Raw genomic sequence first — 50,835 nt, 5'->3', positions numbered from 1 at the left:
TTTTTATCCATAGGAATTTATTAGATACTAATCTAACCAAGGAGCATCTGAGATTGCTAAAATTGCTGAGCATTATCTTTTTTTATATTTAGAGTCTCTGATTGATTCACTTTTATCATTTAACTTCTTCACAAAATTTAAAATTAATTTTTGAATGTGATATTAGTTTTATAACCAAAAAAAATTATTGGCATTTTGATATTTGAAATCTATAATAACACTATTAGTGCTTAATCAATCTGTGCAACACGCGGGGTGTGGCGTCTAGTTTATGTTTAAAACGAATTATCAACCTCTACCTTCTCATGTGTTTTGACCAAGCTAGGGTACCTATGTATAGTATGCTTTAAGGGCCTCTCAGATGTGTGATGTGTTGGACGCCAATCCAATAACCTTGTAATATGGTGGGCATGTAGGTTCTCCTGCTACGTGAGAAGTTGGTGGGTTCAGCAGCGCATGTAACTTTAAGTTGTTAATGTCGATTTTTAGTGTGAAAAAAATAAAGATGTGACGTGGGACTGCACAAAAGCCACCCTTCATCCATGCTGTCCCTTGTGTTGGCCAGGTTGGGTTCTGTTCCAGGAAAAGGTGATGGGTTATGGTTAAACTTCTTCTTCTTCTCAAAATACGTTGACAATTGCTCGACGAACCCCCATTTCATAAGCGCGCACCGTTGCATTAAATATAAAAAAATGATGAACGATACGCTCACTTGAGTAAAATGTAAGGTAACTTGAGACAAAAATTAAGAGGCTGTTTTTCAAACCTCTCAAAAAAATCACTGTTTTCCTTTTAGTTGGGTCGTACACTATGAATGCTTTTTTATGCTAATCTAACAGACACTTAAAAACAAAGCTAAGATACCCAAAAGAAAAGGAAAACCATATTGGAGGTATCTATGTGTTTTTTTTTGTTCTAAATCTAATCTTTATTTTTCTCTATTAACATCATTAATCCTTATGTAGAGATTAAAATATCAATAGAATAGAACAAAGTTATAAGAGCTAAGTGCTAAAAAGATAAAATTAAATGTTTATTAAAGGAAAAAAAACACATAGGTACCAAATTAAAATGAAGAGAAAAGTATAGGTACCTTCAATATGGTTTTTCCCCCAAAAGAAAACAAATTCAAACTGTATATATGGTCAATATTTGTAGCGATTCTAGATTTAAAATGGTGGTTGAATCATTGAATTATATTACCCTTAATTATTTTCCTAGCAATCTAGCATCTAGTTCTCCCTTAATTGAAACTAAATCATATTGTTAGCCTAAAATCTCTAATTACTCATTAGTGTTCCAACATTTAATCAATTGCAAATCTAATGTAGCTATGTGAGGCTGACAGATATACTTCTATCTTACAATAAATCAAGTTATTTGGTGAAAATATTTAATGCTCGCGGTTCAATTTAGAACATGAGAATAAACTGCAATCAGATTTCTAATAACAAATAGGCATACAATTCAAACAACTAAAAACATAATATTGCAATGGCTAAAGTATATATTTGGTCTTTAATTTTATGTAAAGTTTCAGTTTGGTCCTTTAACTTTAAAAAGTATACTTTTAGTCCTTTAACTCTAAAATTATTAGTCTTAAATGATATTTTTGTAACAACCATAGTGTTTTAAAAATTAAACTTAATATGTAGTATTTTGTAATGTTTTATCATTATTCAAGAGTTTAATATCATTATTTTCGTCAACAATTTTAGGGTTAGAGAACTAAAAGTTTATTTTAAAGTTAAGGGACCAAAATAAAACTCTATCTATTAATATATAAAAGTAGAATACAAAGCAGGAATTGCTGACAGGCCGACACATGGCATCACTTATGCATAGATAAATGGTATTTTTTTTTTATTTTGATTATTTTTAAAAGCCATGTTTTATTTTCTTCTATTTTTTACCCAAAAAATCAAAATTCCCTGCATGTCCCTATGTATAACCACCTAATATCCAATATCTGAGCTTCTAATTCTAATTCCTTTCATGTCATCACAAATCATGGCGCATATATAAGATGAAAGTATTATTTATTCATGCAAGTAATTTCAAGTGGTATGTAATTTCAAATTCGATTATGAACGTGGAGGTATATTGGATTTCAAATTCGATTTGTGAATGGAGAGACTATGCCAACCATGACATAGAGTACATATTTTCAATTTTGCATTAATTTCTTAGTGTGATTTAATCTATCTATCTATTACTATTATAAGGGAGGGGTCTCCGTAAGGCAATTTAGAAGTGCGACAAGTGTTGATTAACTTTGGTTTCATTCAGGTATCTGCTTGAGTAGTATTGTAGATTTTTAATTCTAAAAAGTTTCTTCTTTGTCCCTTGCTGTTTCAATTTTTTCTATCATGCACCTCGAAATACTAACCAAAATAGGTATACATTTATTCTGGAAAATTAAAAAAAAGAATGGACCCAATGCACGACGATCTTTGGAAGCTACTTTTGATAGAGTACTATGAATTTATATCTACTACAGTCATTGTAAGATTTTATAACTATAAGAAATCTATCTTTTATCAATTAGTTGCCTCTGTCCAAGATTCATTTATTGATGCTTGTCATTTTCTACAGGTGAAAGATTTAATGAGATAGTTACAGTCCTTACTTGGTCCTAAGGAAACTAACCGAAACTAGCCATATTGGGCAGGTTAGATTTGTCTTGTGAATGATGTATTTCAGCTCATGGCAATTGAATTTTTAATGGCTAAGAATTAAATTCAAAGTCACTATGGATATGTTGTTAGAAGAAAATAAATGCTTGTCTTTAAATGGCTTCAATATGGTCATAAAAGAGTAGTCTATTTGATTCCCAAGTATAAAATATTATCCTGTCTATGCCATCTGCCTGTTATTATGAGAATGAAGACCAGAGCAAAGACCTATACTGAATTTTTGCAAAGGGTTTGCTAGATAAGAGTCAGATTTGTTTGGTAAATCAACAATATTTATGACTTCTATGCTTCATAATCTGGTCACTGTGCTTGTTTTGTTCTCAGGTTGCGACCCAAATGGGTGTTCTTGAGCTTAGAAATGGCTCATACTTACCAACATGGTTTGCTGCTTGATCATAGTTCCACATCTTTCTCAACGTTTTAAAGCTAAATGTCGAGCTACAACTAACCATTTAGTTGTGTGGATCCAACTGAAAATATAAATATTATTAAATCAAGGACTTAAACTGATTTCTATTTGAGTTATCATCCTTCCATCTATCAGGTTTTTTTTTTCCTTCCAAACAATTATTACATGTAAAAAAAAGAAGATAAAAAGTGTTAGTTGTAAAACTTTATTTGCCTTGAACTACCCATGCATTGCAGCGGTATTGAACTAGTTGGGTAAAATTAAAAAAACTAAAAATATACTTTTAGCCTAATATAACCAATAGTAGAAATTATTGTCCATTGTTTTATAATCAAGCCACAATAAGCCAAAGCATATACTTCTCCCGTCTTTAATATATGACCTATTGTTGAGTTAATTTTGATTCTAAATATAAACTTATTTATCACATTTATAAATTTTTCTAAATTACTCCTATTGATACTCTCTCAACCATAATCAAGGGGAAAAGGAAGAAGGAATAGAGAATATTAAAGATGATTATGGTGTTTTAGAAAAAATATATCACATTTTTTGTATAAAAACTAACTTATCTAACTTTTTTAATCTAATCAAATTAGTTAAATAGATTTTATATTAAGGATTGGAAGATAAATAGATTTAGCTACACAAAGTGAACTTCCATGAACAAAATATATGGTTAACCTGTGGTGGTACAAAAACACATATAAAGGAAGAAAAAAAGTGTAAGAAAAATAATACAATGGATCGAAAACATACCGGGTCGGATCTCGGGTCGGGTCGGTCGGATCTTCTTAGCTCACGCTTAAGCTAGACTATAAAAGTCTGAGCTTTTAAGTGCACAGCAGAGCACCTCTTTTGCAAGAAAGAAAATAAGAGAGAGAGAGAGAGATAGTAGGAAAGCTCTACTACTGGAGTGATTTGAACTGATGGGGGGAAGCCTCTATTTATAGCTTTTGTCAGGGATATTTTGGGTAGCATAAAAATATCCACTGAGCCCATCAGATAAAATCTGAGATAAGATATAATATATCCTTATCTCATAATATCATGATATTTGAATTTAAATCCAGAATCAATCACAATTAATTCTAAATATATATACTTAATATATATTTAATCTACACAATATAAATTAATTAATTTAATATAAATTAATTAGATTTATATCGTAACCGATTGGATATGATTCAGGGTGTTTGACCAAGTCAAACATATCACAATATCGCTTGGATATTTGACTGATATATTCTCTTTATACCCGGTCAAATAATCCGGCCCATCAAGGGCGGATCCAAGCCCAAAAATCTAACATCTCCCACTCGCACTTGATGGGCTGCCCATCGTGCGATAGCTAAATCTTTCATTGCTTCATACTAGGTGTCTGCCGTGACCGCGTGGGCATGACGTCATCGATTCGGGCGCCTGTGCACTAGGAATCCTTTATGCAGGACCAGCACACAAGAACACCCTTGGTGTACCTGCAAATTGTATGCTTGTTGCCTCGAATGCCCTAGTTTTATCCATACACTTTACTTGTGGCATATCTAATCCCTCTCGAGTTATTTTGTTTACTCAGATTGCCTTTTCATACGTATGGTATCCACACTTGCTTAGTTGTTCTGTTCAACCTGCAAGGGACATGTCACAGACACCAACGTAGATGTGTATTTCAGGATAAATCTTCCTTCTGACTATTCATCATTTAGATTTGGCATAGTCGCTTTCTCAGTCTTGACCCGTTAGATCGCATCATTCTTGACCATGGGGTTTAGGCTAGAGTAGCTGCCACTAAACCAAAACCTTGTGATGTTGTCTAAGTCTTAAGGGCATTATGAAAGGTTTATTTCCTTTCTGGGACTCACACCGTAATGGATCAGGGATCTTCCATCTACGTCCCTTGTTGCGGATTTGAGTGAGCTCATGCAGTATGAATTGCATGCTACGGTGCTCAATCCACCAAGTGGAGTATGTCGCTTTTGGTTTTAATAGCACCGTACAGACTTAAGTTCCAAATGCACTCCAACATTTGAACCAGGAGCTCTTTCATCACAACTATATATGACGTCTTACTAGTGAAGAGTTCCTTGTCTGGCTACAGGTCTCATGGATGACACATTATCCATGATTCGGCCCAAACTTTTATGGGTCTCATCTCAGTCTAGCTGAGGTGACATTTGTGCAGTGATTCTTCTCTACCATCTCATGGTGATCATCTGCTGTCAAACCTTCTATATCCCATGAGAACATAGCGAGGCGGTTGCTCGTGTGAGTGAGCCAACCTTGTGACCTGTACGACATATTTGTATTGCATACCTTGTGCCTATGCATGTATAAATACACAAATATACAAGAAAAATTTCTTTGAACTGGATAAAATGCATTGAATTACTAAGTAAGAGGAAAAAGGTTCAGTACAACATGCCTTGTGCCTGCGTATTTGAACAAAAAAAAGGATCAAAAAGAAAAAGGAGTTCAATACATCATGCTCTACGCATGCCCAAGGCCTTTACATGCTTGACGAAAGGATCTCTAGCTATAGGCTTGGTTAGGGGATCTGCCAACATCTTATGAGTGGACAAGTATTGAACTGTCACTTGTTTCTTAGCGATCATATCCCTTACAAAGTGATATTTTATGTCTATATGCTTAGTACGATTGTGGTACTTAGGGTCCTTTGCATAGGCTATTGCTGCTTGACTATCGCAGTGAATCAGAGTTGGTCCCTCACTCCCACCATGGATTCCCAATCGTACTAAGAATCTTTTGAGCCACACAGCTTCTTGGACAGCTGCAGAACAAGCTACATATTCTGCTTCCATGGATGAAAGAGACACACACGTTTGTTTCTTGCTGCTCCAGGAGATTGCTCCGTTATTCAGTAGGAAAGCATAGCCTGACGTCGAGTGTCGCTCGTCCAGGTCTCCTGCCCAATCAGCATCGGAATAACCCTCCGCACGAAGGCCATTTCCTTGATAGCATAGCTCATAGTCCATGGTTCCTTTTAGATATCTCATAATCCTCTTTACAGCTTCCCAGTGTTTGACTCCTGGATTGGATTGGAATCGACTCACAAGTCCGACTGCGAAGCATATGTCTGGCCTGGTACACAACATGGCGTACATTAGGCTGCCTACGGCACTTGAGTATGGGACTCTCTTCATGCGTTCTATATCGCATTGTTTTGTAGGGCGCATTTCCTCACTTAGGTTATGTCCCTTAACCACAGGGGTATCCATAGGCTTGCAGTCTCTCATATTGAAACGCTCAAGAATCTTTGCTATGTATGCCTTTTGTGACAATGACAGCAATTTTCTAGAACGATCTCTTCTTATCTTAACACCTAAGATATATTCTGCTTCGCCCATGTCTTTCATCTCGAAGTTCAAGGATAACCACTCTTTGATCATCTTTATTAGTTTCAGATTGGTACCAGCTAGTAGTATGTCGTCGACATAGAGGGATAGAATGACAAAGTTGTCTCCAAACCGCTTGATATAAACGCAGTGATCTTCCTCGATCATTTCAAAGTCATAGGAGCTTATGGCTTTGTGGAACCTTAAGTACCACTGCCTAGATGATTGCTTGAGTCCATAAATGGATCTCAAGAGTTTACAAACCTTTTGTTCGTTCCCTTTCTGTATGAAGCCCTCAGGCTGTTCCATATAGATTTCCTCATCTAGTTCTCCATTCAAGAAAGCGGTTTTTACATCCATCTGATGTAACTCTAAGTCTAAACTTGCTACTAAAGCCAGTATCAGTCGTATCGAGTTGAAACGTACAACAGGTGAGAAGGTGTCTGCGTAATCCACTCCTTCCCGTTGTGTATACCCTTTGGCAACTAACCTTGCTTGGGGTTTATCAATTGATCCATCAGCCTTACGTTTGTACTTGAGAACCCACTTGCTCCCAATTGCCTTTCGGCAGGTGGTAGATCAACTAATTCCCATACTTGGTTGGATTCCATGGAATCCATTTCCTCTTGTAAGGCCTTCTGCCATTTTTCCTTAGCAGGTCCTGTTAGTGCTTCTTTAACACTTACGGGGTCTCCTTCATCGTTTTTGGACTAACGATGAAGGTTGCTCCTTCAATTGAGAAGCGTCTCTTAGGAGTTTGGTCTCTGTTACTTCTCCTAAGTGGGGTTGTTGTAGGACTTACTTCCTGTGACTGGTTAAACCTTGTTGTGAAAATGGCTCAACCCTCCCACTCGGATCAGTAGACTGAGGAACACTTTGTTGTACCTCATTGCCATCATCCTCATAAAGACGGCTTGTTCGATCAATACTCCCTCTGCTAGGATATTCGGTTTCTATGAATGTTGCGTCCCTTGACTCTATCTCAGTCACTGAGCCGTCATCATTTTCACCAATGAAGACATACCCTTAGAGTTCTCAGAGTATCTTATGAAGATACACTTTTTGCCCCTTGGTTCTAGCTTGTCATATTTATGGGAAGAATCACGAATATAGGCCGCTGACCCCCATGGTCTTAGGATGCTTAGATCCGGTTTGCGGTTTGTCCATGATTCATAAGGGGTTGTGTGACTGATTTAGAAGGCACTGGTTAAGTATGAATGTGGCAGTTAAAAGAGCATTCCCCAATATGAGGTTGGAAGCTCAGCTTGTGCCATCATTGATCTAACCATATCGAGGAGAGTTCTATTTCTCCTTTCAGCAACTCCGTTCTGTTGAGGAGTGCCAGGGATTGTTAGTTGCCTAACAATACCCCTTTCTTCACAGAGCTCCTTGAACTGATCAGAGAGGTATTCTCGGCCTCGGTCAGTTCTTAAGGCTTTGATTCTTGAACCTAGCTGATTTTCCACTAGATTGAGATATTTTCTAAAGCACTCTAATGCCTCAATTTGTGGGAAATCAGGTAAGTATAGCCATATCGGGAAGAATCATCGATGAAGGTAATAAAATACCATGCTCCGTGACGTGCCCTAACACTCATTGGTCCGCAAATATCAGAGTGTACCAATTCAAGAGGATGGTTAGCCCTGGTTGCCTTTCCAAAAGGCTTCCTTGTGCTCTTGCCAGCAAGGCAATGTTCACACAAAGACATTTCCTTTTTGGATACGTTTCCTAGCAAACCCTCTTTTGCCAGTTTGGTCATGCGTTCTTGACCAATATGTCCTAATCTAGCGTGCCATATATCGTAATTGACATCGGAAGAAAGTGCATAGCAAGAACTAGAAAAATTATCATTGAAATTTTCTAAAACAAAGAAACCATCCGAAACATAACCAGAAACTGAAAATTGGTCCCATACGAAATGTCTACTGTGAAATCATGAAAAAGACATTGAAATGAAATCTAACTAAGGAAATAACAGACACAAGATTTCGTCAGATTTCCGGAGCGTAGAGGACATTTTGCAGGACTAGGGTCTTTCCTCCATGCAGGGTCAGCTCACAAGTACTGATCCCTTTGACTTCTACTCTCGCGTTGTTCCCAACATAAAGCCATCTGCTTCTTGCTGGTAACTGATGAAATTCTGTGAAGTTCCCACGATCTTTGCTCACGTGGTCTGTGGCCCCTGAGTCTATAACCCAAACAGGATTAGTTTCAGCAATAAACGCAGTGCTAGAAACATAAGAGAAATGTATTGAATCTGAATCCAATACCTTTTTCTGCTCAGGGCAGTCCTTGGCATAATGCCCCTTTTGTTGGCAAGCATAGCATTTGATGGTTGCTATGTTCCGCTTCTTTGCAGGTTTTTTGCCTTTCTTGAAGGACCTCTTTCCCTTCTTTACTTTAAGGCCGCCTTTCTTATTTTGAGAGCCTTTGCTTCTCTTGGACTGGTTTTGGGAGGTTGCCCCTCTTTCCTTCAGTTAAATATGCCTTACTAACAGGCTTCACAGTTTCCATCCGATCATCCTCCAGTTGGAGGTGGCGAGCTACATCAGCAAAGGTTTTTATACTCTCATTATGAGTAATGGTGTGCTTCATGGTATCCCAACTTGCTGGGAGAGATCTCATGACAGCTTGAATTTGTTGCTCATCAGATAAGGCGCCTCCGGCTTCCTTAAGCTCCCTGATTAAGTTCTGCATTGCCCTTAGGTGATGCCTTATGGGAGTGTTAGGACCCAGCTTGAAATTATCAAGTTTGACGGTGAGTCTCCTAAGCCTCGCAGCAGAGGTACCGTCAAATTCGGATTTCAGTGCTGCCCACATGGCAGAGGCTGAAGGGTGTGTTTCGAATTGCACCAACACATCGTCAGTCATGGCACTCAGCATGGTAATTCTGGCAATAGTGTCCCTTCTTTTCCAGGCCGCGTAGTCGTCCTGGTCCCTTCGCGATGCATTCGCCTCAGGCTCTGGAAGAAAAGTAGTCAACACATCAGTGACTTCTTGTTCTTCGAGGACATACGATATCTTACGACGCCACATGCTGTAATTGTCTCCGTTCAGCTTGTCACCTCCTACGAGGTCAGCTATAATGGACTTGATTCCTCTTTGAGACATCGTGCTATCACATAGACAACAATGCATTTTAGTACGGTATGCAATACACACACTTTATTCAAGTAGGTCATAGGTCGTCTGGATAAGAGTTTCATCATTTTCATGATCAGGAGACAACTAGGTTGGCTCCCATCCCATTACTCCTGGTTAGTCTCTTACCTTTCTTACCTCTGACTTTCCTTGAACATATCCCTAATTGGAGTTTTCCTCCTGAAACTCCCACTCAAATAAAGCATTTGAAATAAAAAAAAACTTTATTTATCGAAGCATAAATGTTTACAAAAAAAATTTGGATAATCCCAAAAATAAAGTCTCAAGAGTAAACATTAAATGAAAAGAAAAAAATAAATGTGAACAGAAACTCATTCGTTCATGATATATTTTATCATTGGTTCTCTCAAACCCTCTTTAACATCTTTCCAGCATCTACAGAGACTTTGTTTAAAAAATGCTTCAGTAAATATGTGTCCCCTCCTCGCCAGTTCCTCTCGGTATTGGATTGCAATATTTGAGAAAAAGAGTGCGTCTTGCTCATTGACAATTTGTTTAGCATAATAACTCAATTTTGAAAAGAGGCACTTTTGATGCTTGTATTCATCAACATGCTTTTCTGCTATCTGTTCTATTAAGTTTATGTCCTTGGGTCTGTAGACTTCTTCCTCTTGTTGGTCAGGAACACATTTCCTTTCACCACTGCTCCCCTCAGGTACATTAGAGTTTACTTGTGATTGAGGTGCTTTTTCTTTTATTTGTACTTTCGGCAGAATAATAATTTGAAGATTTCGGAGCATCAGAAAGAGGAGAATAAGTTGGATATTTTCCAAAAGAGGAGTTAGAATTTGAGTTTGAGTTGGCCATTTCCTAAATCCAAAAATAAGAAGTTAAGAAAAATAAAAATAAATATTCAAAAACATTTATTTGCTATTTTTCGTACCCAAAAGGTCATAAAAAATAGGCACATAATATATCAATTTATTGCTCATGATTTTAGAAATATTTCAGGTCAAACAGGGCTAAAAATAGCCCCTCACGCGCCCTCACGCGCCCCAATAAACATAATTTTTTTTTTTAAATAAAGGGTAGGCTCGCCCACTCTCGGGACCGGCGCGTGTCATACACGCGCGCCTTTCCAACTTCTTGCCGTCACCTGACCTATTCCATCTGATTCCTCACGTCTCAAGGAGTCTATATATGTGCTTTTTATGACCAAAGGGTCCCTAGGTGGACCCCACGCTTCCACATGGTGCGTCCAAAAAATTTTTTTTTTAAATTCAAAAAAAGTTTAAAAAAAATTTTTTTTTGGGGTCGGGTCGGTCTACCGACCCGACTTCCAGGGAGGATCTGGGTCCACAGACCCGAAACGTTGCATCCTGGCCAGCCCAAAACGACGCCGTTTTGGGCTGGTCAGGTCGTCCCTGACCTCCAGCCGGGTCGCCCCAGATCCGGCTGGAGCTCCGGCGGGTCCGTCGTGACCCGCCATTTTCGAACAATGATATCTTCCTCCTCCAAGCTCCGTTTTATGCATTTTAGATGTCTATGAACTCGTATTTTCGTGCTCTACAACTCTATGGGTTCATTTTCTTTAAGAAACATCATTTTTAAAGACCCAAAAAAATGGTTCGAACGGCCGACGTTGGAAGCTTTAGAAAGAAGACTTCGGTCACGTTTTTAAACCTTACGGAATAATAGGTAATGTTTTCGAACTTCACTTATATAAATGGAGTGTGTATCTGAGTTTAAAACACAAGCATGTAGAGTTCGAATTGCATACGGCATATTCATGATGCAGCGGAAAAAAATGAGCGTGTATTATATATATGCACACATATATTGAGAGCCTCAAGAACATCTCGGCTCTGATGCCAATGTAAGAAAAATAACACAATAGATCGAAAACATATCGGGTCGGATCTCGGGTCGGGTCGGGTCGGGTCGGATCTTCTTAGCTCACGCTTAAGCTAGACTATAAAAGTCTGAGCTTTTAAGTGCACAGCAGAGCACCTCTTTTGCAAGAAAGAAAATAAGAGAGAGAGAGAGAGATAGTATGGAAAGCTCTACTACTGGAGTGATTTGAACTGATGGGGGGAAGCCTCTATTTATAGCTTTTGTCAGGGATATTTTGGGTAGCATAAAAATATCCACTGAGCCCATCAGATAAAATCTGAGATAAGATATAATATATCCTTATCTCATAATATCATGATATTTGAATTTAAATCCAGAATCAATCACAATTAATTCTAAATATATATACTTAATATATATTTAATCTACACAATATAAATTAATTAATTTAATATAAATTAATTAGATTTATATCGTAACCGATTGGATATGATTCAGGGTGTTTGACCAAGTCAAACATATCACAACATCGCTTGGATATTTGACTGATATATTCTCTTTATACCCGGTCAAACAATCCGGCCCATGAAGGGCGGATCCAAGCCCAAAAATCTAACAAAAAGGAAAGAGGAAACTAGTAATAAATCGATTTTTGGTCCGTGTCGATGATCTCTTCGGCACCCCTAGGCCGTAATTCTCCTCCGTTTGAGCTTCTAAGCCACCCTTAAGATCCAGAATGAGTTAGAATGAAGAAACTCTCAACTTATATGTGAAAAACCCATTAGAAATTGCGCTAAAAACGAAGGTGTACATTTTTGCTGCGAAACCTGCCATGGCGGGTCCAATCTCTGTGTTTGATATGGACTCGCTGCCCAGATCCGCCGTGGCCCTAAACTTTGTTGTTGTTGTTGTTCTTCTGTTTTTTTCCCCTCTCTTCCCATTGCCTTCATTCATATCCACCCAATCTTTTACTGAGATCCCTTAAAAATTAATATACACTGAGAATAAAATACGGTAAGAACTACAAAATAAATTAAAACTGAACCTTTACAATCTATGACAAAATAACCAAGAAAATTAACCTTAAAAATGGACCAAATCAAAATGGATGACTCCTTAATTAGCTTGAAAAATGATACAATTGTCACCGAAAGTTGCGATTGATCAAGAGGATGGAAAAGAGAGGGAGAGTTACGTTGAACTCAAACTGGGGAAGGAAGAATTGATTCGAGGGTCGCTAGTGGGAGGATGGATATGCATAGGGTTATTGACCAATTTTTTTCTCTTGGGGGGCCAGCGGGGAAGAAGTGGGAAAAGATTGCCAAAAGAAAAAAATTGGTTAGTTGGCGAATGGTTAGTCACGAAGGTTACAAAAGATGGAAATGCTTGGAAGCAGGAGGAATGTGAAGAAAGTACGGATGTATCAGGGGAAAAAAAAGGTAAGAGATGAAGATGGCTGCAGTCACACCCCAAGGTGATGAAAAGCGGGAATCGGGCTAGCGTGGGCATCAAGATTCATACATAAAAATGCAAACCAAACTCGGCTTTTTTGAAAGGTATTCAGTTGGCTTGGGACTTTGATTTGAGGCAGGTCATTATTGAATCTGATTCCAAAACGGTGGTGGATATGTTATACTACCTCAGCCTGTTTGGTTGGAGGGGAGGGGAGGTTTGATCTTCACCTTGTTTGGTTTGATTAAAAAGGAGGGGAGGGGAGGGTATTTAATAATCCCTTGTTTGATTCAAGGAGGGGAGGGGAGGGATAGTAATAATCAATTTACCATTTTACCCTTACATGTTAGTTTATGTTTTTTATTAATATATTGTATAAATTAATTTACATCTTAATTTAAATTATATAATTTAATCAAAATTCAGTCTTATCATGTTAATATGTGTATTAAAAAATTGGTATAGTAATTTTTCATTCTAATTAATATAATAATATATTTAAAATAATCAAATTAACAAATTTTATATGCTATAAGAAAAATGAAATTTTATTTTCTTTAGGTTATCTTTTTTTCCAGCTTTAAAATATATTTAATAAATAATATATTTATAAAAAACAATTAATTTTATAATATTATAATTTTTTATTGGGGAAATTGCAAAAAAAGACCTTGGAATTGTAAAAACGCAGATAGGGACCCTTGACAACTTCACTTTGGGTTTTGACAAGAATAATATGCCCTGAAGTTGTCAAAACCCAAAGTGAAGTTGTCAAGGGTCCCTATCTGCGTTTTTGCAATTCCAAAGTCTTTTTTTGCAATTTTCCCTTTTTTATTCAAATAATTTTTATTTTTAAATAATTTTTATAATATATTTTTAATTATAATAATGTATTTATTTTTATTTTTTTACTTAGGATAATATATTTTTTATTTTAAATAAATATTATAATAATATATTTTATGGGTAGAAGTGGAATATTAAAAAAACCATAAGGGCATAATGGTCCAAAATTTTGGCTCCCCTCCAAAAACCCCCAATTTGGAGGGGAGCCAAAATGGGGGGAGGGAGGGGAGGGGAGGGGACATTTTAGCTCCCCTCCCCTCCAAAATTTTTAACCAAATGAGGGGATCCTCCCCTCCAACCAAACACACCCTTAATATAAAAACTAATTTAACTTTTAAAGATTATTTTAAAAAATAAATAATTATAAGAAACAAAATAGATTAGGATTTTAAATGTTCTATTAAATAGTAGTTTTAATTAATACACATGACTAATAAAGGTGTTTTGGAGAGAATGACATCTATTTATTACAAACAAACTTTCTTAATCTACTGAAATTAGTCAACTAATTCTTATATTAAAAACTGAAAATAGTATAATATTACCTATTGCAGTCTGGTTTTTTGTCAAATACAGCACATGAGCATGTTTAACTGGAAGCTGGATATTAGATTTATTGCAAGAGTACAAAATTCCCTTGCTGATTCTCTAGCCGAAGAAGGTACTGTATCTCAAGATCTTATTTTGATAGTTGCCCGTCACATCTGCGGGTGTCGTGCCAAAATGATTATTGTATGGGATTAATTCTCACTTAGGGGGTGTTTGGATGAAAGCTAAATTATAGTTTTAAAAGTGTTTTTATAATATAAGAAACAAATATGTAGAGGAGTCTGTCTCGTTTTGTGAAAAAGTATTTTTTAAAAATATTTTCTCATCTTACCAAAAACTCTCCTAGTCTAGTTTTCTCTGTATAAGGGTTAAACTCTCCTCTTTTACCCCCCCCCCCCAAAAAAAAAGGGCAAACCCAGCGTATCATAACTGAGAAGGGAATCGGCATTCAGGTTCATTGGGCTAGTGGGAAGCGATCGACATAGGTCCTAGGCTTTTGCTTTTAGGTCCAAAGCTGTTTGAGCTGGTTGGCCGTATGATTGTCTGTTTCGTGACAGTTATCCTATAATGGGATTTTTTTCTCTCCTTTTGTTCAAAAAATTGTTCAAACTCGTATCTTTTCTTGTAATACCTTTCTCAGCCTTTTCGCTAAGATCAATTGTCCTATTGTAGTCTGTGTATCATCTTTCCTTGTATAACTGTCCGAGATGAAACATTCTTAGCTCAGAGAATCTTTCCACATGCACCCTTTACGTATAGTTGTATTTCTGGATCATCAGATTTTATGTAAGACCTTTCCAAACCCTCAAAATTCAAATGACCTGTGGATTTCTCATTCAGTCAATGAGCTCCTCTAATGGGTCGGGACTTGCTAATTCCCAGGACCCAAAGAAGCCGAAAGCATCAGGAACAATGGTTCTGAAGTAACTAGACCATTGAGTCTCCTCTTTTGCTTTGTACAAGTAATAATTTGACATAAAGAAGTATATATAAGAATTTTATTGCCTGTTCATCAAGACAAAACCCAAATCACACAGTCTGCTGCCACATGCAATGAGAATGGTCCATATTCCAACCGTATTGCAAGGGGCGGCAGAGAAGACTTGAAGAGATTGCATATAGAAAAATAACCCAAGATTCCCTTCCCAATTTAGCGTGCATATAAACAGTTAATTCCTATGAGTTGGTCAATGAACCAAAAGTAAGCGTGCCATCTAAGCAGACATATGTTGAATTTAGGTCAATTCAATATTTAAATTGGGGAGCTCAGCTTTTATACAATCTTTGGCAACCTCAACTACGTACTGCAAATTGCAATCGACCAGTACTATGCGCCTCTGCCTCCTCTTTGCCTCTTTTCTTCCAAAGCAGTAGCCTCATTCAACATATCAGCAGCGTCCTTTTGCATATCCAGCTTTGCTAAAGCAACTGATTGCATGTAGAATGCTGTAGGCCAGTCTGGAGAAACACATTGTGCTTGCATTGCATCTCTCAGTGCAGGATCGGGTTGATCGCATAACAGATAACACAGACTACGCCGAGCAAAAACTGTTGGTGACACCATTGTTCCCACATCGATAAACTGCATCAACCACAAACCATAAGGATTTCTATCTTGAATCTCACTCTCAACAAACATGTAATCGACAAACACGGGCAAGTCCAACAAGTGCTGAGTTGCACCTGTGAATAATTTTCAATTGCTGTCTTGAAATCTTTGTCACGGAATGCATAGTCTCCACGCTTCCTTGCTTCCAACATATCCCTCATCTGTTGGGTCCACTCTTGGAAAGACAACTAAACCAAACCAAAAATTCAAAACTCTTAGGAAATACTATAACATGGGGATTAGTATTGAAATCGTACCCAGTAGTCACCTCATTAGTCCCTTCGTCATCTCTGTAGTGCGTTGCAACCAAGATCTGATGTATCGCAGTGAGGTCCATCCTTGAACAAGCCTCACCCATGGCTGAGAGAGGGCGTTGTGGTGTTGATGGAGCTTCGTCATGCTTTGGAATTCCAAGCATAATGTAAGAAGGTACCTAAAAAAGTTAATGAAACATGAATAATGGAGTTTGATTCCTAATTAATGCCTAAACAGGCAATTAGTGAGCATGGATATTCATATCAGGCTAATGGATATGTCGTTACTAGTCCTAAAGCCCAATTTGTTCAACTACTGCTAAGTCTGTGATCTACTACGAGACATACACAATGATTCCAAAAAAGGAAGTTGCAATAATGACAGAATAAGATGCAAAAAGCATGGAAAAGGCTTGGTTGAGCCAGATGCAAAATTCTACACAAATTTAGGTTAGAAGGCACCCTAAACCTGGAAATCATAAATTTTCAAGTCTATTATAACCGAACATCAATTTATGAGTTTAGTCCCCGGGGCATCTGAATATCCACATATCAAAGAGCAAATGCCAAGACATCGGCCAAGGAAAAAAAAAAAAAAAAAATCCAAGAGACTCTACTACGCGTATTCTTAGTTACTGACATGTAGCTCTAGATAGCCAAAGCACAATTCGCATCATTTGAAGAATAATCAGATTTGATCTGACAACACTAGAAAAATCAAAGCCTAAAATGAATGTGCAGGGAAATCAGAGATCCTGCATGTAATGGCTTGAGATGTTTCAAGCTAGAAAAAAATACAGATGGAAAAGGTATACTAGCCTAGCTACAGGGATGGCAGCTTAAGGCTGTCACCACATATTCACAACACTGGCCCAGTCATCAACCTTGTGCAAGCTGAGTTCGGCATTGTCAGTCTGGTTACTGAGTGTTATTGATCCAACTAAAATCTTTTGCATTATTAAAAAAGCACAACAGATGGTCTTTGTGTAAAACAATTTTTAGGTAAGTTCTACTATCTCCGATCCTTAATATAAGAGCTAGAGGACTAGTTTGAATAGATTAAGAAAATTAGTTAAGTTAATTATTTGTAATAAATGTGTTGTCTTTCCTAAGATACCCTTGCTAATTATGTATATTAGCTAGAACTATCATTTGATGAAACTTTTAACATTTGCAACTACTAAAAAAACTACCTTGGAAAAAAATTGATAAATATGAGTGACAAAGCCGATTGAGATTTTATATTTAGGACTAAATTGAACGTTAAATTAGCTTTCATGTTAAAGACTAGAGCTTGTGATAGTATGTAAAATGTGAATTATAGTAAAGAAGGTTAATGAAAAAAAATGAACTTTCGGGGGAGGGGAGTGGTGGTCTGGTATAAGCTAAAAACACTTGATTGTAGCTCATATGCTGTTATCACATGATCATATCAGATATTAACATGTTCATAAGAATGAAAAGGTTGCATATCAACACCCACTATCAATCTACGTGCAATGATACATTTATAGATACTAATCTCCTGCTCATATGCTTCATTTACACATACTGTTGACTCTGATAAAGATGATGTCCGAGTTTGGCATCTGAGTAGTGAGGAAATTTACTCCCAATTAGTGCAATTTATAAATTAAAATGAATCAGCGGAGGTTCTGTCTGTCTAGAAAGTAATAATAGTAAAATCATATATGAAGTAGTGCATCCTTCACAATAATGTAATAGTGTTCTCTTGACATTGATTTGAAATATATCAATTTCAATGAAGCAGATTGGTCACTGGATTTATTTAGATTCTCCACTTTAAGCTGATTAAGTTTATCCATATAACTCTAAAGCCAGCACCAATCTTGCAAAAACCATACTGCAATTCTACCAGAACAACACATTATCAACTTTCGCTACTTAAATAAATCAGGCATGACATCAGGAGCCCATGCTTTACACAAAACCTTATCACATGGCATAATACTTGCTGCTTGTTAAATAGAAAAAGTCTATGGCCTAAAGAAACCCCTTTTATGAGTCACGGGTAGATCACCTGGTTTATATTTTTCCCAAAAACGGATTGCCCAGGCCTAAGATCTAGGTCACCAAATTAGATTCGATTTAGTGATAAGCGGTTAAGTTGTCTCATATAAGCGAATTCATTAGACTGAGAAATTAAGGAAATAACTTAATTAATAGTAAAGTAGCATGTATTGAGGAAAAGATATGACTGAACTGCAGCATCGAATATCATTGTCTATTTAGGTGACTAAATGACAACAGAAAATCAAATGGAGCCTTTCAAGCAGCAAAGGTTCAATTACTGAATGAACTAAGACGACAATAATTTGTTGAGTAAATTATCAAGTGGAAAGAAACCGTTTCCTCCATGTTAGGAAAAGTCATAGCCACTTAATATTTATAGACTAGTTGATATGAGACAAACAACAGTCCAGATGACTGTCAATTATGATGTGGACAAGGACTTGCTCAGATGTCATATTCCCCTAATCAACATTGTTTTGCCTAATTTAATGATCTTGCAGAATCAGGTGGGCTTTGAGAAATCAAGCAAAAATATGCGTTTGAAAGAATGATAGTTGCTTTTCTTGTTTATACCATGTCTGTCTACTGACTATAATTAATTTACTCTAATTTATTTCATTTTCCAGATTGCATAAAGTTCCTTACATCAGGTTTTGTTTGCAATGGAGCAAGTGTTGTGACTAATTCCTTTGTATCAGGCCGCTCCCTGGGTTCATATTGCAAACATTTAGAGGCCAGATTGACAACTACTGCCGCCTCTTCTTTAGAGAACTTCCCCTCTAAATGTGAATCCATAAGAAGCATGTTGGCTTTCCCCTGTATCATGTCAAGTGCCTGCAACCAGAATCAGATAACTCCATATGGCACCAATGAAGTTCCACCATCAAACAGGTTAAGTTAAATCTATATGTGTGCGTGTTTATATATATTAACTTTTAACATGGATACATATCAACAGTAACTCCAGCTTTAAAAAAGGCCAACCATTAAGAGTGAAGAAGTCAATCTCTCAAGTTAGTAATGAAAATATTGTTTTTAATTGAAATACAGTGACATCACTTTTCATGTATCACTCAATTTTAACAGTATATGTGGTCGAAACCATAACACCACTGAAAGGGATAGATTACTATTAAATGATGATAAGGTTCTACACAAATATAATAGCTATAAATTCCATGCTGAAAAGGTCAGGGAAAGAAGCAAGGCTTTTGATGACAAGGGGGAAGAATATGCATAAGTTTGATAGCAAGCCAGCCCACTAGGAACTATCATTGAAACATGGTAAGATGGCAAAGTTGGTATGGTTTCTGTCCATAAATTGATATTTATTTTATGTTGGGTAGTTAGACTAGCCAAAAGAAATTGCCACTCAAAATCATAATATTAGATAAAAGAAGAGCTGTAAGCGACATGACAGATAAAAGGCTACTCAAAACTAAAATATAGTAGCATATTGAATAACTTTAAAGATATGTGTTACCGTTGTAACAACCAAATTTCTTTCTACACCCAACCCACCATCTATGGCTGTTAATCCATGTTCACTAGCTGGTAGCTGTTCCCTAATGACTAGTATAAATATCAAGTCCATGTAAAGGAGACTAATTATTACTATTTTATCATATGTCAACAAGAAATTTTGATAGAAGCTCCAATGGATGTACTTAACTGAAAAAAATTATAGACAGCATACAAATGATCAGGTGAACAACAAGAACAGAGTAATAGAAAAAGTATTGGCAGATATAAGCCACTTACATGACTTGGAGGAATGTGTTTTCCACTTAGCAGGTCCAGGAGAACAGTACCGAAGCTGTAAATGACACTTTCAGGAGTGACCCTTCCTACATTTTGATGAAGTGACGATGGGATAATTATGAGTACAATAAATAAGGTAGTAAAGGTAAAAAGAAAGATGGTCATGCAACATTTTTTCTGTGATTTCTTTTTCACAAATTTAAATTATACTTTGACTATGTAGAAGAATAAAAGAGAAGCTACACAATAGATTCAGGGCAGCAAGGATCAGTAGTACCATTTCTTAAGTACTCAGGAGGTGTGTATGCAAGATTCGTGCTATAACTTTTACCATCCCTACTGTTCTTCATCAAACCAAAACATGACAGCCGTGGATCACCTTCCTAAATGGTCCATCAATAAATCAGATGATCACCACGATATATCATTAATGCCATAAGCAACAACTCATAAAACAAAACATCTCATGGAAACAACTAAATAGAGTTACAGTAACAAGTATACTTTACCTCATCAAAAAGAACCCTATAAGCATTCAAATCGTGGTATAAGGGGCGACCCTCAGAACTACAGTAATTTAAAGTTTCTGCAATGGAAAGAGCCACTCTTAAGCGCATGGCCCACTCAATGGTCTGATTTTCCCCTGAAATAAACAACCAAAACTGAAGCTTGAACTAAGATAAACAGCGACCCGCCGAGTCTAACTCTTGATGGTTCCATTGTGGTCAACGGAATAGACTTATACTAATAAACAATATATAGATTAGATTAAGCTTAGTATCACCTATGCCAATGATCTCTTAAAGATTGTGAAAACATAGTTGGGAAAACTTGAAAGGCCAGAAGCAGCAGCAGCTAATAAGCAGTAGTCACTCAGATTTAGGGGTAAAAAAATAACAAAGCTTGATTCCCTTTCATAATAGTTTGCCAAAAGATTTTAAATGAACAGGTAATAATAAAGGTCCAAGTATACGCAGCTAAAATTGGTGACAACGCTTGGGCCGCAAGAGAGCAGAAGTGAAGTGATCAGAGCCAGTAGAATGTTTGTGAAACAGATGATACATACAATGGAAAAGATGCTTAGCGAGAGTGTCATTGGGCATGTATTCTGCAACAAGTAGCCTCTCATCTCCATCACAGCAGTAGCCAATCAAATTAGCAAGCCTGCTATGTCGCAATTTTCCAACACCTGACGCCTCATCCTAAGAACCACATATTTTAGCAAAGAGATAGGTATCAAAATATTTTTGGGAAACGAAAAGGCCCAGAAATTTGATACTTGAGAAGAAGAGAAGGGACAAAAGATGAAAGGTACCACGAATTGCTTGGGATCGGGCCATGCAGCCTTGGTGAACTTCTTGACGGCAATCCAACGGCGGTTGGGGAGGCGCCCTTTGTACACAAGGTTGGGTGCCTTCTCTCCACTCTCAGACACAATAAAATCGGAGCTAAAATTATCGGTGGCTGCTTTAAGGTCGGAGAAAGAGAACTCGGAGAAAGAAGGAACCCCACCGGCGGCGGATGGGTCGGCGGTCAGAGAAGGAGGAGGGTGCGGTTGGGTATGGATGTGGTTGTGAGTGTGAACATGGTGAGGGGGCTGTTGATTTTGCTGCTTTTCGGGGTGAGTTTCGGTCAGAAATGACGATGGGCAGCAACCCATGGCTCGAATGAGTACCACAACCTGCTCTGCTAAGGGATCGCACAAAACATAGATGACTGATAGCTGATGCCGACGGTATTGATAGGAGCGAGCTGAGCTGGTGTTTGTTGTTCGCGTGGGTGCTCTGAGTCTGAGAAGACAGAGCGGAACTCGATGTCCCTTTTTTGGCTTCGGAAAGGGGGGAAAAAGAGTCTACACTGTAATGGGAACTATTGATTCTACATTCGGCTGGCAAGCTATAGAGACGCGACACGTATGGTGCGGTGCGGTAATAAAAATGCAAACAGTTGTAGCAGTTGAGGCCCTATTAAAACGGGAGATCTATTTCCATAACCTCGATCTGGGGGGATAAATTTGATTTATCTATATACTCGCTAAAATTGGCTCTACATAACAAGGTGCCTTTCTGGTTTGGATCCGCGAATACTTGAGCGAATAAAGGCCAAGGTGGTGCGACTACATTTTTGCGTTCACCGCCACCATTTTTCTTTTTTAAACACAGTATCGTTATTGTATTGCTATCACCACTCACTTTCTTTGGTTGCAAGGGAAGATGATCCCATACCCACAGGAGGAGTCAACGTCCTGAACCTTCCGAGCACATCCAATCCACTTACTTCACCGGCTAGCCCAACGTGACTCCCCCTCCCGTGTGGCGGCTATTGGCCACTGCTCGCGTTCTATTCCCGCTTTCTTGCGCTAACATGTTCATATTGAGTATTGACTCCTAAGTCAAGAGGCTCCCCTTTCCTCTGTTCAAGCACACGCACCTTTCCTTAATTACTTTTCCTTTTAGAAACGTACGCGTCGTCCCTTCCTCCTCCTATTCGGTTTGGTTGCGCAATTGAAGCCAACTCACATCGTCTCTGTTTGAATTCCGTACTATCCAGCTTTATCATCCAGTCCATCCAAATCCCTTTGGGACGGAAAAAGGAACAGGAGGCAAGCATATCATATCATTATTGAGTAGGGCCCTAGATATAAATTAAATAAATGAGCACTCTCTGCCATTCCCTTCTCGCCTCTCATTTAAAAGTTTACTTTTGCTAACGTGAGTTTGTTTATTATGGGGGAAAAAACCCTACAATCAAACAGGTAGAGATGTTTGTAAGTATCTTCGTGGCCTCAAAAATGCACTGCAAGCCTGCTTGTGAACGAGTGCTTTTATGACCCAATGAGAAAGATTATATTATCACCTTCCCCGTATGCCCCCATCATTTGCAAAGAATGGAAAGGAGTGGGACACGTTGCTGTATCCCTGATCCTCTACTCATCCGACGTGGCATCATTATGATCTATCAGCTCTTTTTTTCCCCTCTCTTCTTCTCCGTCCTTTTCCTTTCTCTGCACCTCGGTGAAATATGGCGCTGAGGGCCGCTCAGCTTCCGATACCTTCCAGAATTCACCTCACCACTCAGCAGTTCGCTGCCCCCACCCAACTTTCATGGTGTCGCACTGCATCGCCTGACACAGTCCTCCTTCTCCCTTCCCTTTCCCTTTCTACCTCTGCTGGTTCGCTCCTTTTATTCTAACTTATGCGCGCTTATCCAGATTCAGGTGATACGGATTTCTCTGAGCTATGCATTTTACCATATTGTTTGTCAGGAGCAATATTGCATACAAGTCCCCCGGTGAGATGCACGGCTCAGGTTCAGACGACGGGGGCGGTGAATCTTGGTCCTGGGACTCCTGTCAGGGCAACAAGTATACTGGTGGTTGGGGCTACTGGGACTCTGGGAAGGCAGGTTGTGAGGCGCGCGCTTGACGAAGGTTACGACGTTAGGTGCCTCGTCAGGCCTAGGCCTGCTCCGGCCGACTTCCTTCGAGATTGGGGTGCCACTGTTGTCAATGTATTTTTTCACCCAATTTCTCCACGTTTTACCATTATGTTCATCTGCATCTTCCATTCTCTCTTTCATTCCCTTGACATTGTTTTTCTTTGGTCACCTGTAGAACTATGGGAGCAAGCGCTAAATTAGTTTCTGATGCTCATTGTTTGAGAATCTCATCTAAAAGGCCGATTTCATAAACCTTTTTTTTTTAAATATTTTTTTATTATCAAAATTAGAAACAGCACAGCTGCAGATCATGCGTAAATGTGATCAAATTTGCTATTTTTGAGTTACGTATCGTTATTATTCAGAATCTTCTGTAGCGTTGATTTTTAGGGCTTCAGCAGATTCCGCTCACCTGTAATATCTTGTAGCTCCTACAAGATATTCATTAGTTACTAAGTTTATTTCTTTTGAGCAGGCAGACCTCAGCAAACCAGAGACCATTCCTGCCACGTTGGTTGGAATACATACGGTCATCGACTGTGCCACCGGACGTCCAGAGGAGCCCATTAAAACTGTAGGTTTCAGATGGAGGATTTTGTTGCTATCTTTCTTTATGTAGACTTATTTTATCAGAAGACTCTGAATGGTATACTTCTTTCATTCCGTTTAGGTAGATTGGGAAGGAAAAGTTGCTCTTATACAGTGTGCTAAGGCAATGGGAATTCAGAAATATGTCTTCTATTCCATCCATAACTGCGATAAACATCCGGAGGTTCCACTGATGGAGATCAAGTATTGCACCGAGAGGTTTCTCCGTGATTCAGGCCTCCAACACATCATTATCCGTTTGTGTGGTTTCATGCAAGTAATTCCTCCCCTCCGTGCCCCCCGGGGGCCGCCGAAATTGATGTTTTGGGCTTTTATGGCTAACTTTTTTAGCGCACATTTCAATTTTCAATCTATCTTCTGTTTGAGGCTGACAATAGGAAAACTTTGTGGATAGGCAGCATTTGGAAAAACTAATATTGGTAATGTACTATCATTTTTATAGTGTTACGTCTTCCAAACTGTTTCCTAATATGAACATGAACAGGGCGAAGTTTCTTGGAAAGGGCATATTCAGTGTTGATGCATTTTGAATCCTGATTAAAAGCATGGATTGCGGAAGTTGATCATATAATAGATTCTTCTTCTATGCTTTTAACACTTAAAATTTTGACGCGGAATATTGCAGGGTCTTATTGGGCAGTACGCAGTTCCAATCCTGGAAGAGAAATCCGTCTGGGGTACTGATGCCCCAACAAGAATTGCTTACATGGACACTCAGGTTGAGTAATGCATCTCTGGTTCCTTTTTTGTCTGTTCAGTTTCTTATTCCAGGCCTCTAATCAATTTCTACATTTTTGTAGGATATAGCTCGCTTGACATTTATAGCCTTGCGGAATGAGAAAGTAAATGGGAAACTTCTTACATTTGCTGGTCCTCGTGCTTGGACAACGCAAGAGGTATACATATCGTGAGTTAAGCTAAGTAACGAACTTGCTCATAATCATATACCTTGCTCACCAATCTATTCCATTCTTGATTTTAGGTGATTACATTGTGTGAGAGGCTTGCAGGTCAAGATGCCAACGTAACTACAGTTCCAGTCTCCATTTTGAGACTCACTCGTCAGTTGACTCGTTTTTTTGAGTGGACAAATGATGTTGCCGACAGATTATCTTTTTCAGAGGTATTATTTCCTCACAGATGTTTTATGAAGAAAACATGACATATTCTTAACTCCTGCACTTCTTTTTAGCTATTAAAAACTTGGTATTTGAGATAACGAATCTTCTGGGATTGGTTCTTCAAGGATGTAAAATCCTATGCATGAACTCCGTTGACTTAACACGTGCACATGCACCCTCACACGTGTGTGTTTGTGAATATGCTCTGTGGTGTACTCACCTGACGCTGCCTATTTCATTATCTAAATGTCACTATTAAAATGATAAACGAGATATTCTTGCTGGTCAAGTAAATATGGGGACAATTGTTGGCGTGGCTTATTCGAGTATAATTGTTGGATCCTGCTTTAAGTTGCTGGCTGAATACTCCATTAGTGAGAATTCCATAAGTTTTACAAAACGAACACAATTTGAAAATCATGATATGTGAATTGTTCAGCATGGAAGTTGGTATGAGCATTTTTTTTTTAAAACTATTTCACAACTGTGCGTGTCGTACATTTGAATTATTAGCTAATTTTGAGCATCCAGTTTTCTATGCATATAGTTAGCACACTTTTATTTTACTGGTGGTTAAATATAACTATAATGGGACTAATCATTTAAATGGGAAACCATGTAGGTGTTAACAAGCGACACCGTGTTCTCCGTTCCAATGGCAGAGACATATAATCTTCTTGGCGTGGATCAGAAAGATATAATTACATTAGAGAAGTATTTGCAGGACTACTTCACAAACATATTGAAGAAGTTGAAGGATCTTAAAGCACAGTCGAAGCAAACGGATATATACTTCTGAAAGATGAGTTTGTGAAACCTGAAAACAAGGTAATTTATGCGGAAAGTCGGATACATAGTTAACACGGTTTATCAGTCGTATTGGACAGTAATTAAAATTTGGTTCTTGTACTGCTCCTTCACTTTCTTCTCTTTCCAATTCAAAGAGGTGCCGGTGCTATGCACTGTTATTTTTATGTTTTCCTGGTTAAGCGACTTGAGAACAATTTTTATGTGATACTAAAATGCATTAAAAGTGCACTTGAATAGTAGTAAATTCTCCGTAGCTCAATCGCCACCATTACAACTATTGTATAAAAGAAAAGAGAGAAAAAGAAAAGAAAATGAAAATAGCAACAGAAGATTTTGGAAAACATCCTTAAACAAGTCTACATGCATGCGCGTTGATCTTATTGGTTCTTTTGATTTTTTTTTTTTGCCTGCTTTGTTTCTATTTATTGATTGTTTGGGTCAATTGAAGTGAAATAAAGATGGATTGTTTGATTGACTCCTTTTAATCAGGCGGACTGATTCAATCCAATTTCATCACATTAATTGAATATCATCGTTACTTTTCAAGTTTTCATGGTAGGAACTCATAATAAAGATCCATACGCGAATGTTTGGGACCGTGGACCCGAAAGCTTCCCAACAGCATCCGACTTCTTCACAGGCCATTGCAAAAGTACTTATCAGCCAAAATGCACACAACGTGAAAAATTCGAAACTTTGCGAGGTTGAAAATAGCTTTTAAATTGAGATATTCGTTTTGTTTCAAACTTCTTAAACGTGCAAGTAACTTTTGATGAATGTTTATTTAATAACGAAAAACTTTAGCTACTTTTTACTTTTATAATAGTGGCTGGAAGCTTATTACAGGTTGGGTATTGATGCTCTTTTTCATTCTTCTTCCTGACCACCAGCATTTCGACCCATGTTCAAGTAATTCACCAGCAAGCAATTGTGCTTACATAGATTGTGTTGCAGAATTCTCAAATGAAAGGCATGTGTTAACGATTTATTATGACTCAATTAACAAGGTACTCCAAATGACAACTTATTGTGGCTCAATTGATAAGTCAGGGTGCAATAGAATGAATGTATAGGCACAATTGACGAGTGAAGAAGTTAGACAAGAGAAGGTGCTAAGAACAAGATAGTCAATTCACAATTGCAATCTCTTATCCATAAATTCCTCGGGACTTTTGAGATTAAATTAAATATTTCGAGGACCTTGCATTAATAAAATATCTTGGAATTTGAATGTAGTTTTTGCCGCCAAAAACAAAAACTTTGCATCTTCCTTTATGTGCAAGACTTGCAAGCTTAACATTGTTGCCCTTCTGACAAGCTTCTCACCCACCGGCGACCTTCTCTTCTGTCTTCCGCATAAGGGAGGGAAGAGAGCTTGCATCGAAAGGGTAGATTGGCATAGAAGCTTGTGGGAGATTGCTGCGATGATGTGATGGAAGACGCAATAGAGGTTTTGCGAGGAAGTTGGGAGCCTGTTCTGCACTTGGAGCTGGATTGTGGAGTGCAGAGGCCAGAGAACAAAATGTTGAATAACTGATAATTGAAAATGATTCTGCAGTACTTGTTAGTATGTTAGGAAGGCTACGTGATGAAGAGAAGACCAAGGTAAGCCTGCCGGAGCTTGTACAAAATGAGTTGACTAAATTTGTACACGTTAGGGTACAACGTGTATAGAAAAGGTAACTCTTGTGCAAATTTTTTAGCCAATTGTAGTTTAGAACAGGATGAGGTGTAGGGTTTGTTGATGATCCAACTCACAGTGCGGAAGCTATTGTACAATGACTATGCGGGAATTGCCTTCCCATGAGCTGTTTTGATATAATATTGATGGGCAGTAGCCCTGAGTTTTCATCCCCAAAAAAAAAATCTTAAATGGAGATTTGCAAGTATACACGGACATTTCTCCAAAATTTGGATCAAGAAACATCATACTAACATGCATTGATCATATAAAGGCATTGTATGGCCTTAAGCAACACCTCGTGTTTGTTTGAAAGATAAGATGGTCAAACGGGATGCGTACCATCAATACTAGACATATCACACATTGCGACTGAATCTGAAGTAGAAGGCCTTGGAAGCTTTAAATACTTCAAATAGATGGAGGTAGTAAAATCTAAGAAGACATAATTGTTTCCCAAAGTAAGTACACACTAGAATTACTTATTGAGATTCTTATGAAATCCAACTAGAAAATGGGTCACAAAACAAACAGTGCACCAATTGACATTAGGATGCACCAAAAACTAGGAGGAAAAATCGATCGATCCTACTCATACATGACCCAACATTTGTTTTCCTATAACCATAGTGTCAATTTATGAACAAATACAGAACACATAGAGATGGCTTAAAAAATATTGAAATATCTGAAGCTAACACAAAAGATTTGTATTTTAAGAGGGGTGCACGTCTGGAAATAGAAGTCTATACATGTGAATTAGGCATGATCTGTCATGTACAAGAGATCAACCACTACTTGTTCATTCGTCTGGGGTAGATATCGTGGAAGAGTAATTAGTTCTAGCTAGAAGTAGTGGTTGAAGCAGACTAGAAATGGAAATCCATTAAGGCTTGTATCTGGGAAGACTACTCATAAAGTTTGAGTGTGTACTTAGAAGCACCAAAGAGAAGTCCTACGCGAATGCATGACTATTATTAGCATTGCAAAAAATTTCATACATCATGGCATAAGATTGGTCCTAGTTTTTGAGAAAAAAAGATTGAATCAAACAAAACAGGTCTCATAAAAACCCACAAATGCAAAGGTGACAGATCTGATCAATAATATTCTTAAAAAAGAAAAAAGATAAAAAAGAACTTCGAAGAATTAAGCACCAAATTAAGAATGCTCGACGTCTGGTCCTAGCCTGATCATATGATGAAGCCCGTGGGTCCTGTGAAAGTCTTAGATTTTATTATTTTTGTATCTTAGTTTAAGTTTTCAGACCTCGTTTTTAGCCCAAAAAACTCCAATCTAGTTGTTTTCTTGTATTCCTTTTCTTGATTTTTCTTTTATTTTTTGTTTTTCTAAAACCTAGATTTTGTTCCTCACTCTTTGCATGAGGTAAGCCACGCTATTAATGATTTATAAATATTGTGACTTCCTATATATTACCCATGAGCCTCATTTTGAAATAGGATGGCTCCTTAACTTCATTTCCCTTTAAATCTGGACATTCTTTTTAAAAATAAATAAATAAATAAAGCCTGAAGCAGTATTTTATCACCGCCTGCACCGAGAGGCCACTCATGGTAGTCCTCTTGTAAGATCTGAATATATTCAACCGGGAAAGGGAACACATGAACTTCAAAAGAAATTGGACACCTTTTTTGACAAAGGAAAAAAAAAAAAAAACGGAGAGTTCAGAATTTCACCAAATTAATTCCGCCTATCTCGACAAGGACAATGACCACTGATCAGTGGAAGACAAGTACAAAGTGCAAATGCCCAAGCCTTAAAAAGAAAGATTCAAACTAGACTTTGTTTCCGGAAGCACCATCTAATCTTATTCTTGCTAGCAGGACTGCTCATTAGAAGGAGGAAAGTTCAAAAGAAACCGACAAAAATCACCGTATAAACATAACTTCATGAGCAATGTCTCATTAATCTGTCCAGCGCGCCCACTTAGATCAGGTTTCGGCAAATGGGGGCTAAGATATCTCCACTCAGAGACTAACTTTAATTGAGACAATGCTTCTCAATATGGGAAACTTTTAGCTGAAATAAAAATGACACAAACAGCTGTTACACGAAACTAAGAATGCAAGCAGCAATCCAATTTCTTTATAACAAGGACGCGTTGTATTGCATGAGATCCTGAATCCCTTTTAGACAATGAACATTAAATGAATACTGACTTTGCTCGTACATTACCTCCACGTCTATGTTGTCTTCAACAACGAGGCCTGCTGTAATGGGTACACAATCTCGTCTGAACTATTGAGTTGAGGAACCAGCGTTACCCAAACCCATCTTCTGTCCCAGCATTGTCAGCTGCTCTACAAAGTCCTCACCAGTGAGAATTTCTGTTGTTCCATATATAACGTGCTTGACAGGCTGCTGACGCTGCACAAGCTCTTGTAGACTGCCATATTCGACATAATTACCACCGCCAATCATGAACACAATTGCCTCCTTAAATGGTCCTTTCAAATGGCTGCCACCTGCTCCCGAGCCAGACTTAGGAGCACGAGGATCAAAAGCAAGATATGAATCTATTTCAGGATTAGGCCTCCCTTCAGTCAAGGCTTCAACTGTCCTAGTCAACGCTAGCTGCCTATCATTAGATAAGAGGTTTTTGACACCAGCTGTCACCGCACTAATTGACTGCCCGTAGAGTTTCTCAGCCCAGTCAACAATATTACTTCTGCTAGCAGAATTTGCAGATGCCAGTGAAACATTCAATGATTTGATCTTCTTCACATACTGAAAAGCAGCGGTGTCAACCTCAGACTCTCTCAGTGCCAATTCCACAGCTTCCACTTCTGACTGATTAATGCTTTCAGAAGAAATTAGATACATGATGGCAAAGCGAAGCTTATCAATCTTTGTCCCCTTCCCTCTGAGCACAGCAAGTAGTTCATTACGTTCAACACCCCCTCTAACCATCATGTCATTTTCCTTTTTGGCATAAGAATCCAGTGATCTCTCCTTGATCTCACCCAACAACACAGTAGCAAGGTTTGTGTGCTTATCAATAACCTGTTTTCTTTCAGTCAGCTCGGGTAGTGAATTCACAGCATTCATCAAATGCTTTGTGTTACCAATCAAGTCTGTCCCATCAAATTCTGCACCATTAGTTCCACCAGTCCTCTTATTTACCTCATCCACGTCTTTCTTATACTTATTCAGCTGGGTCTCAATCTCCACTGCAACTTCAGGAAATTCTAACGATCCATTTGCAACCCAAAATGAGTCTGAACTATCCAACTCGTAAGATCTCATCCCACCTTTTTCTCCTTGCACACTTAACCTATTCAGCTTCAATCCAAGAACATCGTGAACAAGAGGCCGATAACGAAAATCATGTTGTATAGCAACTGATAACTCAAAATTCCTATCAAATATACACAAAACTGGGCGCTGAAAGGAGCTAACAAAATTACCGCCCTCAGTAAACAAGTTGTTCTTTGCCAACATATGGTCCCGCAATCTCTGATCCAATGCTGATGCAACCATCTCTGCAGGACCACCGCGTGGACACCTTATGATTGGCACGACAGCAAGCGTAGCTAATACGCAAAACAAGCCGCTGACAACCTTCTCTATAATCTCCTCAATTTCACGATCTCCAGCTGAAGGATCATTCAATTGGACATAGGTAGACTTTTGAGCCAAGGAAAACAAATTATCTTCCAATGTCACAAACTCCAAGTACTGATCATGCACCTTGGATATCCGATTAATTGAATCTGAATTCAAAGTCCCAGATGCAAGATCCTCAAGAAGTGGACGAGGAATGGAGGTCGAGAAATTGAGGTGAAAACTATCATAGAGTGAGCGAGATGCATCGGCGATGATCCGCTGGATATTAGATTGATTAGGTTGAACGAAATAGACGGCAGGAACATCGTGGACAGGCTTTCGGTCCTTGTCAATGAGAAAGTAAAGGGTTACGCCATGCTTGCGGAGGTCCTTAACATGGATCAACGGGGAAAGGATGTTTTGGCAGAACTTGTCGTAGATCAGTATCTTGTACACCTCTTCGTTTGCGGTGCCCGTTGCGTTAATTGGTTGGTTCAGATTCAACATACGGGCTATGCATTCTGAGCCACCAACAAACAGATCAGGCTCGAGAATATCAATACACGGAGGAATGATAAAGTTTTTAATTTGGAAAAGAATTCCAGAGATTTGTTATTTTAGTCATCAAAATTAATTCCCGAAGGTATAGCCATAATCAATTATGGCGATAGAAGATATTTAGTAACTGTAGCAAAAGATTGAAGCTCTCTTTGCCGAAATTTTCACAAAAGCAGAAATCAAAAGCAAGAAGAGAATTACCAGTTTGCTTCTGGCGAAGATTAAGAGACATGGCTCTGAAACCCGAATTTTCACCGTATGGGTTTATGGGTTTTGCTTCCGTTCTTCCTCTACGCGCCGGTGAATGGACGTACGAAGATGGGAAGGGGTTAGCGTTCAGTTTGTCCTCTGGGTTGGGGGGGAGACGGAAGAGCTCCTCTCTCCTGTATCTGGGCTTTCTTGTAACTCGTGGTAAGGGCTGAAAAGTAAAAAAGCCGAGAAATGACCTTTATAAAGTTGATATTAAGAGCAAATTGAATAATTTAAATAAATTTTTAAAAATTTTAAATTTATTATTTATAATAAATATATATTATTTTTTCTCCAAAATATCAATACTAATTATGTGTTCTAGAAAACATTTAACAGATATAACTATTATAATGACTACTTTAAAAAATATACATATGAGAGATAAAAAGAGTTTGGATAATATATTTCGAACCAAATTAAATATCAAATTAATTCTTATATTAAAAATAAGAGGTAATATGTTCTATAATCTTTATGAAATACTTACATGTATCGTTAGATTATATATTAAACAAATTAGTTTGGAAAATAAGTATAAATACTTTACACTTTTTTATTTTTTTAATATTTTCAAATTAATCATCTGTAGTTTACATTAAGCACGGGTAGTATAAAGCAATTATTTTTTTAGTTTATTATTAGAAAAATAATTATGTAAAATCAATTTATTAATAGGAACTATATATCGATTAATCACAAAAGGGCAAAAAAAGTAGGCGTACAAGAAAGATGGAATGCGATCTAAAATCAAAATTTTCATCCCCAAATTAGCATGGATTGAGAATCAATGTCAATAAATCAAATCAAATTTATAAAATGTCTCACCTTCATGCATTATGAACTGTGCAACTCCTTTCAAACTCTGCAGCATATGAATTTGATATTTAACCTTAAAATAATGATGTTTTGTTCTATTTATTGTAAAAGTACATTATATCCTAAAAATATGCAAAAGTACAATTAGTTTTTATACAATACTATCTCCGCATTTTAATATAAAAACTAGTTTGACATTCAATTTAGTTCTAAATATAAGACTTTTATTCACTTTATCTTTTATATTTATTTATTTAAGATAGTCTTTATAGTAATTACACATATTAAATATTTTATAATTCTAACTAATATACATGATTAATAAGAATATTTCAGGAAAGACAACACCTATTTATTACAAATAACTAATTAAAATATTTTTTAATATATTTAAATTATTTAACTAACTCTTATATTAAGAATATGAGATAGTACGTTTTGTTGTTTGTCTGATTTTTGCTCGGAAGTGAAACTATCTTTTTATGTATTGTTATTTAATTTCTTGTCGTGTTGGTGACGGTGAGCGGAGGTCTGTTAGGCTTGATTCCACTCATCTTTTAAGGTTTGATGAATTATTTTGTTTCACTTGAGGATATATCTTGCAAAAATTGATAATCCGTGTCTATTACACTATGAGATCCTGGCACTGTGTAAAATTAACAATCCATGTCTATTATAATATACTACTTTAACTAATTTGAATAAATTAAAAAAATTTTGTTAAGTTAATTATTTTTAGTAAATACTACCTCTCGTTCTAATTATAAGAGCCAGTTGACAAATTTGAGAAAATTAAGAAAATAAGTTGAGTTAGTTATTTGTCTTAAATAAGTATTGTCTTTTCTAAAATATCCTTGTTAATCAAGTGTATTGGCTAAAACTATCACTATTAGAAGGATTACTTTAAGAAAAAATATATAAATATAAGAGACAAAGTGGGTTGGGGTTTTATACTTAGGATCAAAATAAAAGTCAAACATGATCTTATATTAAGGATCAGAGGTAGTATATTACTTTTCTCAAAATACCCTTACTAATTATGTATCTCAGCTAAAACTATAACCTTTAACATAGACAACTACTACAAAAACTATTTTAAATAAATAAATAAATATAAAAAACAAAGTGAATTGATATTTTATACTCCTCTATTCCTTCATATAAGACCCATTTAACTAATTTGATTAGATTAAGGAAGTTAGGTAAATTAGTTAATTATAAGAAAAGTAACACATTTTTCGTAAAACACCATAATCATCTTTCTTAATACCCCTTTCCCTCTTCTACTTAATTATGGGTGAAGGAGTATCTATAGAAGTAATTTAGCAAAAATTAACAAATATGGTAAAGGAGTCTTATATTTAAGACTAAAACCAACTCCAGAATTGGATCCTATATTAAAAACCAGAAGAGTGTTTAAGATCAAATTAAATGTCAAAATAGCTATAATGATCCTGTGCAAATGTAGTTATTTCGACCACTTAGGAGGTTTAAAAATAAAATAATTACTCCTGTTATCCATTTTTTTCTGGGAAAAAAATATACGCAGTGAGCATCCATTCACGAGATGCTGGATGGAAAAGAGAAAAACCAAAGCCCTATGCAACAGGGTCATTTTAAAGAAGTGAAGAAAAACGGATCAAATACACTCAGTTTTAGACCCTTAGGCCGTGAGATTTACCAACCTATACGTACATGGATTACCATCCATGGCCCTAAATCAGGCGGACCTCCTTCACTGAATTTAAACACTGACGAGACCATATGGCACCATTAACGTTCCAATCAAAAGCAGCAATATGTTAAAAAAAAACAAACAAACAAACAAACAAACATGTTGGACAGACACATCTGTAGCTCATCTCAGCAACCATTAAATTTTTCTTCAGCCATAGCAACTGCTACAAGCTACCAGAATAAACATCTATACAAAAATTCAAGACCTGTCTATCAGAGAAATGGTACAGGAACAGTACCGTGGTACCTCCGAATGAGGAACAATTTACTTCACAAAATTTCCAACCAGTGCTCTCATGCACCAAATATAATAAAACCTTCCTATGCGTATATAAGAAATCATTTCTCCCTCTGCAAAAAAATACTTGTTACTCTTTGGTAACCCATCTATGGCCTCTAACCTGGTACCCTCCGTAGCTCTGATCACTACTACTCTCTCCTCCGCTCTCCGCACTCACGTATCCTGATTTTCGGCGGTGCTTCTTTCCCCTTGATACCCCACTGTCACTAACACTCCCCGTCAACAAGGGGTCATCTATTCCCCGAATCACCCTCCTTGCAGGTGATGATGATGAAGCAATGCAACTATCGTCCTTTGTTCTCTTTCTATCTTTGTCATTCTTCTTAATGTTTTGAGAAATTCTATGTAGTTTCTCATTAAATCGAGTGATTCCCTTTTCTACTGGCTCCACTGCTTGATTGACGGTGAACCTCACATCTTTCACAATCTGTGTATAAGAAACAGGGAGGCAGATACAAGAAGGAACTGAAAATTAACATGAAATGCACTGAAGGAAATGTCTAATCTATAAATGTATATGGTACAGATAAAGAAAATATTGGGCAATTTCTATTTTTCGAGGCTTCACAGAATGTCCTTGCTTTACTTGCATTATGTTAAAATAAGAAAAACAGACGCACGAGGTTATGAAAGTAACAAAAATTATCATAAACATAATACAAAAATGAAACTCTCCCCACATTTTCACCAAAAATTATTTAAAACTTTCCACACATTCCATATACTATTCGGGATTGCAACTCTGTCAATGAATTTGAATAAATATTTTTGTAATTTTCCCCGCTCTTGTTTTTGTTCGACATCAAGATAGTTTGATAGTTTCTCTCTACATATTATAACATTAACAAGGAAGTTTGTTTCATTTATGAGCGGATTATTTGCCAATAACTCCCACTCAGACAATTTTATAATTTCTTCTTTAAATGTTTAGGAATATATTTATTTCTTAGCATTAGCGAAGAAGGGGCCTTTACTAGGTACTGATCAGCATCACATGGCCTGAATTAGTTCAAGTATTACCAAAATATAGGAAACTTACATATTCACCACCGCCAATAACAACATCACGAACACTCTCTCTGATTGTCATCCCACTCCTTACATTAGCATCAGGATTAGGGAGGCGCAGCTTAGTTGGGCGCTCACTGTCCCTAATCTCATCAGGATCAAGAGGACAGTCAGCAGAGTAATCTCCAAGGACTGAAACACTTCCAGGAAAGCGATCTCCCATTAGCTCGTAAGGCTTTGCTGGAAACACATACAGATGAACTACAGAAGCAATGCCCATCTGTGCTGGATGAATAAAAAGAGCTGTCAAACTTTACTTTTCCCCTTATCTGGAGCAGCCATAGAAACATAACATGTTATGGAGATGGGAAAGATGATGATGTTTCACAATGCAAAAGATTCAACAGTGAATCCAACGAAGTGTTGAAGAACCAGAGAACTTGAGCATTTGATAAGCACCATGAAAAATACTGCATCAGAGTACTTAAGAAATAAAAACATATGAAATCCTGAACCTTCTAGTATATTCATCCCATAGCCATAGGCCGTCTGGTGTTATCAATCAGAGGGCCTGGTGTTATCATCATTAGTATCTGTAAATTAAGGTTCATAGCAAATATCTTATTCCATCAAAAAGAATATAATATAAATGCTTGGTCGCTAAGCTAATGTAATACGGATAAAAATATTCGTGCATACACCTAAAGGTGTGAAACTGGACAATTAGCAACCAATCAACATTAACCATCAAGAGACCTTTATGCACAACTTATTCTGCATGCCACAGTCACCTATACGAAGCTCTACACCCCTGGGCCACAGAGGAAGGTGTTAAAGCCACCAGAGAATTAAAATAGAACAGCACAAAATTTTAAATAGATATCCAATTACAGCCCCCCAACTTAATTACCCATGCCAGTGCTCAAGCTAACTCCAGTGAAGGATATCTACCTCGATGCAAATGATGAAATCTTGGACACTAGACTTCAACTGAAAGCCTTGTGCTATGGGACTTCTGAACAAACCCAAGGCATAGAGGAGAGCAATTGCCACCCCTTGCCACCAAGTGAGGAAAACAATAGACTTAAATGTCAAAAATTTAGCCAATGGCTTTATATGTGCCAATTCATCCTTTGTAGCAGCATAAAATTGAACAAGACAGTACAATGCCCATGACTGACTGAAGTTCAGAACCACTGCCAAATAAGGGTACCTACAAAAGTAGCAAAAAGTTCATGCAGTTGATATAACTGCAGATTTTGTTTACCTAGCATTATAACAGCATGCTGGAACAACCTTAGCCTATGAAGACATGAAACATAAATATTTTCCTTAAAAAAGCACAGAATGATGGCATAATTAACATCCATCCGAAAAAGTGATTCAGAAGAGCATTATTGACAATCAGATGCAGACACAATGAACACAATCCCATACATAAGGAGTAGTTTGAAATATCCCAGATCTCTATATGTTAAAGTTCCAAACTACTCTTTATGAAGGCAATTTCAGGTAAACAGGCTCAATACAGCCAAACGGTTCGCAGGTACAAATTTGACATGCCACACCCAGAATTTTCAGCTACATTTCCCATAAACTACCTCAAAAACTTATAAATATTTCTTAATTAATTTATCTCTTTTTCTTTCTATAATTTCATTTTCTCTTTTCACTTTATGTGAAATTTTCAAGTTGTTTAAAAACTTCTAATTTCCATCTCCCATTAGAAGTAAAATTAATGGACTATGAAGATCTTTACACTGACATTTGAGATTTATATACAAATATACATGGTAAATCTAGAAGAGCTAGAATTTCAAAATGCAAGAGACCACCTGAGGTAATCCCTTTATGTTCAAATAGATAGACAAAAGTTATTCACAAACTATTAGGATACTTGGGACACAAGGAGGAATGTAAAACAAGAGGCAGCCCTCAATTATGACAACGACATAGTGAAGGTGAATTGAAGGTGAAGTAAAAGGAATCTACATTCTAAGCGGGTAAAATCCATAAATACGGCAAATTTTATACCTTTAATAACCAATTAAAAGGAATATAAATGAAAAGAGTAAATAAACAAGTTCTTTGAGTCTTTTGAGACAAATAAAACAACACCACATAAACTACTATGCATCATAGCTACTTCAACATGTTCATGTAATTTGAAGAACCAAACTAATCTTATTGCAGCCATTCCAAATTTTCTTACCCACATCCCCATTTAAATTCTCCTTCACAGTAAACTCCAAAGGCTTCAAGGATTACTGCAATAATAGCACTGAGAGACTTTATTATCATCTGTAAGGGAAAACAAGCATTTTGGAGGAGTTAATATAACACAAAAGATTTACAGGAAAAATGAGAAAAGAATAGATTATCTAAGTAACAGAAGCATACATATTGAACAATTCCAAATTTCACAATTTGGTAAAACCACCGACCAAGTTTCCAGGGTTTAAGGAAGTAGTTCAAAGGAAATGGATGCTTTATAGTTCCCTTTTCAGAACTATGCTCTAATAGAGGCATTTTTGAACCAGCACGGCCTTCTCTTTCCATAAATTCAATGGTCCTTTCCTCCCCACCTATAAGATAGATAGACACCAAAACATTAAATGAACTTGATCTTCCCCCCCCCCCCCCAAAAAAAAAAAATGTAAAGGTGGGAGCAGCTACATGTCGAACTCAAGAACATCAATTTACATCTTAAAATATAAAAGCTACAGAATGTTGAAAGGAATCACAAAATCAATTAAATATATTCCGCAATGCCTACAAAAGTATCAGTCAAAAAATAGAAATGTTGTGTAAACACAATGTAACATATGGGTATTGCAGGAGCAAATTCATGGTTTAATTAGCTTAAAGAACTTGTGGTGACTAAGTTGTAGCTTCATGGTTTCATTAGTTATACGGATGTCGCAAGAGCGAATTCAACACTAATTAATTAAAAAGAGACCAATTCTTTGGGAGGTAATTTGAACACTTTAGGAACAATTGTCCCTATAACTATAAAAGTCAATCGAGATAGAATCTTGAAATCTCATAATGTGAACTCTGATCCTCCAGTGCTTCAAGTGATCAAATCATCTTAAATTAATTATCATTTGCACATGTTATTTTATATTTTGCTTCTTTTAATCAAATATTTATTTTGCTTTTGACTATAAATTAATTGGACTAGGGAAAATCTTCCTGCATTAGGTATGACATTTGGAGTACTCTGGATATACTACTACTACAATCCCGTACACTTGTAAGTCCAATCACAAGCCAAAATCATAAAAATGTTAAGATTCTCAATTCCTAATAAAAATATGGAGATATTTAAATTTTAAAAAAAACATAAGTACAGTCAAACATTTAGAATAAGATATCCCTTTTTGATTAATAGATATTCACTAAATTAAAAGGGCATAAAAGCTTCATTAAAACTGCAAAGGACAATGAAAATGGAGGGGGAAAGAATTTAGATCCAATATTCTAGTTAAAGAAATATTAACATTCTTGAATTAAATTCTATGTGATAAGTACAGGCTACTGCAACAACGTACCCAGACAAGCAACAAGGTATCTTCCAAAGCAATACATGGCAAAGGATTCATAGCAATCCCGCAATATTGCACAGTCAACACTGATCGATGGATCCACCAGTGATACAAACTGCTAACATCAACTTGAGTCAGAAGCATTCAAAACAAAGTAGTTTATGCCATAAGCATAAAACAAATGGGGAAAACAAGGAGGGATTTCAAATTTCACAAATAGACTACAACAATGAAACCCAGGATCCATAGCTACGTATTGAAATTTGTATCTTCTTGTCAACTGGTCCTTTCAGAAATGCTATATCACTTCAGCATCTCAGACAAATTGTAACATTAATTACACAACTTACTGATTCTACTGAATAGCATGGAACCATTAGGATGACTCCAATCAAAAATTTTTGCTCCTATGAAGGGCAAGGGAAAAGAATTGTTAATAATGTAATAAACGGATGCACGCTAGGAAAACAACCATTTAGAAGTTAAACATTGAAGGAGGAGAACCTCAGGATTCTTGTATGCAGAAAGGTGCTCAAACAGGAGATACATTGACAGAGTAAGAGTAATGATGATAAAGGCACCAGCAATTATTGCTGCCCATGTAGGAGGTGAGTAGGCTGATTGGATAAATACGCTGAGATGACCTAATGTCTTCATCAGATGAGGAGATCTCATATGCAATGAGCATAATTGAATTATAAATTCATAAGAACTTGCATTAGGTCGCTGAAGTAGAACACTGCCAAAGGCATTTCCTGTTTAAATAAAGTATTACAAGATGAGAGTTCATCTAATGATAATAGGCCTCACAAACATACAATTGACGCAGAATACAAATGGAATATAATTAACAAAAAAATTGGAGAATTTGATGCCTGTGATATGTAGAAGACCAAAAGATAACCAGTAATAGCATCCTCTGATTTAGTTGAACAATAAACATCAAAAACACTCACTAAGAATTTATTTTAGCAGTGCACCCCTCGTCGCCCTCTATTTCTTTTTACAAGATACAAAATAATTCAAATGCATACTAATCCGTGATAGATTCGTCAAGAACTTTGAACTTTACGGGACTTACAAATAAAATAAACTTTCTGAACATGTATGCAAAGAAAGAACATATTGTACCATATAAACTAATCCATGACGGAACCGACCACCTGAACTTGAGCTTGTTTTAAAGTATGAAATTTCAACAATTTGAGCGCAGTGAATCCAATTTATACAGCAAAAATTAATCTAAAAGCAATATAAACAAAACAGATTGGTGACCAAATATATAGAGTATTTATGTATGTGAACAGAACAGGTTAAAAAAAACAAACGAAAATCTCAATATGCCCGAAATCCATAAAGGCGTTCAGACCCTGGATGGAACACGGAAGCAACAAAATGTGGTAAGGGCTAAAGTAAGTGCCGCTACAAGCTATCAGAAAACTGATATTAAATTCAAGGGTGAGATAAAGTAGGTTTACAAGCCAATCGGACAATCACACTATTAGGATCGTCTTCGTCAAAAAAGGAAACGATTGACAGAAGGGTTTCCTTCTCCACAACACTTCAGGTTCGATAACCAAGCTTGGCAATTCTCTGCGTGGTCTCCCTCTCTTTATCGAGCGTATCTGTCAACGGAATTACGTCGATGTGAAATTTTTCACAAACATAAATTTCTTACATGTATAATTTGGAAAAAAAAAAAAAAAAAGTCCCTGAAGAATCCTTGAGAATGAGTCATTTTGTTTTTATGTAATTTTGTTTCTGAAATTTGATAAACTTTTCACCATATTTAGTCACTGAAATTTCATTTTATTTTGTTTAGACCCTAAATTTTAAAATTAGTGCTTTAGTTTCTGAAATTTGACTATATGTTAGTTTTGGCTCCAGCAAATTTTGGTTTTGGCCCTTATTCTAAGGATAAAAAAATTCTTCAAGTGAATCAAAATAAAATTAAATTTTTGAAACTAAAATCAAAACTAAGTCAAATTTTAAAAAGTAAAAATGATATTAACCATATTAATAATTACTGACTTCACTTTTTTTATTAAAAAAATGCAAAATGACATTAATCCATAAAAAAAAACTACAAAGTTTCGAAAGAGATAGAGCAAATATTAGAATTTCAAAACCTAAAGAAAACTTCAACAAAAATAAGGAAAATAAGATTCATATAGAAGTCTCATAAAAGAGCGAGAATCTTTTGCCAAGTCATGGAAAATGAGGTGACTTGTTACTATCATGTTGATGAAAGCTTTGCCCACACAAACAACCAAAGATGGAGAGGATCTTGAAGTGGGGAGATGAGAGTTTATTATCCAAACTCCAAAGCAAAGAGGCTTGCAAGCAACTCCAAAGGAAAAAAAAATGGTGAACCTTCCATTCCTTACCTGTTTGTGATTTGTATGGAGAGACTAGAGGCTTATTCACAAAGAGGTCATGGAGGGCAAACGAAAGGGATTGAAATTTAACTCATACGAACTAGTCATTTCACATCTCTTTTCCGTTGATGATCTCCTGCTTTTTGAAGAAGCCAGTATGTATCAAATAGATGTTATGAGCAACACTGTGGCCTTATTCTGCACGATCTCGGGACACAAAATCAGTTTCGAAAAATCTAAAGCCTTCTTTTCCTATAACATTTGTTTTAACAAGGCCACTGATATGAGTTAGAAGTTGGGTATTAGTATAACTGCTAATTTAGGCAAATATTTGGGCGTATTGACTCTTCACAAAAGAGTTAGTAAAGTAATTTGCCACCCTATTATCTATAGAGTCCATAAAAGATTGACCTCATGGAAAGGCAGAGTCCTCAACATGGCTGGGAGAACCACTCTGATTAAGTCAGTTATATCAACTCTTCCAAGTTATCAAATGCATACTGCACTTTTACCTAAAGGCATCCTGAATGAGATTGAAAAAAAAATAGTAGGAACTTCCTATGAAACCAGCAACAAGAAGGTAGGAAATGCATCTTATTGCTTGGGAAAAAAAAAATCAAACAAGAGAAAACAGGTGGTGGGCCGGGCACTAAAGACTTGCAATGCAAAAAACCAAGCTTTTATCATGAAATTATGTTGGGGGCTGCTCACTAAACTAGAAGCTCTTAGGGTTCAATGCTTGAGCTTGGCAGAGCACAACAAACATGTGGGGCAAGTTCTATAAAGGGATTGGCAGATGTGTTAACAACGGCAACCGAACCCATTTTTTGTGGGATTTATGGTCTCCTTTGGATGAGCCTTTAATCTTCCTAGCTGACAGATATTTTCACTTAATTAACTTCAATGCTACGATCAACTATTTTGTGAGGGTAGATGGGCAATGGAATGTGCAAGAATGGGAAAATTATCTCCCACCTTGGATCATTGAAATTCTCAACCATATGAAACTCCCCCTCTAGTAATGAAGATGATGAGTTTTGCTGGAGAAAGACACATGACGGTAAATTTAGTGTCAAGGCTGCTTACCGATGGATTTCTAAACAAAATGACCAACCCCATGATGGTTAATGGAAGAAGTTATGGAAGCTTCCAGTACTAAAAAAGGTCAATATGTTTTGATGGCAAGCTATTTAAGAGAGACTTCCTCATGACTTACCAAGAGCTCAGAGAGGAATTATAAACAGGGCTTAGTGCCCCTTTGAGTGCATGAGAGAGGAAAACACCCTTTACATCTTGAGAGATTGTAAGATAGCTAGAATGGTCTAGCTTAATATGGTTCACCTAATTGAGTTTTCAAAGTTTTTTCACTCTAACTTGTAGGATTGAATTCAACAAAACTTCATGGCAACAATCATTTTGCACGATGGCAATGGCTAAAGGTTTTCGCATTGATTTATTGGCTACTGTGGAAGAACAGATGCAGAGGAATTACGAATGGTCAATGATGTCGAGCAAAGGAACTTATGCATAATGGCCTGCATCTCCTCATAGAGACTGCAGAGCAAGGAGAACTGAAGCACCAAATCTTTGGTACTCCACAGCCCAAGAGTTTTGTTAGATTGGATACGAATGGATCTGTAAATGCAATGAAACTCACGTCATGTGGAGGAATAATCAAGAACTTATCAGGACAATGGCTCGTTGGCTTCAAGAAGTTGGGATTCTTACCCCCTACTCCAGCAGAACTGATAGCGCTACTAAGAGGGTTGCAAATCTGCAAACAACAAAGATACAACAGAGTTATGGCGTTTATTGACTCTATGGAAGTGTATCATATGATTATGGTAGATGGAGGCCTCCAGCATCCTCTGCGATCACATATAATGAAAGTAAGGAATCTTATATACTCTAATTAGGACTTGGGATCAGCGACACACCACGGGCTAACATACAGTGCGCTATCAACCGGCCAAGGAGGCGCACATGCTTACGGAAGACATGGTTATATTGTGGCACCCCCCAAATGAACATCTATCTCGTATTAGAGATGACTTAGAGTAGCTGCTAGCTCTTTTATTATTTCCTTTCAAGTTGTATTCCTGCCTTTTCATCAAAAAAAAAAAAAAGATGATGCTGACAAAATTGTAAATTTATATACAGTAATTGCCCATCTATCAAGAGTCTTTATGTCATCTTCTTTTAGCTAGAAAAATTGGTTGAGGGTGTTGCTTCACATATGGTTTTGGCTTAGAAGGTGTTTAGGTAAAACCAAACTATGATTTGAAGAACACCTTCTAGAATAAAAGTTATCTTGAGAATAGATTTTGAAAGAATAAAAGTTATTCTGAAGTATTTGGATGGTTGTTATCAAAATCACTTTTTTTTTGTACAAATTACCAACAAAGACATAAGTTAATATGATAATTACATAAAAGATAGAATTTAATTTATATTTTTGTTTGAAATAATGAATTTGAAAATAATATATTTTTCCAACATAATAAATAATATATGAAAAAATAATTAATTGATAATTATTATGTGTATATATATTTATAAAATATAAGATTAAAGATGTTGTTAGAAAAAGTTGTAGAAAAAGTTTTTTTAAGAGCTTAATGATTGACTTCATTTTCATACATTCTCTCTTATTTTTTTCTCACTCACACCAACCCACTTATAATTAAGGGCATATTTGGGGCAAAAAGTATATTTTTAATATATTTATTACTTTTAACTAATTTTAATAGTTTTATTAAACCATGTGACATAGTTAAGTAGATCTCATAATAAGAAACGGAGAGAGAAGTATTTAACAAAAATGTGTTTGGATTTTAAGTATTAATAATGATATGAAGATCAATAGTAGTTAATTATCTTTACAAAATAACAACTTTAATTACATAAAGTAATAATAAAAGTCTCAGACAATATACGTACAAGAAGTTTAGACAATGATAGTATTTTTTTTTTGAAAGTTAGATTTAGGCTTTAAGTATTATCAGTGGCACGAAGATCAATTATTACCTTACTTTTTTTATAAAAAAAACTTCAATTATATGAAACAATAACAAAAGCTTGAACAGTCACAAGCTAAGTTTGGATTTTAAATGTTAGCAGTGATTTAGAAATCAATAATAGTTTCATTTTAAGAAATAATAAAAATCCAAATCTAACCTTTTAATATACTAGTTTTTACTACATAAGCTTTTATCGTTTGATATAATTAAAGTAGTTTTTTCTTTGTTCTTATTTTTGGCCACCAGCTTTAATTTGAATCCATCTCCAAGTAATTCATTGTCAAGAGCGAACCATAAAGACAGAAGTCAGCCGGTGAAAAAGTAGTTGTTTCTTAAGTAAAATAGCTACTGATCTCAAGGTCATTTCTTCCCAATTATTCTCCGGTCAGTGGTCACCAGCATGGGGGGATTCCCCCCCCCCCCGGGGTTTACATAAGGGCAGTATGGTTGTAAAAGAAGTCCTAGAAATTATGCCATTTTCAGTGGTCTGATATGGAATTTGCCTCTTTCGTAAGTGTTTTTTGTCATTCTCCTAACTTTCTTTTTACTTTAATGTTAAAACTAAATAAATAATTTTTCTTATATAGTAATCAATTATAGTGTATGAAAAAACTTAGTACATGAAAATAATTACAAACAAGTGAAAATAGTTACACACAAGACACACTAGACACTAACTCATGATTACAAGAAGGTTCACATGACAATACTTTAAACTATTGAAAGCAAGTACTACAACCATGAAAAGAAGAAGAAGAAGAAGAAGCCAAATTAAAACCTCCCTCAAATAGGTTTGACAAAAAAAAAAAAAAAACCTTCACCAAATAGAGGAATAAAATGATACAACAATTTCCAACAGCATGTGTAAAACCACATCTAAAAATCAAGGTAGAAAAATATGCTGTCGAAGCCAATTTTAAGGAGGGTAAAAACCAATATCTGCGGTGCTAGATGGCGACTAAATTGGAAAGAAGCATCGCAAGCATTGCTAAAATACCCCAAAATGAGTCGCTTGCAACATTCCTTTAATCTCCATTTCACATTTGCTTAATGAAGCTACCCTTAATTGAATGAATCAAGTGTAGCAACTAACAACCCTTGGAACAATATAAATTTCCACTGTGCTAAACTTTAGAACAACTGAAGTGGCCATGGATTAATTAGATGACGATAAGGTTAAATTGCAGCAACCACCTTGAAATATTTTATCGTCCAGCACTTTAAAGTATTTTATAATGTGTCCAATACCTCAAAAATATTTTTTAAGTGTATCAAGCACTTTAAAATATTTTGTAATTCATTTAACACCCTGAAATATTTTTTCAAATGTGTCCAGTATCTTAAAAAATACTGAAAAATAATTTATTGTGTTTGATATACATTTATTTAATAGATCTTTTGAGGAGTTAATGACAAAGTTGAAATTACTAATAAAATAATACTTTAAAAGCACAATTACTTCTAAAAAAATTAATACTTTAAGATTAAAATTACACCACAAAATACTTTAGGGTGATGAAGCTACCTTAATAATATATTACTTTCTATCCTTAATATAAGAGTTTATTTGAATTTTATTTTTGTTTTAAATATAAAATCCCAATATACTCTATTTCTCATATTTATCCATTTTTTCTCGAGATAGTCTTTGTGATAATAGCAGTTCTAGCTAATACACTTAATTAGCAAGGATATTTTAAAGAAGACAACACCTATTTATTACAAATAACTAATTTAACTAATTTGCTTAATGTATTTAAATTAGTCAACTAGCTCTTATATTAAAGACTGAAGGTAGTATTTAGTTTAGTGTCACAATATTTAATTTAATGGCAATTAGAGATGTTACACCGTTAAATTAAATGGACAATCAATAAAAGGGTTAAGGTGCACTCAACACCTGAACTATTTTCTCATATACATTTAGTACCCTGAAATAACAAGTAGTTATTAAAATGGTGCAGTATCATCCACCGGTGACAAAACTGTTACTTTGACTGTTCAGCAAAGTTTGGCCAAAAAATTCTTACTTGGCATATGAAGGGACAGCTGACTTGAAAAAAAACTTTAGTAACTAGTACACTTAATTAGCAAGGATATTTTAGAGAAGATAACACATATTTATTACAAATAACTAACTTAACTAATTTTCTTAATTTACTCAAATTAGTCAACTAACTCTTATATTAAGGACCAAAAATAGTACTCCTCCGATCCTTAATGTAAGACCCATTTAACTAATTTGATTAGATTAAGGAAGTTAGGTAAGTTAGTTAATTATAAGAAAAGTGACACATTTTTCCTAAAACACCATAATCATCTTTCTTAATACCTCATCTCCCTCTTCTACTTGATTATAATTGAGGGAGTATTCATAAGGGTAATTTAGAGAAAATTGATAAATATGATAAATGGGTCTTATATTTAAGACCAAAATCAACTTAAGAATTAGATCCTATATTAAGGACCGGAGGAGTATTTAGTCTAGCGTTACAATATTTAATTTAATGGCAATTAGAGATGTTACACCGTTAAATTAAATAGACAATAAATAAAAAATTTAAAGTACATTCAACACCCGAGTTATTTTTTTAGGTGTAACTAGTGTCTTAAAATAATAAGTGGTTATTAAAATGGTGCAGTATCATCCATATGTGACAAAAACTGTTAATTTGACTGTTAAAATGCCATGTCAGCAGAGTTTGACCAAAAAATTCTTATTTGGCCTATGGAGGGACGGTTGACTCGAAAAAAACCTTAGTTGGCATAATTTTTCTAAGGGGCTTTTAACCATGTAAAAAAAACAATGGTTACATTCTGTTCTTTGCAAATGAAAAGTAGTAAGCGGCCAACCAAACTCACCTTCATTGGTCTGCAAGCAAATTAAAAAAGTTGCTGATGCTTTGTGAAGAGAAAACCCAAATATTCAAGAGCAAATGGCAAATTCTAATACTCCTAATCAATTTTCTTTTCTTTCAGCAAAATTAGATTTCAAGAAACATAAATCAAAATATTGATGCTAGGAACTATAAATAAGTCAATATTTGGGTGATCCATACCATAATTCAGCTTCACAAAGTTTGAATGAATTAAATAGATAAACCTTCAAGATGAGCAAATTATAGTTCACAGATGAGCAAATCGAGGGACTCCTTTTCGATCTTTATGGATTTTAACTTCAATCTGCGATAACATCGATCACTTCTCGTCCTCTGTTCAAGAAACGCACAATGTCGTCTTTGTTCTTTCTTTGTTTTTGCTACCACCCCCTTGCTTTTTGCTCCTTCTGCTTCTGGTTCTAATACATTTGTTGCTTCGTGCCTCACCAGATCTGATGCCCATCGGCCTACTTGGACTAGAGGGATTATGGATGCCATGAAGAAGAATCAAATCTAGCGGCAATTATCGATTTCTACAGTGGTTGTGGCGAGCCCGCAAAAGAGGTCGGCCAAGGATAGGTAGTGAGGTCGCTGGATGTGATTATTGAGAACGAATCCCAGAATCGCAACTCCTCCCTCTTGCCTTTTCTAGCTGCCCTTCAAATCTTCACTTCTTCTTCTTCTTCTTCAATCTTAGCCAAGTACAAGGTTGCACATGCGATTTCTAGAAGCCTGAAGAATTCTTTTTGCTTTTTTTTTTTAAGGTCAAAAACTCTTTTTAAAATATTACATAATTTTGATGTTGTATGCCAAATAAGATTTTTTTAATCAAACTCTACTGACTTAGCATTTTAACGATCACATAACTGTCGGGTATGGATGAGATTGTACTATTTTAATAATTTTATGGGTGAAATTATGCCACTTATTAGTTTAGAACACTAGGTATACTTATAATTTGGAGTGTTGAACACATTTTGACTTCACATAAAATGGAAGGCATTGCATTTGGGGGAAAAAGTGTTGAAACTTGTCTAGTTCCAAGATCTCTACGACTTTTAGCCCAAAAGCACATCCACCTTTTTTTTTTTTTTGGGAAAACAAAATGTTTTGACTTCCTTATTCCTTAGATTTTGATTGTTTGTGGCAAATGCACCATAATTTTTTTTTTTAATCAAAATTGTACAAAGGTTAACCAAAAATGAAAAATATGCACTAAAACTTAGAAAGATACAACCTGGTATCATTAACCAAAACTCTAAATTTTGAAGGCAGAGGAAGATTGCCCCTTGGCATATGATGAGAGCCTTTGTCATTCGTCTTAGGGTTTCCAGTCAAAAATAAATCCAAGCAATACAATATAGTGCAAAACTTGGGTCGTTTCACTTTAAGAAGCCTTTATTTGAAATCCTAAGCAAACTAATATCAAAATAAAGAATTGATATGGAAAGGGATTGATTTTCTTTTTAACTAACTAATTAGCAAAATTTAAAAGGATGCAAATAAGTAAATAATTTTGGATTTTTAGTTTATAAAATGAATATGAATAAAATAAACAAAGAGAATTAACAAGTGACAGCAAATGGAAAAGCAATCCTCTAGCACAACGATTAAGACTATTATTACTTCAATTAATTTAGGAGTTAGCTAAATTCAAAAGACTCTAAGGGCCACCCCTTAGACTCGGTTTAATTAGAATAATCAACACCAAGTCACCTTGCATATTAATTACTCACAATTAAACTGTTTCAGCACAATTAGTTGAAAAGAATCAAAGAAAAGCAATTAACATTTTTAGTCCAATAACCAAGCCACCTTGAATTATCACTGAATATTCACAATAATTTCAAAATATAATCTAACCAAGTACAATGTAAAGAAATTAAAGTTAATCATAGCATAATGTCAAATGCTAATCAAAGATTCCAGTAGCCACAACCAATCTCAATACAAATATAAATCATTACAGCATATTCAAATATTGTAAAATTCATTCTAAGACCTGGAAATCACAATTACAATAAAGAAGTAAATATTGAAAGAGTTGAAACTCCCCGTTGAAGCTCTAAGTTCAAGTCATAACCATTGCTCTAGAGAATTGAAGGATTAGCTAAGCCCATGCATCACTGAAGCTCCACCATACACTTCAACGATTAAAGCCATAATAGACAATACAAAAGAAGATAAAAGAGAAAATGACAATGATGATGATGAAATTGAGGGGAGATGGATGATTTCTGTGGAAAATGAAGAAAGGAAGATGTGTAGGTGTGATTTCTGACGAGTCCCTCTGGTCCCTGTGTTGTTCACACCATTGCAATACTCTAGTCCTTCTTAGTCTCTCTCGCCGTCCTATCTGCTCGTGCCTCTCTCCATCACTGGTCATGCTGAATCCCCTCTCTTCCCCTCTGCAGTCACGCCTTTGTTTTGCTATCAAGCTCACGCTGAATCCCCTTCTACCCGTTACCCCTTCGTGCTTTCTTTCTTTCTTTTTTTTCCCCTCACCGTTAGCTCCTCTCTTCGCGTTGCTCCCTGTTCGCTCTTTTTTTTTTTTCCTCCCTTTCTCGGTGCCGTCCAGCTCATGTGTTTTGTCTCTCTTGGAGATGATGATGAATAGTAGGTTATTAGGGGGGAGCAAAATGCAACGTTTTGCTCCCTTTTTTAATTATTTGTTCTTTTTTTCTTTTTCTTTTTTAAATCTTCCAAAAACCTACAACCAAAATTCAAGAATAAAGTAGTATTAATTGTCCTCAAATCAATTAGTCACAATTAAACTAAAATATGACAATTTTGCCCTTATAAAATAATAATTCAAAATAAACTATTAAATCAATTAACAATCATTAAGGTTAAAAGGACTAATTAAGTTGACAAAACCCATATAAAAGATATCAAATATATAAAAATATTGAGTTTATTAGCAGAAGCACCACACACTTCTTTTGTAGCAAAAAGGTCAATGGATTGCATAAGGACCAACAATCCATGTCTACGCATTCACAAATTGAAGCCTTTTACGAATTTCTTGCAATATAACCTATGTGCTATTCTTCCTCTTCAGCACCACAATCAATCTGCGAAAGATCAAAGTCTGTTGAAAATGCAGTTCAATCAATATGTGTTTAAAATTTCCTGCCAAATTCCATTCTTTGACTCAACTGCAAATTCAATATCCATGCAAATAAATCAT

The 50,835-nt window shown here is 36.2% G+C and overlaps 4 protein-coding genes across 15 annotated transcripts; 1 reads left to right on the top strand and 3 right to left on the bottom strand.

Annotated features, from left to right (window-relative positions):
* Nucleotides 1-15,233: 15,233 nt before the first annotated feature.
* LOC114753345 (serine/threonine-protein kinase BSK1) lies at nucleotides 15,234-21,864 on the bottom strand. 3 transcript variants are annotated; one of them, XM_028942035.1, is made up of 9 exons: nucleotides 21,238-21,864; nucleotides 20,989-21,124; nucleotides 20,432-20,565; nucleotides 20,200-20,305; nucleotides 19,923-20,008; nucleotides 18,807-18,995; nucleotides 16,142-16,273; nucleotides 15,948-16,061; nucleotides 15,234-15,846 (listed from the first exon to the last, which is right to left on the bottom strand). In XM_028942035.1, the coding sequence occupies exons 1-9, from the start codon at nucleotides 21,580-21,582 to the stop codon at nucleotides 15,592-15,594; spliced, it is 1,497 nt and encodes a 498-aa protein (XP_028797868.1). In that variant the 5' UTR covers nucleotides 21,583-21,864; the 3' UTR covers nucleotides 15,234-15,591. The 3 variants fall into 3 exon arrangements, with proteins under 3 accessions (XP_028797868.1, XP_028797867.1, XP_028797866.1); XM_028942034.1 differs by having other exon boundaries at nucleotides 16,142-16,306; nucleotides 18,807-18,977; nucleotides 21,238-21,862; XM_028942033.1 differs by having other exon boundaries at nucleotides 16,142-16,306; nucleotides 21,238-21,859.
* A 994-nt stretch (nucleotides 21,865-22,858) lies between these two features.
* LOC114753348 (uncharacterized protein ycf39) lies at nucleotides 22,859-27,756 on the top strand. 4 transcript variants are annotated; one of them, XR_003740990.1, is made up of 11 exons: nucleotides 22,860-23,094; nucleotides 23,188-23,432; nucleotides 23,836-23,934; nucleotides 24,031-24,225; nucleotides 24,595-24,687; nucleotides 24,770-24,865; nucleotides 24,952-25,092; nucleotides 25,713-25,918; nucleotides 26,460-26,603; nucleotides 26,791-26,907; nucleotides 27,137-27,756. XR_003740990.1 is itself a non-coding variant. In XM_028942044.1 (9 exons), the coding sequence occupies exons 1-8, from the start codon at nucleotides 22,944-22,946 to the stop codon at nucleotides 25,887-25,889; spliced, it is 1,197 nt and encodes a 398-aa protein (XP_028797877.1). In that variant the 5' UTR covers nucleotides 22,859-22,943; the 3' UTR covers nucleotides 25,890-25,918; nucleotides 26,448-26,774. The 4 variants fall into 4 exon arrangements, 2 of the variants coding, with proteins under 2 accessions (XP_028797877.1, XP_028797876.1); XR_003740989.1 differs by having other exon boundaries at nucleotides 26,791-27,756; XM_028942044.1 differs by lacking the exons at nucleotides 26,791-26,907; nucleotides 27,137-27,756 and having other exon boundaries at nucleotides 22,859-23,094; nucleotides 26,448-26,774.
* A 1,340-nt stretch (nucleotides 27,757-29,096) lies between these two features.
* LOC114753344 (SEC1 family transport protein SLY1) lies at nucleotides 29,097-32,077 on the bottom strand. Of its 2 annotated transcripts, XR_003740988.1 has the most exons (3): nucleotides 31,908-32,077; nucleotides 29,778-31,669; nucleotides 29,097-29,621 (listed from the first exon to the last, which is right to left on the bottom strand). XR_003740988.1 is itself a non-coding variant. In XM_028942032.1 (2 exons), exons 1-2 carry the CDS (start codon nucleotides 31,936-31,938, stop codon nucleotides 29,841-29,843), a joined length of 1,860 nt encoding a protein of 619 aa, XP_028797865.1. In that variant the 5' UTR covers nucleotides 31,939-32,077; the 3' UTR covers nucleotides 29,097-29,840. The 2 variants fall into 2 exon arrangements, 1 of the variants encoding a protein (XP_028797865.1); XM_028942032.1 differs by having other exon boundaries at nucleotides 29,097-31,669.
* A 2,534-nt stretch (nucleotides 32,078-34,611) lies between these two features.
* LOC114753347 (protein LAZ1) lies at nucleotides 34,612-41,002 on the bottom strand. 6 transcript variants are annotated; one of them, XM_028942036.1, is made up of 9 exons: nucleotides 40,847-40,991; nucleotides 39,873-40,123; nucleotides 39,719-39,775; nucleotides 39,375-39,483; nucleotides 38,221-38,405; nucleotides 38,033-38,121; nucleotides 36,772-37,033; nucleotides 35,852-36,100; nucleotides 34,612-35,239 (listed from the first exon to the last, which is right to left on the bottom strand). In XM_028942036.1, exons 2-9 carry the CDS (start codon nucleotides 40,041-40,043, stop codon nucleotides 34,880-34,882), a joined length of 1,482 nt encoding a protein of 493 aa, XP_028797869.1. In that variant the 5' UTR covers nucleotides 40,044-40,123; nucleotides 40,847-40,991; the 3' UTR covers nucleotides 34,612-34,879. The 6 variants fall into 6 exon arrangements, with proteins under 6 accessions (XP_028797869.1, XP_028797870.1, XP_028797874.1 ...); XM_028942037.1 differs by lacking the exon at nucleotides 40,847-40,991 and adding an exon at nucleotides 40,500-40,798; XM_028942040.1 differs by lacking the exon at nucleotides 34,612-35,239 and adding an exon at nucleotides 36,336-36,413 and having other exon boundaries at nucleotides 36,022-36,100; nucleotides 40,847-41,002.
* Nucleotides 41,003-50,835: the final 9,833 nt, after the last annotated feature.

Source organism: Neltuma alba, unplaced genomic scaffold, assembly GCF_004799145.2.
Source record: "Neltuma alba isolate B1F8T4 unplaced genomic scaffold, ASM479914v2 tig00007870_pilon, whole genome shotgun sequence".
In the NCBI taxonomy this organism is placed as follows: Eukaryota; Viridiplantae; Streptophyta; class Magnoliopsida; order Fabales; family Fabaceae; genus Neltuma; species Neltuma alba.
Note: the sequence above shows the minus strand (reverse complement) of the source record. Positions and strands in the feature narration are given on the sequence as shown.

Excerpts from the sequence above, each read along its gene's own strand:
- LOC114753347 (XM_028942036.1), bottom strand. The coding sequence starts at position 40,043 with ATGAGATCTCCTCATCTGATGAAGACATTAGGTCATCTCAGCGTATTT. Across the intron at positions 37,034-38,032 it reads GAATTTAAATGGGGATGTGG|GTACCCTTATTTGGCAGTGG; the intron begins GTAAGAAAATTT and ends CTACTTTTGTAG. Across the intron at positions 35,240-35,851 it reads TTATTGGCGGTGGTGAATAT|ATTGTGAAAGATGTGAGGTT; the intron begins GTAAGTTTCCTA and ends TCTTATACACAG.
- LOC114753344 (XM_028942032.1), bottom strand. The coding sequence starts at position 31,938 with ATGTCTCTTAATCTTCGCCAGAAGCAAACTG. Across the intron at positions 31,670-31,907 it reads TCTTCGCCAGAAGCAAACTG|AATGCATAGCCCGTATGTTG; the intron begins GTAATTCTCTTC and ends TTGGTGGCTCAG.
- LOC114753345 (XM_028942033.1), bottom strand. The coding sequence starts at position 21,582 with ATGGGTTGCTGCCCATCGTCATTTCTGACCGAAACTCACCCCGAAAAG. Across the intron at positions 16,307-18,806 it reads CATTGCAAACAAAACCTGAT|GTACCTTCTTACATTATGCT; the intron begins GTAAGGAACTTT and ends TAACTTTTTTAG. Across the intron at positions 15,847-15,947 it reads CAATTGAAAATTATTCACAG|TTTATCGATGTGGGAACAAT; the intron begins GTGCAACTCAGC and ends TGGTTGATGCAG.
- LOC114753348 (XM_028942044.1), top strand. The coding sequence starts at position 22,944 with ATGGCGCTGAGGGCCGCTCAGCTTCCGATACCTTCCAGAATTCACCTC. Across the intron at positions 23,433-23,835 it reads GGGGTGCCACTGTTGTCAAT|GCAGACCTCAGCAAACCAGA; the intron begins GTATTTTTTCAC and ends TCTTTTGAGCAG. Across the intron at positions 24,688-24,769 it reads TTGCTTACATGGACACTCAG|GATATAGCTCGCTTGACATT; the intron begins GTTGAGTAATGC and ends ACATTTTTGTAG.